Here is a 71,668-nt window from a genome sequence, read left to right as displayed (position 1 = left end):
ATTTAAGAAAATTGAGAAAAGTATCAAAAGGAGACAAGAACATATCATTGCTAGACACAATATCGAAAATTTTCACCATAGCCAAAGAACTAAGAGCAACAATTGCGATATGCGAAGAACAGCAAGGTTTTAAAAAGAACATATTTCCAGTTGGTGGAAAAGTCAATAGAATACAACAACCCTATCTTCATGTGTTTCGTGAACCTAACAAAAGCGTTTGATAACATACGACTTAATGACATAGCATACTTAAAAAATGCATGTCCTAAAATAATAAGAATCATAGAAGAACTGAATTACAACTGCTCCACTAAAATAAAAGCTGAGGGAACGGTATTTGAAGAAATAAACACAGGAATAAGACAAGGAGACAAGTTTCTTTCTATTTAAGCTGATTATGGACAAAATGATAGAAAAAGTAAAAAGACTAAGAGGATACAAAATAGGAAACACAAATATCACGAAGACAACCTACAAAAAATTTTACATATTTAATAGAACCGAAAAGAATACAATATGGCAATATCAACTGAAAAAACTGTAACAGTGTCTAAGTAACCAATAAGATGTGAGATGGAGATAGAAGGGAAACCCCAGGGGAACAAGAGGAAGGCCATAAAAAAGATGGCAAAAAGCTGGTCATCAGAATCACACATAAGATTAAATATTACCCTGTAAACACAAGTCATTGGGCTTAACGTAGGAATAAGAAGAAGAAGTATTTTAAGAAAATATTTTAAATTTGATTATTGCCTAAAGAAAAGCATTATTTTCGTAAAAAAAAACAGATGGAAAACACTTCAATAAGTTAATATGCAACCCAACAATGAGTTAAATGTAACCCGAATTCGGAAGATGATCGCTAATAAGTTCGAAACGGTGCATCACAGACCCAGTGAAAATGCAATAAAATATATATTTGTTTTATCACCCTATATATAAAAAAGTGACAATAGAATATGAAAAAGTAAAAGTCATTTTAATAGACACAACTTTTGTATATAATTTTTTTTTGTAACCCCCGTAGGTCTCGAGATAAGAGGTATGGGCCCTTCTTAAACCGCCCACCCTGTACACGCGCGCCATCGATCGAAGTTTGAAAGAATGGCGAACACGGAGGACGATTTTTTTTACGATTTAATCGTCAATTTTCCTTTCTTCGTAGCGCGTCGAAAGTTTTAAGAAACGAAACTCTGAAACTCGTCGAAGAACTTTGTTTCGACGACAGTTTTCAGAGATTGTTACGCAATTGTCAACAAACATGGGCCCTTCATCAATGTATTTGCGTCACCCCTTTTCTTTCGTATCTTCGCATTAGATTTTTGAGAAAGATTTTTTTTTCGTAGAATTTTTAACGTTTCACCGAACTTTGTAAAATTAACTTAACAGATCCCAGTGATATTAATCATTATTTTACTTTTGTTTTTAGCAATATTAACAATTACCCCGAAACCACTTCTTTATATAAAAATCGCACATTCAACTCGAATATATCATTTACATTTCAACTAGAAACTATTGACTCAATTAAAGCCATTATTTCAAACTTTAAGTCAACTGTGTACCTGCTAGAATGCTGTTTGGAACTAGGCTATTTTCCTAATATTTGGAAGTTTGCTTTGATCACACCATCGGCAAAAAATAACAAGCCCAGCAGTTCTTAGACCTCCGTCCAATCAGTATTCTTCCAACCTGATCCAAAGTTTTGGAGAAAGTGCCAAATGTACAAATTTATAATTATGTTATTTCCAATCATATTGTCACTAACATTCAATCTGGATTTCGTAAAGGTTTTAGTACTATTAGTCTATTTTTGTACACCAATGATCACATTATGAGTTACCCTTGACAATGTAAGTTCTGAATTTCTCCCTCGTTCATCAGGTGTACCGCAAAGTTCCGTCCTTGGACCTATATTATTCTTCATTTATATTTCTCATATTTACACATCCAACGAATATTTCAATTTGCATTCATGGTACTCAGTTATTTTACTCCTTCGATCCTGACGTTTTTAATATATACCTATCACTACGACTACTACCACAGTAGAAATCGGTGCGCCGGAGGCACCTACTAACGTGAACTTTGTGTCATTTTCTTTGTAAACAACGATTCCACACAAGTAACTCGTTTGGACTTCCCCAAAAAAAGTTTTATAGTTGTTCATAAATTCCTAGTTTATCGGCATAAACCGAGACTCTATGTCTCTAGCACTGACAAAATGATTTACTTTTTTCATTCATTCGTTTTTGAGATTTTTTTTTTATTTTTTTAAGGATTTTATTTAAGTTGAATTACTGAATTTACACAAACAAAAAAGTTTTGATAAAGTTATAAGCTTATATTTTTCAAAAAAAAAAGGTCTTAAAGTGGGGTTTGAATTCATCAATTGCCTCAGACCAGATTAGTGTATTATATACGCGAAGGCAAAGGGCAAAGACCCGAAAGCAGGGGACGCGAATAATTGAGAAAAGTAACCTGGACCAAAACAATTTATAGAGCAAGAAGTTCACTGTCCGAGTGGTAAATCCATTTAATGCCCGGATATATTCGCCTCTTAAACGAGAACCAATTTGGGGTTTGGGGATGAGAAAGTAAACGAGGACCCGGATAAAATTGTCCACGGGGAAATATACACGCTAGTTTAAAAATCCGCATCTTATGGAAAAATTTATATCGTTACATTTAAATAACAAAACTGAAGCTTAAAACGTGTAGATGGATACACTTCGACCAGAATTATAGTCCTGTTACAACCGACCCCGTGAATAACTTTGCCTACTGTTTATTTCTCCAAAACCGCAGCCCCTTATAGAACACCCTGCCGAGCATACCCTTACACGTAACCATTCCAGGACCGTCTTGGCAATTTATCTACCTACACTAACAAGTGGGATATAAGTATGTTTTCAAACTTTGTTTTGAAACATGTATTTAAAAAAATTAGTACAAAGTAACAATTTATTACATTCTTCTTGTAAAATTCTAAACATTCAAAACAATTAGTTTAGCATTCGAAGACAAATCGGCACATTTTTTTATTTGCTAAGGTAGTTCATTTTCTAAATTGTCATTAGGTTCGACCACCATCTCTAAAATAAATGCTTCTACTTATTCGAAAATACCCCGCAGCGTCAACGCTTAATCAAATTTAAAACGGTGTATTTACGTTTCAAATAAAAAATTCAAATTTCTACAAATATACTTAATGCAGAATAAACATCTGTTGGGATGGGTTTTGCCACGGTTAAGGTATTGTAAAATACTTAAAACGTGAAAGCAATAAATGCACTATATTTTTGGTCGTACTGTACATCAATATGTACTTACGGGAAGTATCACAGTCATATCACCCGATGTTAAAATAAACGATTCTAGTTATTCCAAAATATGCGGCAGCATCAATGCTTAATCAAATTGAAAACGGTACATCTACGTTTCAAATAAACATTGCAAGTTTCTACAAATATTCGTTACGGTCCATCTCAGTCAAGACCTACTTAATGAAGAGTAAACATCTGTTGGGATGGGTTTTAACACGGTTAAGGTACTGTAAAATACTTAAAACGTGAGAGCAATAAATGCACTATATTTTTGATAGTACTATACATAAATACGTACTTGCTGGAAGGATCACAGTTAAGTACCTTCATAATATATACGAACATATTGCAATAAAACGCCTGATGTTAAAATAAACGCTTCTACTTATTCCAATTATTCCAAATTATCCCGCAGCATCAATGCTTAATAAAATTTTAAACCGTCCATTTACGTTTCAAATAAAAATTTCAAGTTTCTAGAAATATTCGTTACGGTCCATCTCGGCAGAACAAACATCGGTTGGGGTAGATTTTACTACGGTGCTGCGAAGGTCTGCTGTTAATAAATAAAATAAATACTTAACACGGCAAAGCAATCAACGCACTATATTTTTGGATGTACAATACCAGAGTCCATTTCGTCAGTGTTGGGGCATTAACTTATAAATAAATGAAAAAATAGCTGGGGCGTATTTTGTTTTGTACAATCGATGACCGCCAAGAAACGGCGCGACCACAATTATTGAATAAGAGAAAGGGGAGAAACTTTGCTAATTTAATCGCGAAAGTTTCCCCGCAAGGGAAGACAGGGAAGTGACAAAGTTAAAGTTTCGGACTTCGTAGTCCAACCCGTTAAGAGTGCGGAGAAACGCTAGTAAATCATTTTTAATTTTCTTGCGTAAAGAGGCGGAAAATTAGTTTTGCGGAAATGTGATGGGTTGTCATAAAAAATCCTCAAATTTAACTGTTTTGTTACCCAATAAAATCCAAGGAGACTTTGAAGCAGGGACTAAGATCGGAACGAAAACCAGAACGACGAACGAATTTTTTATTCATGATTGAAAACGAAATCGGTTACCGGTTTTAACTCCTAATAGACACATTGGGGATGCAAGGGTCTTCTATTCACCCCACTTCTATTTTCCACTACTTTATTCCCCTATTATTTTTTCCAGGTGATCATCATCCAATGGGGGTTTAAGATGCCCGTATGAATTCTTGTTGAATTAGGTACGTGGCAGTTTAAAAAAAAATCGACTCTATATTACACACTTTAACAGATTTCATAAAACTTCAGAATTCACATTTAAAGAAACATTTAACAAATAATTATCTAAAAATGTTAATAAATAAATCTATGAAAAAAAGTTAACCAAAAAGGTCAATAAAGGTTAGTTAAACTATGACTATGACATCAAATTTTTTTTGACGCATTAAGCTATAAACAAACTTTGACATTTCTGCTTGTTTTTGTTGTTTTTCATATTTCTACTTAAAAGTTCATACTTGTCAAGTTTTTTTGTTGGTATTGGTTAAATAATTTATACTTTTCGGTTAACCTATAAAGTTCAATTTATTTTTGTAATTATGAATATTCAATCATGTTTGATAATTAGATAGCTATTAAATGTTTCTTTAAATCTGAATTCTAAAGTTTTATTAAATCTGTATATATAATGTATAATGTCTTTACTATTTACAAAATACCTAATATTGCCAACAAGTGACCTAATGTGAGCATCTTTGAATTCGACAAGAATTTTTAGTCTCAAACCTCGAATACTTACTTTATTTTTTACCTTATCTTTTGTCCTAGAATTGATATCTAGAAATCGCCACCTCATCTATTTGGGACACCCTGTATTAGTAGCTGAGGCGCATCTGTGAAACTGATTAGTACGTGGTTAAATTTTTGTTGCAATATCTGGATCATCGAAAAACACATAACCTCAATTTCTGCCTAAACTATGCAAATATCGAATGGGAATTTCTTAAGAAAACGACCTTTATTTTAAGCAAGGATTCAAAAAAATGTCGAAATATATACGGTGTTCCGTTTAAAATAACAAAATAACAAAATTTTAATATTTGAAATCTTCGGGAGAGTCCAAGAAACTTTTGTAGGAAACTTTTTTTCGTACCTCCTATGTGTTTCCAGATCGTATAGTGGATCGTTTTATTTGGCACACGGTATACGTTTGATTCAGTTCCAAAAAAACATACTCACAACAACTAATTAATTGTTTAAAGCGCAATACCGGGTATACTGAACCTACATTAATTTTATTCCAAAGGAATATTAACACGACGACAGTAGCTTAACAAACCAAAACGGAAAAAAACGGACAAATGCCCAAATTTTTTTAATTCACCCTGTAGATACATTGAAAAACAACCAATAATCAAATATACATTAACTTTTGTCTTCCCAATTAACAAATTATCATTTTTTCACTGGCCAGGGTGTTGAAAACGAAAATTGAATGAAATGAGCAATCGCACGACACAATTTTGAGTGGAACATTTTTTGCACCTCTTATTAATCTCGATTAAGGGCAATCGAGCGCGTCGCTTAAATCTGGGCGGGGTTCGCAATCAATCTGGAAATATTTGCGACGAACAAGCCGGGAGGGGGTATTAAAACGGAACGGGGGATAAGAACACGACGCGGTGACAAACGACCGCCCCCGCCACCTTCCGAAAAAGATCATATTTCATTGGTTTCATAAATTCTGCACAATCGAAATACCGATCTTTCGCATTTAAAAGGATTGTAGCGGGAATCCGCAGTATCGGTAAAGAGATTTTGACGTATCGACGACGTTGATTAAAAACCTTTTCGACTACCTGGCAGGCGAATTTTGCAAGGAACGCATATAAGCTCCTTTATACAGGGTGTTCAGTACAAGCTAATAATAATAATAATAATAATAATATTTGTTCATGACTGACACGTCGGAGATTGGAGTGCATATAAAAGATTACGAAACAACATGATTAAGGAAATAAGGTATGAAAAAGAAAAATACTTCAGAGAGGTGATAGATGAAAATAAGCAAAGTTCAAGGGAGCTATGGAAACATTTGAAGACATTAATCCCGAATAAAAGTTTATCCAGGCCAAGGGAAATTGTTTTGAACAGGGACTGGTGAAAACTGATAAGGATACGGCCAGTGAATTTAATAAATATATTGTGCAGAGCATTGAAGATATCATATCGACAATAACTAGCACAAGAGAAAATTTCTTGATAAAAACCCTTTCAAGAAGACACATAGCAAATATCTAATACACAGTCACAATACGCAATACAGTCTCAAAGTTACGTACAATTAAAAACCATCGATGAGGACGTTTTTGTAAATAGCAGTGTTTAATAAACGAGTGACTTAGAAAGTTTACCTTACTTTTTGTACGACCTTTAAATTTTGGGCACCTTTTTGCAAAACTCACATAAACGTCAGAATTGACAAACGTCAAAAAAAAGTGGCTCGGATCAGTATATAATTGGATATTTTGGTTTTCTACATATTGTGGTGAATAACAAAAAAAGTGAAAATACGATTATTCGATAGATATTAATACACGGTACGTGAAAAATAAGATTAAAAATGATATTAAAGAAACTGCCAAAAAACTTTTTTTTTAAATGCAAACTACCTATTTTTGTAATATTGTCATTTGAAATATTTCCTTTTTTTGTCAATCACAAATAATATGCTGTTGCCATATAAGTTCAGTTAGTGTAAGGTGGCTGTGACGGCGTTTGAACAAAACAAGTGATTTACCATTTCATAGTTGGCTATAAACCTATGATGGAAGATTATGTAAATTAATGTATGTATTATTTATACATAATAAGACCAAGGACGCGCGATAATGTTGGTGAATATTTAATTGACGAACGATCAAGGATAATAATTATTTTAACAGTTGTTTAATATGTCCTCTACTTTGAGCAATACAAGTAGAATAAAGGATTTCTAAATACATACTACATTTAAATATCCGATACCTTCTCTTATCCGATGTTTAAATTCCTCGGCAGTTGGCGGTTTGTGTTTATAAACAAAAGCTTACCCCATAGAAAAACGTCTAAGGGAGTTAAGTCGGGGCTCCTTGGAGGAGAGGCGTAACTGCCATTCTTCTCAATCCATTCTCTATGTGCGGTTAACTAGGTGCTTTTAAATAGGTGCTTGACTTCTGTGATAAGGGGCGCCCTCTTGCTGACAAATTAAATTTCGTCGTTCCCGTTCAGGCGCTTCATTTTTAACGAAGGGATGGATAAGATTTAAAAGCTCTAACTGGCGTTGGGAAGTTAAGTTCTCATCAAAAAATACTGAACCCCCAAATGGCGCACCTAAGTTTTTTATTATTCTTGTTGCTCCAGTAATGGGTTATTTCAGTTGAGGTTGTAAATATAGACTTATCTATCCGAATAATATTAGCAAACATATTTTCTGAAAAGTGTCTCTCCATAAGATTGTTGCAAAAATCTAACCTGATGTTGCTCTAATTTCTGCGCTGGACAGAATTTATAGGACTACGAGTTGTTTATTTGAAGGCACGATCGAAGCGTAGTTCTTTTGACATCCAGATCTAAAGACGCATTTCGGGTTGAATCTTTAGGAGCCTCTGCAAAATGCAACAAAATATTAAGTTGCTCTTCATCATTTATTCAAGGTTCCACATATTCTAAAGTGTTGGTAAATCCTGTCGAAGATCTTTTTTTCTGGACACCTCCTTTTATTGTTCGATAGGTAACGTTCTAACATATCAACCTTTTCCTCTGTTGTAAACATGATACGCAAGCAAGCGAATAAATTAAATGTATAAACTCAGATTTATATGGCAACAGCATATTATTCGTGATAGACAAATGTTTCAAAGGGAATATTTGAAAAAGTAAGAATATTAGTTATATACAACCTTATATAAAATTGTCTCAATTTTTAAAGCTAAATATGACAAGATTATACAAATAAAAAAAAAGATTTTTGACAGTTTTCTCAATTTCATTTTTAGTCTTATTTTTCGCGTACCCTGTATTAATATGTATCGAAATTTCTTATGAAATCCGTTATTCCTGGCTTTTGTCTACAACAAAACTCAACTGAAACAATAAATGTTTCCGAATTAAGAAGTTGGAAGATATTTTATGTCTTGCAAACGTCATTTTTCGAAATAAAAATTAAAAATGTCAAAACGGTTAGACTTAGGTATAAGATATAATACACAAAATATGTCTAGAATTTTGTATAGAATTCAAAAATAAAGTAATATACCACATGTCCTATTTAAAATAAGAAAGTTAATACTTGCCCACGAAAAATGAAACACCCTGTATGTACAACATTCAAATGAATTGAAGTTTTGTACCCCTTTAACTCTTGTATGTAACTTTGTTGCCTTTGTTGTTCTTTTTCGACAAATATTAGGCCATTAGTTGCGAAAGTGACGTTGAAAATATTTTTGTTAAAGAAAATAAAAATAAATAATACAAAAGCTTCTCGAGCAGCAGCAGCCCGGGTTAGTTATTGCATCTCAGACTGAGTTTGCTATAAGATTCGATAAGATTGCTATAAGTTGGAGACCGAAATAAGGTAAATTTGTCGTGACATTTTAAAAATTCGCGTTCCTGGCATAGGAAGTTTTGAAAGCGCGCACCTCGGCCGACTCGTTTTATTAGCTTTAAAACCCAGCTACCCTCCGTCCCGCTTTATGCATCCAACTTTTAAAATTAACTTCAAAAACATCTGTTACGGTTCTTGCGCGTATCGCCCGAGTGTACAAAGTTTTCGATACAGATTCGCCAAACGGTCCACGCAATTTTTTAATAATTGTAACTAGCAATTTAGTGGGACATTTAAAACAAGGAATTTTCGATTTTGGAACTTTTCACATACCTACAGCATAACTTCCAACTCCCAATAATAAATGAAATTTTCAAATGTAATTTGGAACTAATTTTAGAGAATAATTTAAATTTTAAATCACATATCAATATGCATCTAAAAAGCATACTTAAATCTTAAAATGTATCATCATAGGAACATTTTCCATGGAAAGACAAAAATATATTTTTTTTTATTTACACGTATTTCACAGAAAATGAAGGTGCTCGCACGCAATTTTATAATAATTTTAACTACAAATTCAGAGGCTTTTTTTACGTATAAGTAATAATGATGATAATATTATTAATAATAATAATAATAAACTGTCTTTATTGAAAATCAAAATATTACAATATACGTATTACAAGAACAACAGCACCAACACCATAATTGTCAGCAAAATACACACTCGTATATACATCGTAAACACAAGAAATACACGCGCACATCATAAACTCGTACGCTTTTACTAATTACGGGTCGGGCCTAATAAACAATATTAACGCTTTTTTGATGGACTTTATTGCGGGGAGGGGCGTTATAGCATAAGGTATTTTGTGTTATAGCTAAAAGATCTCTGGAAAGTTACCGAAGTGTGTCTATATCTTAAACAATGACGGATGTCTCGAATATGAATATCATTTCCTCTGCAAAGTTTATCAAACAAGTACGACCCGGTCTTATTGGAGTAAAAAACAAACCGAACCGACTGACTAACTGAACTTTATATCGGTCCTCCAGCTTGAGCCAACCCGAATCAGAGAGGCACTGTGAAATATGGTCATACTTACTGGGGCTTTAAAATTTAAATATCACATATCAAAGTGCATCTAAAAAGCCTACTTAAATCTTAAAATGTATCATCATAGGAACATGTTAGATGAAAAGCGGATTCACTCCTTTTGCGTCATTTCAATTTTAATTGTTAAATTATAGATAAAAAATTTTACTCCATTGTTGTTCCTTTTCTTTCTACCTAAGCATCTTCAAAAAAAACTGTCTGTCTATTTTAAATTGAGCTGATTATTCATATTTTAATTAGCACAACGGTCAGCACAATTTTCATTTATAATATTTTCTGATCCTTTTTGCACCCCAAAATGTATATTATCTTCATTGTAATACTATATATGATACTTAAACAAATCATTAATTTATTTTCATTTTTAGATATTTTTAATTTGTTTTTATTTTTATATTTTTATTTACACATATGTCTGTGTTGTTTCAAAATTGTTATGAAAACTTCTGTTTTATTTTACAACGAATTATTAAGAAATAAATCAAAACAAACCATAAATTTTTGATATTTTTATTTAAATGCAGTTATTAATTTCTTATTCCACCTCTTCGTTTCGTGACTTTTCAATGTGGCGCTAAATTGCGCGTCGCCGCTTCGTACACGTTGGTGGCAAAGGAGGGGGTCGTAAAATCGCCCAATACGTGTCGATAAACAGCCCGTAAACGCTTTTCCGCCGGAAAATATTCACCACGACGCGCTTTTCTCGGATCATCTCCCGGAATTTCGAGATCGGTTTACATAAATTTCAGTTTAAAACGGGAGACGTATTTACGACGCCACGAGGGGGCGTTACGGGGAAACTTTGAACCGCCAGTCCCCAGCTACCCCACGACCACCCACCTCACTCTTCAATTTATCGCGTCGGATCTGATGAGAGATTTAGTGCCCGTCGGATTTTTTTTCTCCGATACACTGACTAAATAGTATCCAGGCCGTTGAACCTCGGCAAACAGCTTTCGGTCGTGTGACAAGGCAAATGAGAAAGATGGTCCAAAATTATAAGATAAACGAATAAAAAAAAAACAATAAATATTAAATTGAAGCTGTCGAACTCAGTAAAATACCAATAAAAACAACTAGAAAACATATTTTTAATTTTTATTTGATTTCTTTAGGTGAAAGTTGTTGTACTACTTAATTAGGCTTTTGCTTATTGTGTTATCATTTCTCTATATTATACAGGGCGACCGAATTCAAACTCGTCAAACAGTTTTTTATTGATTACATATTCAAAAAATATTTTTCTGCAGTCATCCGATTGACATTTATAGGAAAATTTATTGTATACCACTGTTTGTTTGAATGTTTGATATATTTTTTATATTAAGTTATTTAAGTTTGCTTTGCATGTGGCAAGACCACCATCATCATCCCAGCAAAAGCGAAACTGGTTATAAAAAAACTTGAAGAGGCGAAAAAATGTATTTTTAATTGCCTAATTCTAAAAAAATATTAAACAATCAAAAAAAAGTTGTTTCTTCACGATATTTGGCAATACCTGAAGAGTTTCAAATTACAATTATTATTATTTGCTAATCAGATCTCCAAATCTGATTTTCCTCATTTTCCAAGAATACAATCTTCACGAAATTAATTTGAGAAAACTATCTTCAGAATTTGAAACGAGATTTCAGGATTTTAGAAAAATGGAACCAGAGTCTAGTATTTTCGAGTGCAGATAATTTCCCAAATCTAATTACTTATACAATGAAGATAATGACAATGTTCGGCTCATCTTATATATGCGAACAAATCTTTTCAGCAACGAAGCTTAGGAAAACTTCTTTATGAAACAGAATTACAAATGAGCACTTGTCATCAGTTTAAAGAGTTTCTGCTTCGCAAACTATGATGAAATTTTAATAAAACAGTCTCAATTTCATTTTTCTCATGCACTATCAACCAGTACTGACACCAGAAAATAGAGTGATAATACTTCACATCGAGAACTACACTAAATTCATTTTATATTTCGTGCTTATAACTTTCTTACCTTTTGCTTTTTTACTACGAAAATAATATATAAAAAAAAATCCCCGCCACTGTTCTAAAGGTAACTAGCAACTGGTTTTTGTGTGTCAGATCCAAAAAAAAATATATAATCTTAATACACAGTTCCATTTAAACCTAACGATTTTCTCGTCAGTCCTAATCAAACACACCTTTAATCAAAACGCGTTAATTTTGCCGTGAACCGGATATGCCCCTGACAACCCCTTGAACGTATAGACCCCTAATCAAAAGGCGCAAGGTTAAGCGGGAGCAAATTGTAACATCAAGATGGTAATCGTTTTAGACGTAGGTCAGAGCGTCGGGTTACTATATCAACCCTCGAGACGCTTCTCTCCATTAATTAACAGCGAAGTTTCCAAAAATGTCGCGCGCCTTTTTTCCCCCCTCGGTCGACGTCGCGACGTCAAAACGGCGACGTTCGGGTTAAAATGAGCGCCCTTTGTGCCCGTCGACGACACGGAAAGGGGTTGAAGGAACCCTTTTGAGCGACGAGAGCCCTTGAGGGCGCGCGGGGTGGCGGAAATTGCTTTGAAAAATTCTCTATGAATATTTTTCAGGTTCGCCGACTTTTTTAGGGGCCCGCCACTTTTCCCGATTAAGTTCTATCGTTTCTGGGATCGAGACGCGCGCTTATCCAAAGTTTACTTTCGAGAATTGGCTCGTAGAACGTCGCTGAAATTCACAAGAGAAATATTTCCGAAAAGCTTGAATAGAAACTACCTACTACTTCATGGAGCAACATAGGTCAATACGTCTAGTTATAATTAGACACCCCACCCCCCTGTAGGGTTTACGTTACTTCAACATGCAAATGTTTTGAATATTTGTTCCTTGAAATAATCATGTATAATATGTTATACTCATCTCTATAACATATTCCTCTGTATTCTCAGAAACCACGATAACTATTTAAAAAAATGTGGTCCAACAAACTGACCAAGCCAAGACCAAAATACTGTTATAAAAAAATAAAAATAAAATCATTTCCAAATTGCAAAAGTTTGCCTAAAAGCGTCTACTTAAAAAATTGAAAGAGTTTACTTAGTCTCGAGCTCTAATGAAATATTTGCCTGGCGTATTTTTTATTGTTAATAGTAACCTACACCTTTTTAACTCGTTCTGTTATTTAATGATTTTTGATATTGCCTTTCTGATCTAAAGTCAACGTAAAAGTTGCCTGGGTAAAGATAATAAAGATACTGTAGTGTATGATATTGTTATTTTTCTCTTTAAACTTTCAGAAATATTTGTCATTCTTGATAGTAAAACTTTATACACATAAAAATAGGGAACGGTAATACAATTTGCAGTAGAATTTAAAAATGGCAATAATATACTCAGCGACACAAAAAATTGGTAACATATATATATTTTTTGCATTTTTGGATTCAGGAGATTTTTCCAGAGAATTAAAAATGTTTCTTACTTGTCTAATGGCAAATACCATTTTAATATAATGCACCATTTTTTTTTGATAACCCAGTTTTTTTTTCAGATAGCAGTTAAGTTCTGAAGAAGCCAACAGGATAATTGGCAAAACGTCAGCAAGTTCGCAACAACTGAACCAAGACGAATTCAGAAGATTTGAAAATAGTATTTTTGCTACTCATTTAAATTACGAAAAACACTGATACTAACACTTTTATGTATTTTTGGCATGTGGTAAACAAAATGTTTTTCACTATATCAAGTTAGTATAGCAGCATCAAAATTTCATTTTGAACTATATTGAAATTATTTTATTTTTTTCAATTATAGCAGTTTTAATTTAATGTTTTGAAATTGAAATTAAAATTTGTTTTATCTAATTATTTGACCTTGAAGTAAATACGCCATGATAAAGTGAGACGCAGTTGCGAAATTTTATAATGTTTTTTAAATTAATAAATAACTAAAAGTATTACATAATAATTGTTGTGATATTTTATCGAAATTATTATATTATTAAAATTAATAAGGCAGCAGTAGCATAAAGAAAATTAATAAAAAATGGAAAAAAAGGCCAAAGAGAACATGTTCTACATTAGGTGACGACAGTAGCGATACTGACGCTTCTTTAAGTGACTAATACTTTATTATTATAATATTTAATATTTTGTATATTAATAATGACACTATTTAGAAATGTAATGAAATAGAACGTAATAAATAGTTACTATTTTTTTTATGTACACGTTTCAAGAATTGCTCAGCGAAAAAGGTTGAAAACATGATAAATTGCCAAGACGGTCCTGGAATGGTTAGGGGTAAGGGTATCACGAGGACGGTTGCAAAAACACAATATGTTCCTCGCTCCTCTTGGGAATTATTTTCTGCCACCTATGTGGTTACTATCGCAACTATTCATACTCAGGCAACACCCTTCACTATATCCGTCCCGTGCCACAATGGCTATATTTGAATCACAATAAGATCAATTTGAGGAATGACTTATGCGGCCTTTTTTAGTTGGACATTTGCGACAAAAAACGTGGCAAAAATGAAATCAAAACGGGTCGAAATCAAGGCACCACGAATTAGGTTCAGCGCGCGCCATCTCTCGGCGGTGGCGGTCACTGGCGCGTCTCGAAACCGCAGGAATCTTTGCGCGTGCGAACGAACGCCGCGTAGATGGTGCCACCCGCCACGCGCTTCGAAAACCCGCGTCTGTCAAGCCGTGGGGAAAAAAAGATGATAGGTTAACATACACACATTTCGGATGCATAATCGCGTCGCGTGCGAGTGTGTGAGTGGCGGCGATGACGGCGGCGGTCAATTTTTGCGTTATTCTTTCGCGGCGGCATATTTAATTCGTTCTGGTGAGCGCGTCCTCTGAGTGAATTTGTGCCGGACATTCCGTAGAAAGCATCGACATTTTCCGTACGCTTTATCGCTCGCGATCGATCACGAAAAAACCGTCGCTTTATCGTCCGACGATAAAACGTTTTCGAAAGTCGTAGGTGAAAAAATGGCGAGAGCGATGGCTCGTTGACGGTCTACGCGAGGAAGGGCGACGCCGACAAAATGGACAAAAACGATAATGTGCCGCAGTGGAAAAAAGATTTGATCGCGAGGCTTCAGAGTCGAAAAAACGAGGCGAGTATAGTGTCCGTTCGTTTCACGTTCCGCTACGTCCGAGTTTACGCTCCGTTGTTCCTCCGATACGGCCCTACGACGACGGTACCCAAACCTGTTTTTTTTTTAGTAAATTAACGCGAAGGCGAAACCGAAGGGTCCGCTTCGACGACGCGCCTCGGGGCCCGCGTTGGACGTTTTTATAGAATCGATACGCTTATTGTTTAATTATAGATTACAGGGATTCGATAGTTATCGATAAGCCTAATTTAGGACGTCGTTATCTGACAGGTTCCCCGATAACAACATTACCGATATTCGGTTCCCTTCTCCCTTGCAACGCTCCACATTCTGTCGGTTTAATCTCGATCGAAATCCCGCGATTGCGTCATCGAAAAGAGAAAACTGCCCCGCGTGGGTGCCAAACTAGTATTTCGAATAAGATCATACGGTGGCGTTTCGAATGACTCTCGTCGTCGCGTCCCGAGGCCCGGTAAGTAGTCGAAACAATTTCCTACCGACGACGGTTCGGTTTGCCGCGTCTATTCGGACTTTGGTCGCGTGCAATTGTTTTTTTACGCGATAAACGCGGCGCCACCTGGCGGATTTAAACGATATTTTTACGATATAGTAAATCAACGCGGCTGATAATTTGTGACACGTTTGTCATTCGCGTCGAGCGAACATATCATAAATTACCTGCATATTTTATTTTTAAAGCTCGTTTTAAACGTAAAAGTTTCATTAAAGTATGTTATCTAGGTACTCGCATAAAAAAAATACGTCGTTTTTTGTTATACGGCAATAAATAGCGATAAAATATTTCTTTATTAGTCGATTTGATTGATCACAACGTAAAAATTAAAACAAAAAGACAAATAACAAAATAATATACAGTGAATCACAGCTGAAACGCTATAACAAAAACTAACTGGCCTGGACGTCTCTTTATTTATTTGAGAAAAAAAACAACTTACTGACATTAAGTTAGTAAAAGATCTTCTAAAAAAGTGTGAATCACTTTTTCTTTTAAACATGACTTAGTTAACAATAAAGAATTAATTAAATTATATAAAAATTATATATATAAAAATTAAAACAATAAGACAAATAACAAAATAATATACAGTGAATCACAGCTGAAACGCTATAACAAAAACTAACTGGCCTAGACGTCTCTTTATTTATTTGAGAAAAAAAACAACTTACTGACATTAAGTTAGTAAAGGATCTTCTAAAAAAGTGTGAATCACTTTTTCTTTTAAACATGACTTAGTTAACAATAAAGAATTAATTATATTATATGCAATATTAACGTCACTGCTTAAATGCAATTTCAATTTTTTCGGAACTGTAACTAATAATTAAAGATCTGGCAAACGCGAACAAATAAGACTTAGAATGGAACTCTGACTTGGAAGCCCACTAAACATAAAGACCCTAAGTTCTAAGTAAATGCTTGATTTTAGCCCTGCAGGCGGCTCAAGTTCTAGAAAACTTTTAAATTTAATTTAAAAAATATATATTCTTAAAGGGTTTAATGTGCAACGTGCACATTTCTAAAAATTTAAACTTATTTTTCAATGGCTAAATACAAATGATAATATATAAATAAACAATAACGAATTAGTTAAAATTCGATGCTTGAAAAAAATGATCCTCAGGGTGATTCAAGCTGAATCATTAATAATTGGGAATATTTTCAATGTTAAATCCAAACTTAAAATATATTTGATTTCGCAATCTGTGTGACGTCTTTAATTTTTCAATTTTATTTTTATAACTTAAAAAATTATTTTAAGTAACATAATGTCAATCAATTTTATTAATTTTCAACGTAATTGTGCAACATCAGATTTTGTAATTATTAATTAATAATTATGGAAATGAATAATGACGCATTTGTCGGAATTCGATACTTGAATAAAAATTCGCAGTGAGATTGCCGATCAAATTATACACTGATTCAATAATAATCGAAAACGTTTTTATTAACTGTTGAAATCGCTTAGATAAAAAGTGTTTTTTCATACTTTCCTGTTATTTCTCCATTGGTTCAATTGTAACAAAATGGTTCTTTTGACGACAAATAAATAAAATTGTTCGACGCAAAACCATCTGCATAATTAATAAGTACCTACAATGAGGAGTTTGTTATTTGCCTATCAAGTATTACAGAAACAAAAAATTGTTCTAATATGGTAATAGCGTCAGTGGCGTAGAATTTGGGGTCGACCAGCCACTTGCCGCTTGCGCCTCTGATGGTATTTTTTTTTCGCAAGCGTGTCTCGTAATAATTTATGACACCGGAGTAATATTTAATAAGGGGTACTGACCCTCGATACACGAGATAGCTCACTCTCCGCGTAAAATCAATAAATTATTCATTATATTCCGCGCAATTCGTTTATTTTATCTAACGTCCGCGCCGCCACTTTCTATAATTAAGACCGGATCATTTACATAAATCGTTCGAATTGCAATTACGATCGCATTCAGAAAGCGGCAACGTCGGATTTTTCGAATTCCTCGGTAGTTCGTTTTTCATCACGTCGCCCCGTAGAGGAGACGCGTTTTGGAATGAGTCTTTTTTTTGCTCGCGCTTAACCAAATAGCAATTAAGGACCGTTTTTTCGTTCTGTAATAGCAGTTTAAAGTAAACAAAAATCTTTTGAAAAAAAAAATTAGCTCCACACCTGAGATGAGTGTCACTTTATTTCAAATAAGCGGTTCCACGGCCCGTATATTGAAAATTTCGCAACGTCCGGTACATCATTTAGAGCTTTCTGCGCATCCTTGGTTCTCAGGAATTTACAGAATAACATCCGTCTATCTGGAATTCGCAGAACGAAGCAACTCTGTTTCAGGTTACGAGTAATTTTCCTCGATTTGATTATTTAAAATCTTGCGCCGCTCAGTATATTAATAAACCCCTCCCGCCCCTCCTTGGACGCCAAAAATTGAAAAAAAAAACATCGAAAAAATTCTTATCGAGCGACTCCGCCGATAGAAAAGAGAAATCTAGGTATATTAATTTAATATAAATTATTGCTCCGAGTGAAACGTAATAATTTATTTGTTGCGCGAGAGAAATCGCGATTGTTTCGATTTCCTCCGGGGTGGGGCGAGGGATGATGATCGCCAATCGAAAAAAAAAACATGGCGATCGCCGATCTGGTGGAATTCGCGACCACCTCGGCACCCCGTCTCCCGCGTTCAACAACCTAGCGAGCTCCGTTTGTTTGAGCAGCTGTCGTCGTTCCGCGCGACGTTGCCGCCTCGTTTCCGCCGAATAGCTGGCTATACGCATAAAGTTTTATCTGTTTATTAATAAAAATAAATAAATAAAACCGCCTTTATTTTAAGCTCCGCGAAGATTAGCTGAGCTGTTAACTTAACCGAGTATATAACAAGATTGCTTTTTTTTAATTTCAAAAAGAAGCCGATTCGGGGATTTTGTCCTTGAGGGACGCATTGCTTTTCTATTGTGCTCCCTGCAGACCACTATGGAACTTCGCAAAATCGATGTAATTTAATTGTGCCTGCACCCTGTATAAAGTGTCTTTCACGTCCCGTCGAACTTTAAAATTACGGCAAACTTTGTTAAATATTTAAATTTGTACAAATAATAGCGTTGTCGAATGATATTTTACGATACTATCTAAATCAAATCAAATTATCGCATCTTCAGCAATTTTTCTTTTATCGCCAATAATTTACCCACAAAAACGGAAATTTTAGGGAACTTTTAGATTTCCTGCCAATAATCGACACACCCTGCATATATTTCAAACAATGTCCAAATAGCCCTGTGGATCTCCCACGTTTCATGCTGTATGATGTTTTCCAATAGAGTAAGTGGTTTTCAAGAAAATACTTGTGAAACCATGCAGTACGATAGGAAGATGGTGATTTTCATTTGAATTTTTTTAAATATCTTGAACAGCGTATGTGATAGACGAAAACCGTAAATACAAAAATTGTAACTTTCGATGTGGCCTATAACACTACGTAAACGAATTGGCCATATTTGTCACGAATTTTGATTTAGGGCTAATAATTTAATGGAGAAAAAATGCCTGAAATAAAAGTTATGGTCCCGGATCTCCCGCATTTCCTTGTTCACAAATTTTGCCGATCGGGTTAATAGTTTTCGAGAAAATATTTTTTTTTCTGGAAGTCAAAATATATCAAAATTTTTCAAAAATACTTCGCGAGATTTGTAAGTAAATCCTTTTTCAACAGATGAAATACGGGTGTGGACTTCTACCCTTCTGTCAAATCTGAAGTCGATAGCTGCAAATTAAAGACGTCTGCTAATTTTTGAATATAGCACATAGTATCTTGAACACCCTGTACAACAGGTGAAAACCTTGAATACAAAAGTTTTGGCTGTTTATGCGGGCTATATCGTCATTTAAAAGAAACTGACATCCGAAGTACAGCCTTTCAGTTTCAACCCATTTTTCAGTTTTTTTTTTAATTGCGGCGCACCCGGTACATTTTTGAAAAATGTTTAAGAATAAAATTTTATGGAGTCGAATCTTCTGCGTTTTCACATTCGTTCGCCTTTTTGGAGAAATGATTTTTTTCTTGGACCCTTGCAAACGCGGTTTTTAATTTTGTAAAAATACTTCCCGAGCCCCCAACACCCCCAATTTCAATAGATTCCGTTAGAGGGCCAAGCGCTATCCGCCTGCCAGATTTGGAGTCGATAGCTTCAATTTTCGAACCCATATCGTGTTTCATAGCAACGTCCAAAAAAAAGTCGAAAATAAAAAAAAAGGTGGGCGCCGAAGCTTGAACGCAGCCATTTTTACATATGTAGCTAAAACCGTTCGGAAGTTATCGCCGAAAAACCCTGGAACAGAGAACGGAGAACGAGGAAACAGAAGAAAAAAAACTATTTTCGAAGCTGATTCGATTTATACCAATGGCGGTCTATAGCAGCTATGGGGATTGTTTATCACGAAAGGAAACATTTTATGTTAGGAATACTATGGAATAAAAAAACAGAGATATTCCAGTAACAAAAAGTGAGGCATTATGTTTTGCAATTTTTTTATTTCTGCCCAATACTCGTGACACCCTGTATAGTAGTTAAATCGTAGTTATATATCTCAGTTCGATACGGCAGCTTTAACTTTGCGTGAACTAAAGCGACAACTTCGAACTCCATGTTCCCGGATTTTTTAGTCGCTTGGCAACGCCGCTCGGCCGCGTTCCAGCGGAACGGTGAGCGGTACCCCCCCGCCGGTGGACCGTACCGAATCCGTCGGTGCTGCAGTTCTTTTCTTCGGCAGCGGCTCGTAATCAGTACGGTCTTCGGTGCGCGTCGAACTATACCTGCGGCGTGCGATGTAGTACTGTTAAAGCGGAACGACCGGGTACGAGTCAGCATTCCGCGAAACTAACGCCGATCAGAGACAGTACCGACGGCGACGACATGGTTCAGGTAGACCAACACCATTATTAAATTTACCCGTGTGTTATGGGGTGGCGGTACGGTTCGAATCGGTCGTTAGTTACTCGGTAGCGGTACCACCTCGCGGGATGCGCCGCAATTATGGTAATTTTAAGTACCACCTCTGGCCGTCGCCGTCCTTGGACGAGTCGAAACGGGTCCGCAGCCCTGCGGACGGGGTTGCCAAGTTTGCACTCCATCCGTGTCGTTGTCTGTCGTCCCTTTTATCGGGCTCTTCGGTAAGATAAAAAGTACAGCTAGTCGGATGAGAGATAAATTTTGAATACCCGCAAAAACCGGTCCAAATAGCCGTTAAATGTGTCGCGGACCGAAGGTGAAAGAACTTTCGGTGACCCACGGCGAGTTTGAGAAACAGAGAAATTGTTTTCCTTTGGGAAACGGCGAAACAATGGCACCGAAGAAAGTGAAACAACCGTCATCTTCGGCGGGAGACTTTTGGTATCGTCGATTTTCCGTTGTTTTTGTTTTAAACGACGACAATTCCATCATTTTATCGCGGCAATTACTCTCGGACGATTTCTATTTCGTATTTAATAACAATAATGATGACTATTGCTGTGCGCTCTACTAAAATTCTTCCGGCGTTTCTGCAACACCATTCTCTTTCGATATAGATGCACATACTTAAACGCGTGGAATTTCTTTTGCAAGAACTGCGGGATTTGCGAACGCGGTCAGCCGTTAATTTGATGATATTGCAGGATGTTTATCCCAATTTGAGCTCACCCTGTATCTTTTTGCAACTTTTGTATCTAATTGCAACCGAAGAAGCCGGTTTCTTGGTTTCTTTTTCTTCTTTATATTCCATTTATGAACCACCCTTTTTATCAAAACCAGGGCCACTTGGTTTTAAGTCAATTTAGATAGTAAATACAAGGAACACAAGGACACAACGTACAATAATATCTATAATGTATTACAGACTTCTTCTGCCTCTTCTCTGAGGAACTCTTTTCTATTCCAGCCTTCTATGACAGCTTGACGAGCACTAGAAATATTTTGATGTTGCAATGCGATACCGCTTTGTACTTTCATCAATTGAGTTATGAATGATAGGTTGCGTTCTCCGAAGAATACTGCAGAATCAGCCGGACGATATTTCACCATTTCACGAAGATGAATATTCAACTAACCCTGACTGGAAAGGAAGCAAACCTTCCTTTAAAATTCCCTGTTCGCTTCCGATGGGCCATGGGCTTTTTCATTTTCTAAGAGGCACCTTAATACCCGCTTACAGGCCCTCAATGAAAGCTTGGCTGTCACCGGTTATATTTTTGTCTAGCCACATTTTTGGTATTATATAACTTCATTAATCCACATCTTATCAAGATAAAAGTTTTTCTTCTGCTCCCTCATATTTTTCAAAATATAGTTTTCTACTTACTATGGTCCTCTCGTTCGAACGCCAGCAAAATCCTGTGTCATGATCAGGGAATTCTTTTTGGAGGTTCCAGTTGACCTGGTGTCTTGATTTCCTATAATCATTTAAATACAATCTTTTCAATTGTAATCATTCTGCAACATCTTTCAATTTTTTCTTATATTGTAAAGTTACGATGGTTATGTCCAAAGAATTATTGATTTACTGATAGGAGAGAATTATACTAGCTTCTCATAGAAATAAATGTAGATGATGTACTCGCCATTTGACTAATACCGTTATCAGATTAGATTAACAGTGCATGTGTCATCGAGGTAAATGATTAAACGATTCTCAGAACGGCATTTAGCTACTTACGACCCATCTCAATATTACCGGTACTCTCAAAAGTTCTAGAGAAAACAATGGAATCTCAAATTCTTCCATGTCTAATAACCAATCAATTCCCTATAGACCGTCTGGATTTAGAAAAGGCTACAGCTGGGTGATAGTCCTTTACGATGGCTGCTCTTCAGATATAATTAAGATTAGAATAGAAGTCCCTCAAGGAAGTATTCGCGACACCCTCCTTTATAGTATATATACGTTTAATTTCGTAAATTCTCTTCAGTAGTGTAAGTATAATTTATACTAGGACGATACCCAGATTTACACGTACTTTACATTAATACTGTTAACGACCTTCTAAACTCTGACTTGCGAGAAGATAGACACCGTCTTCAAATGAATCCATTCAAACCTATAGCCCTATAACGTATAAAACTCAGATTGGGGAATAGTAAAATCTCATTTAAAAATTCATGCAAAAGCTTGGGTCTTGTTATCGATTTAAATTTAACTTATATATAAGGAAACCAAAACTAAGTCACTTCTGTGTAAAACTTTAACACTATCACATTTTAATTTTGCTGATACAAAATAAGCTTTCTGACGATAGATCAGTAATTAACGACGCATTTTGCTTAAATCAAGAACCATCTTTTTCTCTGTTCCTATAGCCCTGTCTCCTTTCTTTCTTCTTCCTTTGTGTCCTGTTATTCTTCTATACTGTTCTCTGCATAAAGTAAACTTCAATAATTGTATTTAAGGAGAATATGAAATGTTGTAATATATAGTTAATAATTATATTGTAATATATAGTATTTCTTCATTATAAGTTTCGTTGGCTTCAACAGCAAGGAAGGTGCGTCAAGGCCCATTATTATTATTATATTTTCTTATCGCTCTTATATGGCGCAATTCTTGTAATTGCTGGGATTCCAGCCTTTAATTTATGATATTTGAAGCCCAACTTTCCAAGGGCCAGTAATTCCACAGCTTATCCGTTCCTTCAGAGTTCATAACTTTTTCGCCCTCTTTATACGTACATTTGCTGGAACTTAAATTTTTAGGCTTGGTACTATTCTTTTCACAGAAGCCTAAAGGGTACCTTAGCCAAATCACATAATTCCTTTCCAGCGTCACTAGCGTTACGTTCTCAATTAAGTAAAAAGTGATATACCGTAGTTGCAATTGGCTTGACATTCTTGTTCCGTGCCTAGCTACAGTAATGCCTTCCAACTATACTAAAATTTCGAATTTCCCTTTAGAAGTTTTTACCTAACTTCGTCTCTATTCGGTCGATATTGCAAATAATGACTTGAGTGGCTGTTGCCCTCGCAAAATATATACCTGCTGAGGGTGCCGGTAACAACAACACCTTTTACCTAGAACGGCATGTTGTTAATCGATTTTTTCTACCCCCATCCTGACAAGCTAAAATCGGTGGTTGCAGTGTGACTTTACCACTCGATCTTGCGGCCGCCACGATGTTGCCCTCCAGGACTATCGTGGGCGGTGTGGTTTTGCTCCTTGTATTGAGTTGGTTCGTTATTAAACCGTCCGAGTTGATGGCGTTGGCGTACTGCTGGGTGCTGATGGACCTTTTCGACGAACATCACGTGCCGTCCAACCTGCTCCTGCTCCTCCTGGTCGACACCCGCGTCGCGTAATTTTAATTTCCCCATGTCCGAGGTATAATACAACCAAAAATATAGTGTATCTATTGCTTTGACGTTTGAAGTATTTTACAGTACCTTAACCGTGGTAAAACCCATCCCAACAGATGTTTATTCTACATTAACTAGGGGTATGCGGGGTATTTTCAAATAACTAGAAGCGTTTATTTTAACATCAGGTGATATGTGAGTTTAATCTAAATTTCAATGTGTTCTTATATATGCGAGCCTGTTTGCTGTGGATAGTTGAAAGGGTGGACCGTGGAACGAAGCAGATGTTCATGTGTTAGAGGAAGACATGGAAAATAACGTAGAATTTGAAGACGAAGTGGAGATGGTAGTCGACCCTGAACCTAGTGACAATTTAGAAGACGAACTACCTCAGCAAATAAAAAAGAAATTCAGAAAGGGAAATAGAAGCAGCAATAAAAACACGTGACATGACCAAAGTTATGAATTCTACTGTAAGAAAAAAGAGGAAAGCGAGAGAAGATGCAATAGGAACGTGAGAGGAGATGCTGGTACTTCGCCAGTTTTTAATAAGGCGTATAATCTGTAAAGTGGATAGTGTTTTAACCCTAGGAGAAATGCATAAAAAAGTACTGACAGACTAGAAATGTAATGATATAGAACGTAATAAATTGTTTTTTTTTTTATTTGACAACATTTTTATATTCCGCTTGTTAGTATAGGTAGGTAAATTCCTAGGACTGTCCTGGAATGGCTACGGGTAAGGGACTGCGATTTTAGAGTAATTATCAGTAAGCTAAGTTAATCAAGGGGTCGGTCGTAAGAGCACTATATTTCTGGTCGAAGTATACAACGCAACAAGTTTCCGCCATTTTAAATTGCACTTATTGTTCCAGGAGCGCTTATGGCTGGACCATCAGCCGGCCCACAAGCCGATCGCGGACCTTATCGTGCCTCCGCGGGCAGGCAACGGTTACCGCAAGGACCCGGAGCAGTCCGATTCCTCCGAAGAAGACCTCCACTATGGCCCCGGCATTGTCAATAAACTGAGAAACAAGTATTTGAGTCTGGCGCTTCGCGAGAGCGCCGCGCGTCCCACCATCCTGCGCAAAGCGACATCGCTGGAACACCTCTTGGATGACGACGACGACGGCGACGTCGCCGACAAAGGCGCCGGAAGGTTGTTCAGGTCCCGGCCGGGGACGAAAGCGACAGGTTAGTGAAATCACCATACCGGTCTGTCTATTCAATTCATAATAATTGTTTTGAAGGCCGCAAATTTTATAATTTTTCTTTTATCTTTTTGAAAATGTGTTTAGAATTTATGTCAGTTAATTTTTTTTATTTTTTATTGCGACATTATCGGATTCTTATTGTTGGTAAATTGTTTTTAAAGCATTAAATGACAAAACATCCCAATTATTTTTGTTAATATTTACATTACTACTAATTAGCTTATTTTCCTGGCACGTTTAGAAAAATAAAAAATATAAAAGAAAACCGCATTAATTTATGTTGCACTTAATATAAAATAGTAACAACTACACTTCACACAGAATGCACAGATGCGCCTATTTCAATATTAGGACAAGTAAAAATAAACAACACCGCCCCAAAACAATAGAAAAGCTAGAAAAATTAACAGAATTGGTCCTAAATCTAAAACAGTAAAAAATCTGACTGGTGTTTATATAAAATTTTTTGTTAAAAATCGCATTTTCTATCTCCTGTCTCATGCAAGCATTCGCAGTGCAAGTTTTTACTGGTGTTTCAGTTTTGTTCCGTTTTTTAATTATTGGAAACAATTTAACGGACTTAATTGTTCTTAATCAATATGCTACTGTACCAGTAATACTTAATAAGCAATAAATGAAAAGATTAGGAACTCTGTTAAATCTTCTCAAATGATTTAATGGCACACAAAAACTGAGACAACCGTATAAACTTTTGGGGCAAATTGTCACAATCCAAGGAGCAGAAAAATTTTTAGTTGTCTGTATAATAGTATGAACAGCATTCAGACGCTTTTCAAAGTTACTAAACAAATTAATTTATAACATGTTCCTTGTTTGATCTAATGCGTTTTAAAAATTGAAAAATAATGGTGTTTGTGTCTTTTATGCTGGCGTCGGGATATATTTTCGTATTATAAAATCCATTATTTATTTTATTGGCCAAAGTAAACGGTCGACGAAGAGAACTTTCTAATTTTAAGGGGTCCGTGACTATAGTCCGGAACGTGACTCGAGCAAAAATTTTGAGATTACGCTCTTTGCTCGAGTCGAATCTCCCATTGTTCGCGTTGGATCTGTTTTTTGGTTTAAAAAAAAATGAGCTTGAATTAAAAATATTTCAAAAGACAAAGAATCCCGGTTTTTATTGAAACTGAATTTTAAACAGGCTATATCAATCTTTTTTAGTAAAAAAAAACTGTCTCTGGGGTTGTATAAAGTCAGTTCAAATCAACTTACCTTAATCTGAAATCGCTCGGTTTCTGAAATAAAAAAGTAAATAATTAAAAGGAGTCAATAACTAAGGGTTTGTTAAGTTTTATGTACATTTTCAAATGTTCTTCATTGAAAGTGTGACCGTTAGAGGGCGCATCACATTACACGGATATAATAAATAAATTGTAAAATATTTTATTAAAATGTAATAAATGAATATAATTAAAACAAGACTTTTAGTCTGACGAAGAAATGATTTGTATTGTTTTATTTTGTTTTTATTTATATGAGTTATTGTAATTTTATTTATATTTATTGTATTGTCGAAGATATGGCATATTTTTAAAATCTCCAGAAACTACAGGCGCGAGAGTTGAAACTGAAACTGAATCAAATAATTTCATTTTAGTTACACAAAACAAATACGGAAACAGTTTTTCGGAAAATGATTGGACATATCACAGCAAAAAATCTACTGTTGCTACATGCAATCTTTTGCCGAGATATTTCGGTTTTTAAAGTTTGTTAGACGTGGCGAAGCAATTAATAAAATATTTAAAAAAATAAGAAGAAAAAAATGTCAGGTTAAGACCCCGTTCATTTTCTCTTTCAGAAGAAACTAAATATATGATAATAATAATAATACCAAAACGTCTAGTGTTGTGTCACACAAACAAATTTCATTTTACATTTCATGGCTAGCATAAGTCGACGAACTCCGTAAATAAGTCCCAAACCAGAATTTTGTAATTTCATAGACAGTTGCATAGACACTACAACAATGATTGCTACATAATAACTGATTCGCAAAGTAATTATTTTGTATCAATTGGAAGACAATATCTATGGCTGTAAATTAACTTCAAATTTCCGTATGCTACTCTTAATTTCTTTGTAATACGATCTTTAAACTGCAGCTTAGAATCCAGCCTAAACTTTTAGTTATATCTGAGTATGCTATTGGGGAGTCATTAATTTTTATTATTTATTATTTTTATTTTCGACATTGTGTATCTGGAAGTAACTTAAACACTATGCCGTGTTTCTTAATGGGAGAGATTTATAAAATGTAAATATGCAATGACAGGGATCATTAATAAAGAGGTTATATTTATTTATTTATTTATTACAAAGGTGCCCTAACATGAAGAAGTAACTTCACAATTTACAAGGACACACTAACAATTATACCATTATTTAATTAACAAAGTAAAACTTATAAGTAAGTACCTACCTATATCTACGATAAGCAGAAGATAAAAAAAATAATAATAACAATCAAACTTACCAAACTAAACCAAAACTAACACTGTATAATATCGTAAAGTTCAGATGAATTGTAATGATCTTCTTCTTCTTCCTGTGCCTTATCCTCAGTGGACGTTGGCGATTACTATGGCCCATCTGATTTTATTTGCTGCAGCCCGAAATAGATCCATAGATGTCATTCCCGTCCATTGTCTTAGATTCCGCAGCCACGATATTCTTCGTCTTCCAGGACCTCTTTTGCCGTTAAGCTTGCCCTGCATAATAAGCTGGAGTAGGCTATATTTCTGGTTTCGCATAACATGGCCGAAGTATGATAGTTTGCGTTCCTTGATTACGTTTAAGACCTCTTTTTGTTTTCTCATACGCTGTAGGACGGCTTCGTTGGTTACGCCGTAGGTCCATGATATTCTAAGCATGCGTCTGTAGCACCACATCTCAAATGCTTCCAGACGTTTACATGCAGCGTCGGTTAGAGTCCAAGCTTCCACCCCATGTGTTAGTATTGAGAAAACGTAGCATTTAAGAACTCTGACTCTGAGGTGTAAGCCTATATTTAGATTGCACAGCACGCTTCTCATTCGGTTGAAAGCTGTTCTACCCTTCTCAATTCGGATCTTAATTTCATTTATTTGTTCCCATTTATTGTTAAGAAATGTGCCCAAGTAGTTTATCGATGTAACCGTTTCTAATTGGGAGCCATTTGCATTGTAATGATAGTTTTTTAAAATCCGGTATTTCAGTTTTATATCAATTTATTTACATACAATAGACGACTTTGGTGAGCGAACGTAATGTGGCAGCGGCGTTAGATTACAGATAGTTTATTACATTAATAAACATAATAATAATTATAGATGATTATAATCATAGAGATAATTTACATATGAATTATTCTAAGATCAAGTAAAAAAAATTAGAAGGAAGAATAATATGAAAATACATAGATTCTAACAAAATTATTATTTAAAAAAATCTAGTATTTGCAATACAACTTGAATTATAAGTTTTAGTAATTATGTTCCGAGTAGTCAGATTAACTACAGTCCTTGGAGTCCAGAGAAAAAATAACAGTGTTTTTTTATTCCCGTATGTAAAATACCTGTTTATTAAACACTCGCTCCGCTCGTGTCAAATAAACTCGTGGGTCAAATGCCGTTTACCATACTTGTTGCATAATATACTATTTCTATTTAGCATGTTATCGTCTTCCCGCATTATTTTTTCTATTTGAATCACATGTTCGACTTGCACCATTTTCCCCACTCTCTTTATTCCATCTTGCGAGAGGGTCTCAACGTTCCCCATTTTAAAAGTAGTGTTGTGCCTTTCGGCAAGCCCGTTTTCTTGAGGTTAATTCAAATTTACAATTTCCTCGTTTTTCAGCATATCTAAAATTGCTCACTAGTAAAGTAAACCAGAACGATGTCATTCTTTTTCCAGGAAGACGTGTGTATTTTTTGGGTTTTTCTTGAGTGCTAACAGGCATTATCCACGACTACAACGCACCTCGGAGGAATAATAAGCAGGCTTCAAAAACAACAGTCCGTTTTATTTGACATCCTGGTATGTTTTACCAACGGTCCTTCTTTTACCCAAGCTTCTTCCAGATAATAGATATTCCTATTTTCCAACTGCTCAAAATTTCTATTACGTGTGATTTTCTGTTTTGAGGTTTTTCGTAACTTGAGACTTTTTCACAATTTCTTCTTACCCATGCGTGAAATGAAATCATTCGTTTTTATCTCAAACATTATTTTGTCCAATTTTAAGTGAAACGATTAATATTGTTCTTCTGACGTCAGTGTTTTCATCTTTATTTATTACAGTTATTAAAGTGACCACATGCAATATTAATCTAACAGGTTTTTCTTTAAATAAAGTAAAACAACGGATTTTTTGTTCAATTATACCTAATCGTCTCTTTTGTTTTTAAAATGGTAAAGAAATCTTTTAGAAGTAACATAAAAATATAAACGCTCAAGTTTGGTTAATCTTATTATTATAAGGGAACGCAAAAACGTCCTTTTGCGGTAGGCACGTAATAATTTGTTTTGAACATAATTCCGTTTAAAACAAATAAGCAATACATTAAATATGGGAAAAAAGAAAATCGTTGATAAAATGGTCGAACGAATAACTTATAAACAATTCAATATCAAAATATTTTCAAAAGCACCTAAAATGTTTAGTTAGTTAAATTGGAAAAAAAAGTTGATTACTTGTACATTTTAAACCGCACTTATTTTCGGAGTGTAGGCAAATCGGACATCACAAACGTATAATAATTTATTATAAAACACACTACTATTACATAATGATGTATTACAGTCCATATATGCAACATGTTATTTAAATCATTTTGACTGAATTCGACTAGTCAATTAAGAAGTCCCACCATTTAGTGTTGGGACCGGTCAGTTGACTACTTCTTAATTGACTAGTCAAAAAATGTTTTAAATAATATCTTGCAAATGTAGAGTGTTTTCTATAATTATTTAATAATCACATGTATTTAATAATAACATTATGCTTTTGTGATATCCGATTTACCTATAACCCTCTTCGAGGATTACGACGCGATGGCGACGTAAGGCACAATATAAATAAATATAAATTTCTTTGCATTTTTGAAATTAGTTCAGTCAATTGACACAAAAAAAATTTGACCCGTCAATTCCACATCTCTACCAACACTACTGATCAGCAACAAATTCAGAAACACTAGTGTTTCATTTTCAAGAATGAACTTTGCCAACAACTGCCGAAAAGTAACTATAATTGTTAACGTAAATGGACCGTTTTCAATTTGATTGATTAGTGATGCTGCGGGGTATTTTTGAATAAGTAGAAGCGTTTAGTTATTTTAATATCAGGTGATATTAAAATAACGTTCTTAAGAGTTTAATCTAAATTGCAATATGCTCGTATATATTACGGAGGTATTTGACTGGTATATGACCCTGGGAGGCTGTTTTCACTGGATAGTTCTAAGGGTAAGGGTAACTACCTCTATCTTACAGATAAATTTAAAAATAATCATTTTTATCTTGTGTGTGTGTATTAATAAACAACAACAGTTTTTTTTTAAGAATTTAGAATTTGAAGACGAAGTGTAGATGGTAGCCGAACCTAATGACAATTTAGAAGACGAACTACCGCAGCAAATAAAAAAACGAATCCATTTCACTTCGGATGCTAAACAAATTGTTTTGAACGTTTACAATTTTATAAGAAATTCAGAAGGGGAAATCTAAGCACCAATAAAAACAAGTCACATGATCAAAGTTATGAACTCTACTGTAAGAAAAATTATTGCAAGTTTTTAATTAGGCGTATAGTCCATAAAGTAAATAGTGTTTTAACCCTAGGAGGACTGCATAAAAAAATACTGACAGACTAGAAATGTAATGAAATAGAACGTAATAAATTGTTACTTTGTTTTATTTTTTATGTACATGCTCGGCGAAAAAGATTGAAAACATACTTATATCCCTCTTGTTAGTGTAGGTAGATAAATTCCTAGGACGGTCCCCGAATGGTTACGGATGCTCGACAGGGTGTCCTATAAGGGGCTACGAGTTTGGAATAATAAACAGTAGGCAAAGTTAATGACGGAGTCGGTTGTAAAAGCACTATAATTCTGGTCTAAGTATACTACGGTACTACGGGTACGACCACCAAGTTTTACAAATCAATAATAACGTATAACACCGACGATTTAGTTGGGTTCTGCTGCAGATGCAAATTGTAAAAATTATTTAAATCTGTGTTAATTTTAATCTCAGACTCGGCGACAAGAAAAATAAGTACGTTTTTCCATTGCAGAATCTCACCTGACGGTGCGCTACAGGCACGGCAGCGGCGTCCGTCGCCAGGAGATGAAACGCGCGCGCTCCGTGGAAGCAATTTCCAGAAGGAGCGACGACGACGAATGCGGCGACGGCGGCGGCCGTCGCGACGCCGTCGCCGCTTCGTACCACGTCGCCAACAGGCAATCGCTCCACGAGGAGATGCTCGTGGCGGCGGCCGCAGCCAAAGACGACGACGAAGGCGGGAGGTTAGTGCGGAAAACATGCGGAAAAGCGCGCCTACGGGTCGTACCCCGCTCCCCCCCCCCCCTCAGGCGGTACCGCTGGCTAATTTGAATATACCGCGCTAATCGAATTCCAAACGGGTGACCTTTCTCTTTGTCGTTTTATCCGATTTCCATTTTCCGTTACGCGTTCCTTTATCAGTTTCTCTCGCGCGGCATTGTCGGCCGATAAGGAATAACGCGCGGTTACCAGATTCCCCGACCGGATGGGCGTCCGACATAAGCTCCATTGTTCGTTACGCTGACATCGAGAGTCGGCGTTTTTTTTTTTTCGACGTTTTCCGCGATTTTGTTCGAACGGAAAAACAGGTGCGCGTAAACGAGCGTCAAAGGTCGGGTGGAATTAGTGGTGGGTGGAAATAATTAGCTTCCTATGGGGAAACACGAGGGAAATATGGGAAAAGCTGTATTACAGTAGCTTTTACAAAACTTCTGGATTTCTCCTCTTAATCGAACTTGCTGACGTTTCGCCAATCATCCTGTAGACTTCTTCAGACCTTAACTGAAACTTTCTCGCGGTCTACTCTATACTTGCTTATATGTTATTTTCAGTATCTCTCGTTGCTTATAGATTTTCGAATTTTTCGTTAGTAGAAAAACTGATTACATGCAAGAATGTCCGGTTTTGTGATTGTGTTCCGCAACTGCTGAGGAGGTTATTTGTCTTAGTCTTAAGGCTCTTTCATGTTCTTTGAGCTTAGTCATATTTTTTAGGAACGTTTGATATGTGATCAGTGATTTTTTGAATATAGGGACCACAGTGGCAAGTGTGGGATTGCTTTCGACCTCATTGGAAGGTTGTGGTGAAGTGTATTTTGTGATAGAACGCTTATATTTCACCACAACCGGCACGTGATGAATCCAGAAGTTTCGTAAATAGTAAAATATGAGGGTTAGTAAAAAATATCTGAGCCGTCACAACCTAAACGATAAAGTTCAATACCTGGAGGTTCTTGAATCTGTAGAATTCAAAAATGCTAACAGCAATTTTGTCACCACTTCTGCGTGACACGCATATTGTTTATTTTAAATGGAATGCCCATTCATTTTTCCAATGAATTGTGCATGTCGAATTGAGTGAAGTATCACGATTTCAAAATTTTGTTTCTATTAATTGCTGGGCTACGGCCATTGTTTTTTCCGTAAAAAATAACCGAACGCTTAAATATCTCAAAAACTATGAAACCTGCTAGGGATTTTTTGTTAACATGCAGAATTCATAAGTGCTTATAGCAGTGTTGTCATAAATACCGGGTATTCACTGGGAACCATTGGGTATCTTTCATAATAATCATAATAAACAAGATGTTTTTATTTTGATACCTCATACAAGTCCGAAATAAATTGAAAAGAGCAAGGAGAATCCTCAAACTTTTGTTTTTTTTTTTGTTGACTTGCAAATAGAACATATGGAAACTTCAAGCATTTCAAGCGCAAGCGCACCATTGCCAGTGTTACTCAAACTCGAGATACCACAAAAAAAGAAAACGTAAGTCCTCACTAGTTTTAATAATAATAATTTTCATGCTTACATTTTTTTTATTCAAGCTACAATGGACTTTAGATAAAGCGATTTTTGTCAGTACATCACCATTATCTTTATTAGAGCATCCATAGTGAGACCTTCAAACCTGGCCGCAAATATTTGTCTACAACTCTTTTAGATTCGCAATACAATGAGATATTACATCTCATATAGTAGGTGCAGAAAATTTACACTTATAATGTGACGGTTGATAGAAAAATACTAAAAACTACTTTAAAACACGCTGGAATAGTTACGTAGATACTTTCACTACACTACTATAGACTACAGATATCGCCTGTAAATAAACAAGCCGCAGATTCGTCTTCGCAGAACGGAAAGGCCGTATTTTAGATGAAAACATTTTTTGGGTATCTTACAACCGATCGTAATGGCTGCTTAATACTACGCTATTACTGAACTCCAGATAACACTTGTTAAATTATTAACGAAATCACCCTAAAAAAGAGGAAAAAAACAATATTAGAAAAAATGAAAGAACGAAAATTAATGGGATCCTGTTTCTCTAAGTCTCGATGAAAATGTAGATGCAATAGAGTGTATCCGTAAAGTCTCAGCCGACATGAATATTGAAAAGTTAGTGTCCAAATATCTAAGTAAACCGTTCGTTTCGCGTATCCTTTGGTTAGGTGGGGGAAGGGCATCCGATGTCGCTGTGCGTTTATTATTTAGTAGTCTACAAACTTTTTTTTTTCTTTTTTTTACATGTTTAAGCTTAAACTAATATGACCGAGAATCTGCCTTTTTTGTTAGTTTTCTACTGATGAGTTTTTTTTACTATTTTCTAATAAGGCGGGAATTTAAAAAATTGTATTGTACATAACTCCATACCACATACCTACCCCAATTCTAATCTATTTATTTCCAACAAAGGGGTAAATACCAGGTATTTGCCCATCACTAAAGGTATGTTATCGTTCAAACTTTGGCAGTTTTGAAGATATTTAAGCATTTACTAACCCATATAGAAAATAAAGCGGGAATTTCTAAGCATAGTATTTTCATTCGAAATTTTGCTATACCAAGCCTAAATTTAGGTTATACAAGATAAGTGCATTTAAACACTCATGCTCTAAACGAATTACGTATTATTGGAAAAATTGTGTTAAATTCCAATTCGTCGATGACTAAGCAATTTATCGACATTGTGCATTGTATCGATCACGTCGAGCAAAAATTAAGGGGGCAGGAATTTGCGTGATTTTCGCACCTTGTAGAATTGTAAAAAAGTAAGAAAATAACCAACATTTTAAAGCTCAAACGCCTTAAATTTCTGTAGAACAGAGTCGGACTCGACGGATTACTCTCTTACGATTCTAGGGTCGGGTATACCTTCCCGGAGATGATGTTGCTCGGTTCCAGGTTATGCAAAAAGATGGCGTCCGAGAACGGGACGGAGGAGAAACCGAGCAAGTATGGCGGCCGGATCAACAGGCCGAAGAAGCTGCAACCGTTGCTGAACGAAAAGGAGAAACCGCCCTCTGACGTGGTGAAACAGGCGCGGATGATCTTCGAAAAACGGCCTGAAACGAGGACAAAGAAACCACCCCAAACCGGTGAGAGCAGTGGGACGGCAGAGGGCGGGGCGGGGGAGTAAACAATTAGATAAGGTTTTCGGGCCAGTCTACTTTACAATGAGTCAGTCGGTAATTTGTCTAAAATTTCGTTATCTTGTAAGTAAACCAAATGTTAAAAGCTTTCAACCGCAAACTCGCCCGTCGGTTATCTATAGTATTTATTGTGTGCAAATTAATTTAAATTACGAGAAAACTTTACCTTGTTTGTTACTTCCGAAAAATCGGCGAAATCGAATTTTTCGAAAGTATACGCGCATGGCAACGAAACTCATATCTCGGAAAGGGTGCGTCGTACAGCCGTACCAATGACGATGGAATTCGCGTCGAAAAAAAAAAATGTTTTCTCTTTTTTGTCTGTTCTCCGTTCTCTATTCTCTGTTCTCTGTCGACGCTCCATAAAAATGCGAATAACTTCCGAACGGTTTGAGTGAGGGAGCTGAAGTTGTGCTCCATTTAAACTGGCCACGAGACACATAAGCCCATAGGAAATGGCTGCGATTGGAAATTGGCATCTGTCTTTTTTTTGCGATTTTCGCCGGTTTTTCGTACATCCTTATGAAACACGATAAGTGTCAAGATACGCAGCTATCGATTTCAAAGTTGGCACAAATATTTAAAAATCGAATTTGCAGGGTATTGAGAAAAAAGTCATTTCTGAAAAACCAGTATACACGATCGAAAACATTCTTGAACTAGAAGACGCGCGAGATCTTGCCCAAAATCGTTCTTGATGATTTTGTAAAAATGTACAGGGTGCGCCGGCGAATTGCAAAAATCTGAAAATTGGGTCTCCCTTATAAGGATAATTGACCATAACTAGAAGGCTATATTTCGGCTGCTATTTTCTTTCACGCGACCATATAGTCCGTACGGACTACTAAAACTTTTGTATTTTAGGTGTTCATATATTGCACAGGGTGCTCGATATATTCTGTACCGTAATCAAAAATGTAATAGATGTCTCAATTTTTAACTATCGACTTCAAATTTAGCAGAGAAGCGAAAGTCCACACTCACACGTAGAAACTGGGAACAATCAAGACTTGCCTAGTATTTTTTTTTAATTTTTGACATTTTTGAATGTTTTTGTTATTTTTCTTCCAGAAAAAAATAAAAGACCCTGAAAATTGTTCTTTTTCAGAGTCGTAAATCAATATTCCCAAAAAATATGGCCAATTGGTTTAAATGGTATTGTACAATGCATCAAGAGCTACAATTGTTGTATTTACGGTCTTCGTCTATCCCATACACTGTTCGAGATATTTGAAAAAATCCATATGAAAATCAACATTTGCATGGTTTCAGAAAATAAGTATTTTTTCCAAAACCATTTGCTTTATTGGAAAAATTCATATACCATAAGAAATGGGAGATCCAGGGCTATTAACTCTATTTCGAACATTCTTTGGATTATATGCAGGGTGTGTCGTTTATGTGCAAAAAATCTAAAATATCCGAAAATTTTCCGTTTTTGTGGGTAAATTATTGGCGATAAATAAAAAACCGTTGAGAATAATTTTATCGCGGTATCGCAAACCGTGTCGACTGAGAGTTTCAGGTTTCATCATCTATCATACAGAGTTCGCGAGATATTTGAAAAAATATAATTGGAAATCGCTATTATTTGTAAAAATTTTATTATTTACGGAATGACGAAATGACGTCGATTTTGCAGTGGTCCGCAGGAGCACGATAGAAAAACAATGCTTTCCTCTAGGACACAAAGCCTTAAAAATACAAAGCTGCGTAGTGACTTTGTTGTAGAGTGCATGATATGGAACAGAGGATTCGCAATGCCACGATTTTTCGAAATTAATCTTGTTTATTTACGATCTTGTCCAAACTAATTTCCAATAAGCACCCATCTAAGTGATTTCCATATTATGTTAATTATGATCTATGCCCATTAGTGGTCCCTCTCCCCTCCTCAGCAAATGCTGAAAGACTAGAGACGAGAAGACTGCAGATTTCTAGGCATTACCTGAAGTTTTGGTTTGGTTCATTATTATTATTTTTGATCGGACAGGCGACGTAGCTGCCAAAGTCGACAGCTTCAACAATATCATCGTCAAAGCCAAAGTGGCGTCTTCGGCGGCGGCCAAGAAACCGCCGATCAAACATACCAAACCAGTTCTCCCTGATCGACACAAAAGTAATACTCACGCCAGGCCGGTGGCCAAACCGGTCATACTGAGCGAGGAGGCGGCCAAACCGCCCAGAAGTCTCGACCTGAAGGCTCCGAGGAAAACAAAACGCGACACCAACATACCGAGCCCGATACCGGACGTCTCTCGGTAAGCGCCGATGCTGCCCGAGCTTCTCCCCATCGCTCACAGGGTCGTTTACAGGGTGGATCATAAAAATTTCGACGGCTCGAGCAGTAGGACCACGTCGGTGAGCAGCCTGTGCGAGACGCCCGACCTGATCATGACCTCGAGCCCGTTGGCGATGATGTCATCGCCTACGTTCAAGCGCAACGTCACCGACAAGTTCCTGCAGGTCGAGCAGGGCAGGGCGGAAGGGACCAATAGAGTTTACGCGAGCCCCAGCCCGAACGGAAGCCTCAACTTCGGCGACGAGACGGAGACGGAGGAGGGTTTCAAGATGATCTCGCCCATCACCCAGAACAATATCACCAAATCCGTGGCAAATTCGTCCGTGTTCAATTTTACCAGCAAGCGCGAGGTGAACCAGAGCCATCTTCCGTCGGTGGTGGTGAACAAGAACGTTTCGGAGGTTAAAACGCCGGTGTCGGAACCGCTGAAGATCGAGGTTAACGGGGGACTCGGGGGCAGGACGACCGCGTTATCGGCGACGGAAATCGAGAAGAACCAGAAGAACGCCATGAAGACGGCCATAGAAACGAAGAAGAACGGCGACGTGGTGGTGAACGGTAACCGCGTTGGTGACGGTGGTGTCGCGAACAGTGAAGTGGTGAACCGGATTATCGTACCGAAACGGGGCAAGCCCAGGGTGGAGGAATCGTCTAGCACGACTGCGGTGTTTAATTTCACGTCGCGCAAAGACGTGCCGGATTATATATCGAAGGATATGAGCAGGTCGCCCAGCAAACCGACGTTGCCGAAGGTACGTGTTTTTTTTTTTTTTGGGTCAGCCGGTGAAGGTGTCGAAATTGATTTCGCCTTTGCGGGGATTTAATCCGCGACATTCGAGACGGATGCCCTAGAGAAACCCCCCCGATTTGTACGGTAAAAATCTGATTCCGGCGTCGCTATTTAGGTCGGTAAGAGGATTTTCAGTTTCGTTTGGGAATGGGAGTGCCAAACTATTGTAATATAAAATAAAAGATCTCAAAATTAATGCATCTCTCAATGTGGAGTAGTAACTTCAAGAGAAAAATAAAAGCTTTCAAAAGTAATCCGTCTGTCAATGTGGAGTAGTAGATTCAAGAGAAGAGAAATAACCTTATCCCCCACACCAGTTTAATGTAAAAAAAATATATAAAAACAACAGCCCACTCTGAGCAGAAACTAATTTGAATGGAGTAAAAAAAGCATACCAGGTTACAAAATCTTGAGCCACAATTAGTGGGTTGGAAGCAAATGATTGTAATGTTGCACTCTTCTGGGTTAAAACTTTAAATGTTTGAACATTTGACACTCCCTTGACACTTCAAATAAATCATTTTTGGCGTTAGCTGAAGATGAGCACCTGAGTGACGTCTTGGCACTCTTGGCGCTTTTTATATGAAGGAGGAGAACAAGGTTGTTTCTTTTCTCTTGAGTGAATGAGACTGAGTGGTTATAAACTCAAGTTCACTTTGTAGATACATACGCTAAATAAGACAGAGCAAACCAAAAAAAAATGTCTCATAATAACTCATAATTAACGAGTTATAATGAATTTTTGCACCTAATTTTCGACGTATAACAAAATTTAAAAGAACTTTACAAAAGAAAAAAAGCAATTCTGTATACGCTGAATCTAAAACTAGTTTGTTTAGTTTTTTGATTATACAAAGTCAGTAACCAATTAGGCGCAATTGGAGATGTCGGGTTTATTGATGACCAAAAACTGAAATATTAATTTAGTTTTCTGTTCAATATTAGAGACCGCCACATACGGCATTGTTCCTAGGAGGCCAGGCTTATGGCTATTCGACTGTTTCCAAATCAACTTCTAAATTCTAGGAAGCTCCTAGTAAAAATTTATATACAGTGCGACATAAAAATATTATGGTTAACTAAATTCAGGGACCACACTGTATGTGGCGTCCTCAAACATTAAACAAAATAGTTAACATTCCAGTTTCTCGGCATCAATACACCCAGTATTTCGAATTTCGTCTTATGGCCATCTTACTAAAGAAAAATATTATCAAAAAACAAAATAAAATAAGTTTTTGTCTCTGATTTTGTTCAAAAGTAAATTAAACATTGAAATATTTCGAAAAATGGCTACCTTAAAATTGAAATTTTGATCTTTAGAAAACATACCAGCAGATTAGTAAAAATTTTGGTTCCGTTACAAATTTTATAAACGTCTGACATGAATGTGGCAGAAAAGTCTTTGGGGGGTGTAGTTCGCTTGTTTAAATATGTAGGTATATATGGCGTTTTCGTTCCAAGTAATAATTAAAAATGAAAAGCAAATTATCTTCGGCAATACAAAAAAATATATAATGTTGCGTTTCCGTCGAAAGTGTGTGAAAGTGTTTCTTTGTCGTATCGGTTTTGTTGTACTTCGATTCCTTTCCTTTCCTATCTATCTTTCTCTCTCCGTCTAAATAACTAGGTTATCATCGGATGTGCGTTGTTGAATTCATAACACGAATTGGGAGCGTTAAACGTGTCGTTGTTTTTTGTTTACAGGCCACTCGATTGATTAGAAAGTGTCCGTGTCAAAAATGCGCGCGAACGAACAGATCTGGATGCCCGGATTTAACCCGCTTTTTCGTGTTTATTTCTTTTTAAGGTGCATTAACTAATTACCAATTATTTAAGTTCCAATAAATAATTCAAGGTGTGACACCAGGCTATTCCTTTTAAACTATGCTAAACGCACGGGAATGATCGTGACGTCATACCGCTGCTTTACGATCGATACGGCCAGATGTTATGGTGTTATTCTTAAGGTTTAGGCCGAGAATTATATTATTTATTTTTGACTCGTGTAAAGTACGTTGGTATTTAATGTACGCCAGTTCGTATTTGTGCTTAGTGTGCTTCATTGCATCACGTAAAACGCCAGACAAACTTTTTATTCGTCTACCAGAAAATAAAAGCCGTCGTTTTTTGTCAACATTATCTTTAGATGTCACTTTGGCCCCCATCCTATTGCAGTCTCCATAGGAATAGCGTTCTGATCTATATTAAATAAAGGACACTTTAAGTTATCAATACTTTAAAATCAGCATTTACGTTTCCACTAGTTCAACAAAAAAAAAACCTTTTTAATTTTTTTTGTTGAATAATTTACATTTTATTTGAATACTCTTTGATTTTGAACAAGTAGAAAACTTTAAGCTGATTACAATATATTATATTGGTTTAAAAGCAGCGGCTAAATTTTCTGTGATTATACTTTTTAACTTTAACACCTCAGCAAAAGAAAAACTTTCGGTGTTTTGTATGTAAAGTAAAAGATATCCAATAAAGGGAAATTATCAGATTCACCTTTTATAAAATCGGCTTCGGTCATTTTCGAAACCTTCTTTTTGAGACTAAACACAAGATAACAAAAGCAAGCTACAGGATCAAGCCTAAAATTAAAAATAAAACCAGCAAGACGAACGCATTGTTTCTCTAATGGCTTCTCTATGGTATCGTCCGGCTGGCGCGTAGTCTAACGAGCGAATTGACGTCACAACCGGTCACAGAGAGGATTTAAATTTTACAATTTTTAATTGCTTATATTTGTTACACAGAACTACGAAAATATGTTTTTTTTGTGAACTGTGGTTCTTTTAATAGTATAAACTTACTTTTAAAAACAAATTGAAAATTTGTTTAAATTCCCTATTAGACCTCCCCCCCACCCCTATACCGATAGATTTAATAATGTTCCTCTTGGTTAAAAAAGAAATAAAATATATTTATCTTAAATATGTATTTCTGTTGTTAGGCATAATTGTCATTCGCAGCACTATTCTCTTTTCCAAAGATATAGTTTGTATTTAAGTTTATTGGTTGTTTCAAAACACGTTCCCCTTATTAAACAGATAATTGAGATTAAATAGAATATTAAAAAATAACCTTCGTTTGGATATTAAACATGTGTCGTAAAATGCCTCCTTGAGCTCCGAATGTAGCTTCTTTTTTTAAATTTTAATATTTTATACAGGATAGTTAAAAAAAAAGATATTCCTGTGTCAAAAACAAAATGGTTTTGGAGTTATTTGAGGTTTTAGCAATTAATGCTTATCGAATTAATAAACGAACAGTCTCGAATAATGATTCTTCAGAAAGTATCATGTAAAAAAAAAATGTTCCTATTTCTGTTTCTATTCTGCTTTTACTATTCTTTTTCGGGCAAATGTTTATTAACAGAACTAACGTAATTTTTTAATATTTTATTTTGGCCCGATATTAGAGGATCTTTTTTTGATATATAAGACTACAGTGTGACCACTAGAGTCCGCATTATATAGAAACAGTTCATATTCACTTTTTAATTATATTTTGAGCCAGAATTGTATTATAATCAACCAAAACTATGTTTGGTTTTGAACCATATTAACCATATGACCATTATTAATTAATTTAAGATAAATTTAAAGAAAAACATTTTATTAAAGCATTAAGTCTACTTCATCTAAGTAGCTTGATTACTATTTCTTTAAATTAGGGTGTATCAAAGAAAGGTTAGATTGAGAAAACGTGAAAATAGAAAAAACTTGCAAATGTTTGCATACTTTCTTAAACTATCCCCATTACCAAAATTTGTATAAACTCAGATGGGATGTAATTTTTTTTTTAGTTCTGATATCACTGATATTAGACCAAAAAACATTAAAAAAAGCATATTGGAAAAATCTAACAGCTATTATCACGCTCCTCTCTCAGTATGTTTGAAGGAAACGTTATCTCTCTATTCGATAGTCGTTTTGATTTCAACAGAATTGCTCCCATTGTCCCATTCGGGACCGTTTCCCTTCCGTTACGTCCACGAGCGGCTCGTTAACTCGACCAAGCACCAAGTCCTCATTACGCGACATTTTTGTTGCATTGCGCTCCAAAATAAACATTAACAATTGCCGTTGTTTATACGGCTAGTCGAAATAATAACCGCAACGGGACAAAAGCTAGCGAAACACGCTTGTCAATTGAACGGGAAAACTCTCTACCGCGAACATTTAAAGAGTAAATGTTTGGAAAGTGACGTTTCCGCGATGTTTAACTTGAATTTATACTTGGACCAGAAATATAGTACTTTTACAACCGACCCCCTGATTAACTTTGCCTATTGCTTACTACTCCAAAACCGCAGCCCCTTATAAAACACCCTGCCCAGCAGACCCTTACCCCTAGCCATTCCAGGACCGTCCAAGGAATTTATTAGTACAAAGTAACAATTTTATTATGTTCTATTTCATTACATTTCTACATAGTTTCATTATTAATATACAAAATATTAAATATAATATTAATAAACTATCAGTCACTTAAAAAATCGTCACTATTGCATCTCAGGCAAGACCCACTTAATGCAGAATAAATATCTGTTGGGATGGGTTTTACCACGGTCCTGCGAAAATCTGCGGTTAAGGTAAAATACTTAAAACGTCAAAGCAATAAATACACTATATTTTTGGGCATGTTATACTCCCAAAGCTCAACTGACAACGTTGCCAGTTTTGGTTCGGTTAGTAATAGGAATCAGTAATTTCTCCCGATCTGGCAACGCTGTGGAAATTTGCACTGCACTTAAGTTTGTTATGAGATTTGTTCCAACCTAATCTTTCTAGAACCGTTCCAGTATAGTTTTACAATCCGTAGAACTAGTTTTATGGCACAAGTGCATGGCACAAGATATTTTTTGCTGTTTTTGTCATTTGAAATTCTAAACCTAAAAAATAGAGAGGAGAAGCAATATATTTTGTGGTAATTTTTAAACGGTTTATCTAATTCAAGATGTGTCCCTTTTACAATATATTGTTTTTTTTTTTTTAAATAAAAAAAAAACAGTACGAACTATTACAAAATTGGTTGGAACGTAAGTGGAATCCTTTGGGGATGATAACGATCAACAGAACGGTTATTGGATCGGTTAGAACAAATTTCTGGAATAGCGCGTTACCATAGCTTTCTGTTGCAGCCGGGAGAGGGCGGTATAATCATAATATCGGGTGCCACCCTGATCGAGTCGTTCGTCGACGAGGAGGAGGAGATCATGAGGTCGCTGGAGGCCCCGCCCAGTCCGTGCGACGTCGCCTTCGTCAACGACAACGTCCTGATCGACGGCAAGTCTAGTCTGAGTCAAAGTTCGAAACGGGTCAAGGTGAGTCGCTGACGTAGTTTTCGAACGGTATTAACGAGTGGAAGTGAGTGGACACATTTTGGGTAATACGAATTGCTCCTCCGTTAAAGATACGAGACAGCAAAAAAAATGAGTGCCAAATGCTTTGGAGTATGTTTTTTTTTTGTTTCGTTATACACAGGGGGTGTTCCAAAAAGCTTGTGCCAACCCTCGATTCATCAAAAAAAAAAGTTTATATAAACGAAGGTTTATTAAAAACTTGACCTTTGTAAGATGAATATCCATCATGCATTCTAAGCATTGTAAGTTTGGCTCATTAATATTTTTTTTACAACATTATATTTTTTTAATGAATATACTGGATGAAGCAAAAATAATCATACCCCAATCACACAAAACCAAATGTATCCAAATTGCGCTCAGACAAAATCACAGAAATTCATTTTAATTCTATTTTTCAAAGATTTTCTTTATTAAATCTTTTAAAAAAATTATTGTAATAAATATAATAACATAGTAAGGATAGAAAGTGCGGAATGGATTTGCCAGTAGCAAAACAGATGCTGTGTACTTTTGCTTTGATAATGAGTAACATTTATGTGCTATAAAGATAAAAAAGCAACTCAAACACCATGGCCTAGTTATTAATACAAAAAAAAGTAATGAAGATATCTCAAGGAAGAAAAAATCATAAGGCTTGCTGTTTTGGAATAAAAAAAACTACGAAAAGGACTAAACAAAGACAAAAGGCTTTGAGTTAAGATGGAGTTAACAAAACTGAACGAGGAACGATTGTTGTCTCTAGAACTGCATTACTAGAGAAGAAGCAATAGAACTTCAAGGATGGAGCACGCCAGAAACGAGCAGCAATCATCTAAATTAAAATACACACAGAAAATGAAACGGAATAGATGGCCAAAATCATTTGGAACTGGGTTCCTGCAAAAAGAAAGAAAAGATGAAGACGACCAAGAAGATGGAAAGACGATGTACAAGAAAGATAAGCGATTAGTTATTAGAACGAACGCTCCTTGAGACTGATAAAAACCAATTGGTAAAACAGTAAAAACAACATAAGAATATACCGTTGCGTCTCTATAGGAATTTCTCGATTCCTCACGAGTCTAGGATTAATCGGACGACGATCCAAATGTAGTCGAAACGAAGAGGCTTCTTCTTCTTACGTCGCCAATAGCGGTAATAATGAAATTTATCGCTAGGTTTTGCGAAACAGTGCGTTTTAAGTGACTCCGATTGGTCATAAAAATTAATTGGGTTCCGTACGCTCTAGAAGCAAACTAGCCGGTTTTGCCACAGACCTTGGCGTGCTCTTCGAGAGCGGCTTTGCCTTTAACAATTATTTGCCTTCCGGTGTCAATGATGGGCTTTCTTAGGAGGTCGTCGTAACAGTCGTCGACAGGACAAATTATGGACGTTATTCGTTCATGACAAGGGCGGCCCCGGCTAGCTAATACTACTAGCTTATCTTATCAAAGCAATAAATACACAATATCTCATCCTTATTTTTTATCTTTACATCTATCTATCTATCTATTACATCTTTATTTTACTCCTTACTTTGTATACATAAACTTCAATTTATATTTTATTTTCCATTAGTACAAAAATTGTTACCTAACCGCTGTTGAATATCAGTGAAAAATAAAAAAATATTGCCTAATTCCGACATATGTACAAAAATCTTTCGTTTAACAGCGATTCCGCGTACGGCCTTGGGCGTACGGACGAATGTGTGATACTTTCGTTACACTTTCTTATCGACGAATTCATAAACAATTATACATAAGGACCGAGTTCAACGAAATGTCTATCCCATACGTGATCCGCGTCATAAATAAAGATGGCGCACGTGCCTTCAATGCATTTTAGATGTATTGGGAAACTAACCAATGACAGAAATAGTTACAAATTGCAAAAAAAGATGGAACCGACATATAGAACGCATGTCGCTGTGCCGCCCGAAAGAAAGAAAGTTCTAAATAAAAAACAATTGACAAATATGCCTAATCCCGGAAAGACAGACGACGACCATTATCCGCACCACTGCGACAAGCACTTGGGCACTGTATTATAATTTAAATCATAAAAATAAAAATTATAGATAAATGTCCAGAACTTTGGAAACATCTTTCGTACCCATGTAATTACTAGAGATATAGAGGCCCGATAATACAGAAACAGGCACCTATGAAAAACATTAAAAAGGTAACGTCAGCAAAAGCCAGTTAAGTGTGTGGAAATCGCTGTTTAGAAAGAAAATGGCGCAAAAGACAGGTTCGTCTCGTGGGTCTCGGTTTAGGTATTTCGACCAATTAAAACACGCCGCAATCCTGGTTAAAATTCAACGGTATGCCGTATTATGTAAAACCTTGTCGTCCGCACACGCAAATTCCTCGTAAATTTGCTACGCGGAATGTTAATTACTACGAACACATTAGGCGGACAGTAATCTAGATAAGGCCTATATACGCTAACGCCCGGGCTGAAAATGCCTTTTGCCAAACATACCGAACAATTTTTACCTATTTGTTTCCTTCCACAGGATACAGTAATACTTTTTACAAAACTTCTGGATTGCTCATGTGTCGATTTTTGTTGAGTCGAAGTTGCTAACGTTTCGCCAATCATCCTGTTGCCTTCTTCGGTCAAGTTCTGGAGAAGCCAACAGGATGATTGGCGAACCGTTATGTAACCATATCCTCAATTGTCTTAAAATATCCCATCATGTCAAAATCTCATCCGTAAATTTAGTTTCGCTTTACTTCGAGAAAGAATTCATCATACCCGTATTGAAATAGACCAAATGAATAAGACTCTTCTGTCTTTACATCTCTTCAAATGTCGAGTCTATCCTAAAGAAACTGCCATCTAGGGATATTCCGATACTAGTAAATACGAGTAGGTACTGTACTCGATACTTTTGATTCGATACCAAGTATTTATAGCATCGAATCAATCTTGCGATACTTACTCGGTTTCGAAACAAAAGTACTTGGTATCAAATCGAATCAGCCTCACCATTAAAAAAAAACCGAACGCATCAGACAAACATAATCTCTATCTGATCTATGGTGACACGTTGTCTGACGCCAGCCAAGCCGAACTCGTCCGACTTCACTCGACCGAGCCCGAGCCAAAAGCGAGAAAGACGTCCGCCCTTCATTTTTTTTCATTGTCAACCAACATAAATTGTCTCAAACATACAAGAGATTGCTTACGAATAATTGTATTTATTGTAATCATCGGCTTATTATTCCAATGTTATCATGGAGTTTTTTGTCTAAAGTACGTGCTTAACGTGACGCAAACCTTTATTCTTTTCCTTCTTAATTTTGTTTTAATTATTGTCCTTCAACGTTCATTGTTAGTTTCCTTAAAATAAATAAAAACATAATAAAGTACTAAAAGTATCGATATGAGTAAGTATCGATACTTTAGGACCATTTATTTGAGTAGTATCGAAAAAAGATTTGAGTACAATCGAAATGAGTAGGTATCGACACTTTAATGGTATCGGAACATCCCTACTGCCATCTCGAACACAATCACGAAACCGGACATAAAATTTTATTCCACAAAACTAAAATTCTTGCATGCAATCAATTCTTCTACCAACGAAAAATCTGAGAGTCTATAGAAATCTATAAGCAACCTTACAATCGTAACCGCGACTCAGGTCTTACCGATCAAGTTGCCAGAAATAAAAGTGACATCGATTCCCGTGTGCGTCGCACCAAAACAATAGTCTAAAAAAGGACACCCGACCTAGAAGTACGTACGCGGCGTGACGTCACCCGGCGCATTATCAACGAACTCCAATGGAAACATATCGAAATTAATGTGCCATTGTGCCATCATCCTTTTTCGCAACAGGAAGCGAGCGTTCGTGTACGACCTTCCGATCCGTGCGAGCGGCCACACGAATTCAACGAATGCCGAAACACTTTCCACTTCCGTTTATGTAGAGAAAAAGATTGTTGTTTGTTTTGTCCGGCAGTTTTGCGATCGAAGAGAATACCGATAGACACGATAGACAATAATTTTAGTCACCTCAAATTCCTTCCGTGCATGTCGACAAGTCCCCATTAGACCGCTTCGTTATGCAACCCTCAATACTCGCGGAACAAAAACGTCGTTAAACAAAATAGCCATCCTTTCGCAAAACTAGAGATGATTATACAACGATTGATTGCACGAATGGAAAGCCGAACTTTTCGAAACAAAGCGAAAATCTCGAACTGTAACGTGCAATTTTAGCTTGTGTTGATAAAACCCGACATGGAAATCGCAATTACAATTAATCCTCGGTTTCGTCGGAAATGTATAGGCCTTACCGCAACGAGAGCAAATTATTCTTTCACCGTCGCGCATAGTTGGGTTTTGTTTCGTTTCATCGAGCGCTTTATTGGTACAATTGGATTAAAACATAACGAAACTTTTGGAACAATAAAAGCAATGGAAGCTTACCGGTGATTCTTTCGGTGTTGTCGGTGCAGCCGAAATCGCAGATTTTTCTGTTTGCACATGATGCACTCACTTATTTTACCTGTTACACAAGTCACCACTTTTGCGTTTTCAATCGGATTTTTAAAAATATCGGACCGTTAATTTTTTTTACTCTTTGGAGTCGACGCGGGACGCGTAGAACTGTCATCGCAGGTGGCGCTGTCGCTGCATAAAATTTTAAGCGCCAAATTTGATTAATTAATTAATTTAAATTAGTGTTCGTTTCAGATGAAAATATCCTTTTTGGAAACGGCAGACGTCTTCGAATACCCATCGGAAGATTCCCTGTTGCTAGATTCGCCAATTTCGCCCCAAGTTGCTCAAGTCGGTCATTCAGTTCCTATTCTAGGGGGTTAGTACTTATCTTAGGTGTGAATTAAATGCACCAGATACCCAACGTTGCTTTTTCAGGGTCGTCCCTTGCGAATTACACGCCGAGGACGATGGAAGAGTTCCATTTGGGAATAACGAGGTCTGTGCCACATCATCAACCGGTAATCAGCAAACCCGACGTTTTGGGGCAATCCTCGGACCTGCTTCTCGAAGAGGTGGACAACCCGATTCTGTTCAGTGCCGGGACGAATTCGGATATGTTGTTTTGATCGCCGATTTCCATATTAAGTCTGAATAACTTATATAACGCCTTATATTATAAAGGACCATTGAATTTTGTGAATTAAACGTGTAACGCATGGCTGCCTTTACGTCAAAGCATACAATTTTACAGGGAGTTTTGTAATTCCATGGGAAACATTCCATACTGTATTAGAAAATTCTTTTTTTTTCTTGTAAATATATAAGTTCCATTTCTTTTAATTTGCCCTTTAGGCAATTTTAATGTAAAAAAAACTGTGATTGAAGTAAATCGTATTGCTAAGCTATTGTTTAATGTGTAATTATGATTTTTTTGTGCATAATTTGCGTGGGAACTTAACGCAACGCATTCCATGTAAGACTTGTACATCAAATTTGATACTGTGGTAATTTGCTATAGCTTTCAGTTGTCTTGATAAAATATGTATACAATTTGTATAATTGATTTTTAAATATACTTATTATTATATTCACCGGGTTTTATGTTTTAAGATTAAGTTAACAAAGCCCAAGGAAAATATCCACTCGTTTACTCCTGAATTTCCTATTAGAATTGAGGATTTTTGCGCAACTGGCCACAAAAAACGCAATAAACACTGCCTGTATAAGAGACTATATTATTTACAGCAATATCACAGCACATTGATGAAGACTGGATATTTCTCTCCCCTAGTTATCTCGATCTCAAAAATGCCGTCCAGGTCCACTAATCTCTCTTTTATATTTTTTAAAACCTAAAAAGGATATTTCATTAAAGGAATACATTAAATTAAAAGAGAGGTCACCATCAAAAGTTTGGCCTTTGCCTCATCATCGTTCTCCATTATTTTCTCTTTCAGTCCGGCGGCGCTTTCCGGATCTAACTGCGCAAAACTAGCCACTAAATTTGAATGCACCAGCACGGAGACATCACCGGAAGTGTCCGCCAAACTTATTACCATATGGTAACTGTTGTCAGTCAAAGTCATTTTCTCTACAACCCTGCTAAACTTTGCTTTCACTTTAAACTTGCCCTTCCCTATATTTGGCTGCAAATGTTTCAGTTTCTTAATGGTTATTACATTTGGCTTTGACTGTGCAGGTGATTCTTTGGGGTTTGTGCTTAAAATCTGGGTGGAACTAGGCCGTTTATTCATCTCGGCATCTAGTTGTGAGAAATTAGTCTCATTAAAATTATCTCGCACAGTGGGCGACGATACGTTTGCATCTCTGTGAGCCTCAATGGGCCTTAAATTGTTAGATATATTGTCTAGATCAATATTATGGAAGACTTCCTCATCTACTTCCATTTCATCAAACAAATCTGGCGATTTTGCAGGAGAAGAAATATCATTTTCTTCAAAATTAGCTTCAAATTCTTTCAACAACTCTTCATCTATTTCATACTCTTCAGGCCCATTCACAGGAAGTGTTTTTCTATTACAATGAGTCGATTGAGTTTCTTCTAATCCAGTTTCGAACTCTCTCAACAAATCCTCATCGATTTCAAACTGCTCTTGCATTTGCGCCGTTGGTTGTTTAATAGCAGATACAGATTTAACATTGGGTTTAAAAACATCAACATTTGCATTTAAGAGTGATTCATCTATTACAAAAGGATTGGGATTTTCTTTTAACCCTAGAGCTCTGGCCAGCACATTCTCTACAGCGTTGGGTACCTTAATTTCCTCTACTTCACCCCCAATAACTTTAATATGGCTACTTTCCAACATGAGTCTACCTTGACGCACCATAATCGGCCCCATAAGCAGCACTTTAATGCCGGGTGTCAGGTTGATGTTTAAACAACTGATGGGTTTAAATTCCATTGCTTCTATTTCTTGAACCCCGTCTGTTAAAGTCAACTGCAATACTCTTTTCCCGAATTCTCCGTCGGGATCGACATTTTTAGCGGCGTTATCTTTTCGAATCCGTTGTAACTGCCACAGTTTGGGCTTTGAAATATCTATCACCTGCATTACCTGTAAAGAATAGGTACCGTGCAGGGTGTATTTCACCTTTGTGGATAAAGCTACAGGTAAAGAAGGTACCTCGACGTCTCTGAGGTCTAACAGCAACCACTGTTCATATACCTTGAGCTGCAAATCCTTTTCCCCATAATCTTGAGGCAAACTGTTTTCTTTACACCACTCTATACAACTTTCTAGCCATTCCAATGATAACGGGATCTGGTGACCTGCGAAATAATCTTTCACGCGCTGCGACTCGGTCATCACATTGAATGAGACAAGACATAAGCCCGAGGCAATATAAAAATGTCTTCTTAAATAAATTGAGGTTAGGGTGCATCTCTTCTTACTCTAACTATTTTCAACAAAGTCCCACAAAACTATACACGCAATGTAATCAGCATTGTGCTGTATAATATATAGAAAATTCACCTATTCTATTAATGACTTTGCTAGCTAGTAAAATCATTTGACTCCACTAATTATTTGGCCCTATTTGACAAAGCGAAACGGAAAATGGAAATCATGTTTATATCACCCGGTATTTTAAAACTTGTTTGCGTAAATTTTGAGTTTGTTTTACGTCAACGCAAAGACATAAACACGCTCCTGTTCGACTCTGAACTTAATCGAACAATAAGCCATTATAATCGTATGCAGTACATCGGAGATTTTCCTACGCACAAGACACATCCTTTGCATCCTCTAATCGATCGCTATCATTGAAAACGTAATAATGATTAAATTAATTTAATACGTATGACGAGTGCAGCCAACCTAAAAACTATTGGCTAGGTGCACACAACGTTAAAGTTGTCACGCAACAAGCAATAATCGAAGAAACTTACGTTTTTTCCCGTACTTTGTTATGGTTAGTTTGACCTAACTCGCCAAAACCGCTAGATTACCATATAAATGTCATTAGAAAAATACTGCGTTTTGTTCCGTTCACGACCAAGGAAAAAAAAGCACAAATTAATTCAAAAGTAGGCAGACTCTTCCATTAACGACATTTGGGAAATTACCCATACAATACGCACGTTAAAATAACCTACCGGCGTAAAAAAATTATTGCTTGCGTTGGGTAATGGACTTCTAATGACTTCCGACATTTTTGAGAATAAAAACAACCATATTTGCTTAGAGGAAAAAAATATTAATGAAAATTAAGGGCAGTCGCCTTGCCAAAATATCGTGTGGGTGAACCATCGCGAATTATGACGGCAGAGAGCAGGTAGTTGTTTTAATTTGGGTATACCTGGGACGGAAATTTTCCACGGTATTCGGATTTTCGTCAACGGCAAGCCAAAAAGGGGCCGAAGACCTTCTCAAAAAATAAACAAAAATAGAAGTACCTTTTTCGTAGTCCGCCTCAGACGGAATTACCTTTTTTTGACATAAGGATGACAGATATCACGTTTGACGTTTTGAATGGGGAAGTGGCGTTGCCAATGTAAAATTTAAAAATAACCAAAACTAAGACCAACCGAATTATTTGTCGGCATTTAGAAATTCGTAATCGATACATCAACTCGTTCGCTATTTAACTCTCTAAATACTCGTTTGCGGACAATACCTGACTCTCCATTAAAATTCGATAAACCGGCCGCTTTCCCGAATTCAATGAAAACGAGCACCCTGTAGCTGACGCGGCAGTCGCCACCGGTAGGCGGACGAGTCAAAGGTGCAAGTCGCCCCCACCACTTTTCCCGAAAATATCATATAAAAGTACCCGGTGCCGTCTGAAACGGGTTTAGAACTTTTCGCGGGTGATACTATTTCCTCCATGGTCAAGTGTGTGATATTTCTCACTCTGTTTGCGGGGGTGAGGTGCGTCGACGAAATTTTGAGGGCCCAGCAACCTTTGTATGGCATGGCGACCATGGTCGACGCGTTAGTCAACGCAACCCGGTGCTTCAAGGATTTGAAGCAGTTTGCCGCAGCTGTGGAAGATAGGGAAGTTTGGGCACTGAAAAGTAAGTTGAACTTGTGTTGTACCTGTATATAATTGTTATTTACGCTATAGATGGAATAAAAGACCTTGCGAAAACGTTTTAATGATGGTCGTCAAGAAGATGGTATTGTATCGCGTTTGCTTCGTGACTATAACGACCATTTGATTATAGGCTCTCGCTTTGCAGTAAAACAAACAACGTCAGGAAGTGGTAGTAACTTTTGCGAATTTTAAATGGTACCCTGTATATTTTTAGATACCACCAAAACCAACCAAAAGTTCGGATTGGTTGTTAAATTAACGGTGTTGAGTTATCAATCTCAAAATCAATTTGGCCGTCATACACAGATATTATTGAACCCCATTTTTTTTCGAAATATTCCATTCCAGAAATTCCCATCTTCAAACAGCATTTTTTTTCTTATTTGGCGAACTTATTTTTGAAATTAATTTTAATTTGTTTACGTATGTCTATAAAATTAATTGCAATATAAATAACTAATTAATAAATTTTTTCCGAAAAATCTTAATAAATAATAAATAAATAACACGTCACTTGCGCAAAAAAAAATTGCTATAGACGAACTCCACCGCACAAACAAATAGCCATGGCTAATTGAGATTTAAAATAACATTATGATTTCTACTAATGTGCATCGATTATGAAAACCCTTTATGACTTTTACAAATTTTCCGCTTTACCTGAAATATTGCTTATAGGCTATAAGAATAATGTAGTCCTCCTATATTTTGTTAAGTTAGGTACATTTATATTGAAACTGATTAAAAAATTGTTCATCAAAATTTCAAATTCTATTGGAAGCTATTTCATCTTAGTTCTCGACGCGAGCGGCCGACCACCATCAGGTTTCCTATACGGTAACAACTTCTGGCTTGGTTCACATTCCCAGTGCGTCGACATAGCCAACACAAAGCCTCTAGAGGTCCGAAATGACAAAATACCCCGCCCCCGAACCCCTCACGACTATCCTCCCTTCCCCCTAGCGTTCGGCAGCGTCTCGATGGTCCACAACAGCACTTTGCAACTTCACACCAGGATGCCGATGGAGGTAAGCTTGGCGCCACTGCCCGATCTAAATCCATTTGACCATATTTTCAGTGGACTGTACACTTGGGACTTTGCGTGCCGGCTTCTTGCTCGGAGGAGGATATATTTGACACGTCCCAGGCATATTTTGAGGGCCGTTACCTCGAATTTCAGCGAGTCTATGAGGTCAATATGAACGTCACGAAAGTTAGGCGCTTGAAGGAAGACGTGTTTTGGCTGTTGAGGTTGCCCAAGACAATAGTGTTCATGTAAGGCACCTTTTGGGAGGAAGTGCGTCGCTCTAGAATCTTCTTATACACGTTTTAGGGCTTTGATGGGTACGATTATGGTACTAACGGTGGCTGGGACGGTGTATGACGTTAGAGAGCACAACAGGGAGAAAAACATCGTTAGAGGTCACAACTGCGGGGTCTCCGAAAACGGAAAGGTCTTGTCCCAGGCGTGTAAGTACCTTACGCAACCTCGGTACTTCCTCCATATCTTTTTCTTAGTTTCCTCAGCAGAACTAGTGACTTCGTCGACGTCTACTTTAAACCTCAACAACCAGAACGTTTGGGGCGAGATCCTGAAGTGTTTCTCTTACTACACCAATGTCAAACGATTCACCAAGACCAAGGTAGGATCCGATTCCGTACCCGTTATTCACGGTCTTCGGTTCTTGGGCATGGGTAAGTGCAATCTGGTCCGTTGGGCGGGCACCACGTGAGGAGCGGTTACAGGGTGGGTGATTCTGGTCCACACGACTTTTTACCAAGCGGATTTCGTGGCGAACGTCCCGTACGCGTTCAGGCTGACTGAGAACTTCATGGCGCAGATATTCTCCAACTCCACGTACGCGGTGGACACGTATCTGTTTTTGAGCGGTTTCCTGTTGGCCTATTTGTTTTTCAAGAAGACCAACCCCCACGCGACGCACCACCATACGGACTACGCGAAAAAGGGAAGGCAGTTTGTAATGATGTTGTCGAATAGATTTTTCAGGTAACGTTCTTAATGATTGCAGTGTTAGCGCGATCTACATGCTTTTGTGCTTCTCTAAACTCAGACTAACACCCACCTACGTGCTGGTGATGATGCTCTGTGACGTTGTACACACGTACTACAGCGAAACGTCCACTTTAACAACCAGCGAAAAGCCCGAGGTGTTGTGCGACAGGTTTTGGTGGCGGAATTTGCTTTACATTAACAACCTATATCCGAGATCGGAAATGTGTCTAAGCTGGTCGTGGTACCTATCCCTGGACACCCAATTTTTCGCGATCGGAGCCTTCCTCCTCCTGCTCTCGACGGTCTGCTTCAAAGCGTCGGCCATAATCGTCGTCGGGCTAGTTCTCACCAATATCGTCGCTACCGCTTACAAGTCGTACTCTATTGGATATATTCCAACGTAAGTCTAAGGGCGGGAGCCTAACGACGTCAATTTGACGATCTTCCGATCGCCGAGACACAGCTACAGCTGAAAGGGGGTTATTTTTCAAGCATGGACGATCAGCTGCAGCAACTAGACGCTATCTACGACTTGCCTTGGAACCGAATAGGGGCGTACCTCGTGGGCATCGTCGGCGCTTACCTGTTGGTGATCAGACTCGACGGAAAGTTCGTTTTGAGGGAGGTTAGTAAGACTAAATTCGAAAGTGTTTTTTGAACAAAACTGTCCCCACCAGAGGACTCGGCTGCTGCTTTGGACGGGGTTCCCGTTGATCAATTTGTGGATCCTCTTCACCCTCTACACCAGGCAAGTGTCGGTGGAGTTTTCCGCGTTTTACATGGGCGTGTCCCGCACTCTGTGGGCGGTCGGGATAGCTTGGCTGGTGGTGGCTTGTTCCACCAGGAACGCCAGTGAGTTTTTGACGCTTTTTAGTTTACTCCAACTAATAGTGCCCCCTCCCACCCCCCAGGGCTGCTGGAGAAGGTGTTATCGTTCAAGGGGTTCGTGCCTCTCAGCAGGCTCACGTACTGCTCGTACCTTCTTAATCCGCTGGTGGTTAACATGATATCGTTAGGCTCGGAGGACCGCATCTACGCGTCGATACCCCAATTCGTAAGTGATTCCCAAATATCTGACGGGACATAGCGTATATACTAGGGCAGTGGTGGGGAAATTTTTTTTTTGGCGGGCTATTTGTACCAACTAGACGATCGTAGCGGGCCAATTGTTAAAAAATATATGTGTTTTATAAACATATACATATATAATTACATACAGTTATTATTTTAATAGTAAAAAAGCAAATGGTAAGAAAACTATAAGCACAAAATGTAAAATGAATTTAGTGTAGTTCTCGATGTGCAGTATTATCACTTTATTTTCTGGTGTCATTACTGGTTGATGGTGCATGAGAAAAATGAAACTGAGACTGTTTTATCGAAATTGCATCATAGTCCGGTTCCATTTGCGAAGCAGAAATTCTTAAAACTGATGAAAGGTGCTCATCTGCAATTCCGTTTCTTAAAGAAGTTTGTTGAAGATTTGTTCGCATATATAAGATGAGTCGAACATTGAAATTATCTTCATTGCATGAGTAATTAGATTTGGGAGGTTTTCTGGACTTAAATTTTTATAAAATTCTAGTAATGGTACTGTATGAAAAGTTTGTTTCAGGAGAGTATTACAGTTAACTGAAGTTGAAATGTTGCGTCAACTTCTTCGTAATTAACATTGGATGGGGTCGCAAAAATACTAAACTCCGGTTCCATTTTTCTAAAGTCCTGAAATCTCCTTTCAAATTCTGAAGATAGTTTTCTCAAATTAATTTCGAACTTTAAAGACTGTATTCTTGGAAAATGAGAAAAATCAGATTTAGAGAGCTGTTTAGCAAACACTAATAACTGTAATTTGAAACTCTTCAGGTGTTGCCAAATATCGTGAAGAAACTGATTTTTCCCTTGCAATTTGAGATAAAGTTTATTCATGTGTACGAGGAGGTCTGTGAAAAAAGCGAAATCAGAGAGCCACGTTTCGTTTTCTAAGACGTCAAATTGATTATAAATGTCTTTATCAAGAAGAAAATTCACAATATCGTCTTTTAAATCCCAAACTCCACAAACTGTTGAAACTGGCGATGTAATAATCCTCTGGAACGAATCATATTTACTAGTTTTAACAACAGTATCAAGTATATAGTCAATATCTAAAGCCGATTTACAGAAAGCATCCTGATGTATAAGGCAATGCAAAAAACTACATCATTTTCCGGATACTTAGAATTAAAGTTCCCAACAAATGCTTGGTTGATCCAACCATATTAGGAGCACCATCTGTAGTTACATTACATAACTTATCAATAGGTAAACGAAGTTTATCGATGAAATTTTCAAATTCAGAAAATATATCGGCACTAGTTGTTGTTCCTTTCATTGAGTACAGCCCTGTAAGTTCTTCTGTAATTTCAAAGTGGGCGTTGATTCCTCTTACAAATATGAGTAACATGCGCAGTATCGCTGATATCTGCACTTTCATCCATGGTAACTAAATAAAAAAGGTTTTTTTGGGCTTTTGTAGTCGTGAAATTAGATTTTTATCAATATTTTCAATTCTCTCGGCGATTGTTCTTCTTGAGAGAGACAGTGACTGAAAATCATGCATCCATTAATGAAACACATTTTGTACACATCTGATTATTTTCTATTGCAGATATGAAAAAATTGTAGGTATATAATATAGAAAAAATATGGAACAACCTAACCTACAGTATCTTAAAAAAAGAGTAAGATACTCTAAAGAATAACTAATATTTGACAGGTTTTTTGTCATTCCTTGATGAAAGTAGCTTTTTTCAGCCAAGCAGCTATTGAATTCTCACATTCGTTTGATGTTTGTGATGTGTTTTCCTTCTTATCTTATCTTATATTTTAGTTTTGAGAAAGACAGGTTTTACATATCTGTACTTTATTAAAAAAAATAAAAAGAACGAAACTGGTATCTTATATGTTTAAAAAACAGATTTAAAAAAACCCTACATCCCCCTTTTAAGTAAAGGCTTGATTTGATGCTGATAGTAAGTAATCTTAGACGCTAATCTCCACGATGATGTAGGTATACATTTATGTATTACATTTCATTAAATACAAACCTCATTAAACTTTCATCGGTAAGATCTCTTTCACGAGAGTAGACAACAAATATGACTTTTTAGTTTGACAGTAAACAACCTAACAATTTTCTTAGTTTTTTTTGCTCACCATGAAAATAAGCCTTAAAAAATAGGAAAAACGTTTTAGTGAATTAACCCAACAACCATTTTAATCTGAAAATTGTACTTCATGAAGGGTGATTCCTAAAATTAATACTTTGTTTTTGTGGAGTGATTCTTGCATCCGTTTTAAGAAAAAAATATACTACCTATACTATATAACTAAAAATATAATTTTGTTCTGGGGGATTTTCTCTAACATTGCTTACTTAAATAAAGGATTAGTTAAGTTTTGTATGCCTAAATTTAACTGCTCAAAAAACATGAAGAGAAAGTGGATTTTATTTTTGTTTTCAACTAAGATAAGTAATATAAAACGTATATAGGTTACAAAAAAGTAAGTTTTATCTTAACTCGAAATCACTAAAGCAATCACTTCTTAAAAACACTATCAACTAAGCAATCACTATAATCTATATTGTATTAAATTATATTTCTTATACTTTAATTATATTACGTTTACGTCCTATTTATTTGTAAAAAACATAATTATTTATTATTAAAAGGATACTAAATGGTTAAAAAATAAATTTGAGTCATTAAGAAATTTGAATTTTGGAACTTCAGATTGGTTGCAGCCGAACGATGTTGATGGTATCTTATAAACAAATACATTATTTTTGCGGTTTTGTAATTTTCATTAAAATAGCGTTTCTCGTCTCGTTCGTGCCCAAAAATAATAAAAGCAAGTTGATTGTAATGGTTTCATTCCGGTTTTTTTAGGACTTGCCGCGATGTAGACGTGTACAAAAACGTTGCCAATAAAATGTCTCCCAAAACAGCACAAATCTTAAAAAACTAAGTATTTTCCTTCTCAATTGTTCAAAATTTAACTTTTTAGGTTTCTATTTTAATGTTCTCATTATGGCGCAAGGGGATATCCTCAGGCCATCTATTTGGAGGATATCTGTGGTATATCGTGTACAGTAAATCCGCAAGCTATCCGTGGGATGTATTTTATAGTATATCCTTAGTATATATACGCATATCCTAAGAATATCCTCCACACGTCCCGGGGACATGCGACTTAAATAGGACATTGACCGGATATACTGGGGATATTGTGCGCTATCTGGGTTTGGGGTTCAGCGGGTGCGCTCGAGGTGAAATTGTTAATTTTCAGGCGATCGGATCCCTCGGGATCACAATGATCACATTTATGATGGCGTTCCTGTTCTCGATGCTGTTCGAGTCGCCGTTCATCCTCTTGACGAAACTGGCACTGAACAGATTCACTCCGAAGGTGGAGGGACCTAAGGAGGAAACGCAACGTTGTTAGCGAAGTATCGTCGTATTGAGTATCTCGGGGAGACCAGTCGTTTAAAAAATGAGGAGAAACCTCTGGGCAACGCAAACGAAGGGGAATGCAAACTGTTCCGGTCAGCCTATTCGTTTCTCAATAATAAGTTTAGGTGGTAAAACTCACAAGCCACAATCAAATTATCGACATTTTGTTCCAAGCTATATTAAAAAAGTGACCAAGGGTCAAGGGGTTTCAAAGTTTTATTTTTGATTTTTTCCGTATAATTCTAAACTTACCTGTTCGATTTTGAAACACGTTTATTTTTAAAAAAGCGAAACGCCTTTGTTTATCGACCCTAATTATTTTTAAACAGCGTGAACCGACTAGCACTAAATTAAAACGGAACGAAAGAAAAAAAAAACGATAAAAATTACAATAAAAGACAGAGATCTCCACTGGAGAAATAATAATAAAATTTTGATATCGTGCATGTCAAAAACGATTCTTTGAGAAATCACCCAGCCTTATATTAAATAACACCCTGTATGGGAGATTATAATTCTCTTGATGTACACCGTGTGCCAAATAAAACGATCCACTATGCGATCTGGAAACCTATAGGAGATGCGAAAAAAAGTTTCGTACAAAAGTTTCTTGATACAGGGTGTCCCAAAAGTGTCCCCAAACCCCCCGACATAATCTTTGTTATTTTAAACAGAACACCTTGTATCTTTCGTCATTTTTTGAATCCTTAGTTAAAATAAAGGTCACTTTGTTAAGAAATTGCTATTCGAATTTTGCATAGTTGTGACGCTACTGATCCAGGTATACTAATGCTAATCAGTTTGACAGATGCGCCTCAGCTTGTACAGGGTGTTCCAAATAGGTGGTGCCGTTTTGGCGAATTCAATTAACAAAATCTCAAGATTTTCAACTGGAACACACTATATTTTTATTCAGATATCAATTCTAGGATAAAAAATAATAATACACTTGCTTACTTTTTGAGATATTCGAGGTTTAAGATAACACCCGTATGAATTGTTGATTTTAAAGCTGCCCCCATTAGGTCACTTGTTGACAATATTAGGTATTAGCAAGGACATGATATAAGATATAATTCTCCAGATATACGAATAAAACCTATTGCTAATAATACAGATTTAATAAAACTTCAAATTCATATTTGAAGAAACACTATCTAGATCGATTGAAAATGCCTAACAACAAAAATAAATAATTGAAGTTTATAGGCTAATTAACCAAGCTAACAAATTTGAATAAATAAATCTATAAAAAACAGTTAACTAACAAGGGTTCGTTAATTCGGTCCATAAAGTTTAGTAAAAAATCTTCCTCTTAAAATGCTCGTTTCATCTGGCATCAAAACAACAAAGAAATATCAAAATGTAGTTGCCTATGACATGACACATTAAGGTATAAACAAACTATGACATTTCGGTTTGTTTTTGTTGTTTTTTATATTTCTATTTTAAAAGTTCATAGTTGTCAAGTTTTTTGTTAGTATATATTTTATTTGTATTTTAAAATGTTATAGTTTTTTGGTTAACCTATAAAATTTAATTATTTATTTTTGTTATTTGGTATTTTCAATCAAGCTAGATTAAACATTTCTTTAAATATGAATTCTGAAGTTTTATTAAATCTGTTAAAGCGTTAAAGTATAGGGTCGATTTTTTTCAAGATTTTCACGTATTAATGGACACCCTGTATTGTTAGCGATAGGTTTTTTCGATCTTTAAAAAAAGTGGTATCATATCTTTGCTATTTAAAAAATACCTAATATGCCAACAATGTGGGCAGCTTTAAATTTAACAAGAATTTATACGGGTGTTATCTTAAACCCCGAACCTCAAAACCTCAAAAAAGTAAGTAAAATTTAAATATCAGATAAATTACAAACTCATCTTATTTTTTGTCCTAGAACTGATATCTGAATAAAAATATCTTAAGATTTTGTTAATTGAATTCCCTGTATAAGCTGTCCCCTGTGGTTAAATTTTCGTTGCAATACCTGGACCAGTAGCGCCACAACACAATTTTATATGGGCCAATTAAAATATAAAAAAAACACGGGATTCAAAAAATGACGAAAGATACAAGGTGTTCCGCTTAAAATAACAAAGATGACGCCGGTGGGGCCACTTTTGTGACACCAAATCAACAAAATTATAATAGTTTCAATCTTTATTAGAGTCCAAGAAACTTTTGAACGAAACTTGGATCGTTTTCTTTGGCCCACGGTGTACTTGAGTTTTTCAACCATGAAGTGCTCCCCCCCCCCCCTTGCTTCACTCCCTTGTATTTTTCCTTGTATTGTTAGTTGTAGCATGCGGTACCTTTTTCCGCGCAAGCAAGTTTTCTTGTCTTTATAGTCTCTGCTATCTCCGTTGTTTTATCCATTCTTCTTGATATCTCTGCATTTGTCGAAGAAACTCTAAGCACGCATCTGTTTACCTACATTTCAAAAGCCTGGAGTCTTTTTAAGTCGTCTTTGTTCATTGTCCACGACTCCATTCCATAAACAAGGATTGAAGAAATATATCTCGATAATCCGATCTTAAGTTTGGTGGTTAAATCTCTTGCGCAGAAGACTTTCCGCATTCTGGATCTTATTTCTCGGGAGTAGAGTTTAACATGGTACTCAGATATTTCTATTCACTTACTCTCTCGACTAAGACCAACTTCTTTACTTCTATTGACAATATTGTCCATCATTCTTTGTGGGTGGCTCTTACCAAGGTGTGATCGGCAAAATAAGTTCACCGTTTATCGTTATTCCTGCTGATTCTTCGGATATAGCCTCTTGCATGATTTTCTCCGAGTAGAGGTTAAAAAGTATAGGTGAGAGCACGTATCCCTGCCCTACTCCTCTTTCTATTAATACCTCGTTCAGTGCTAATGAGTACTCTATCCGCAAAAGTACGCTATTAAACAAAACACAAAAATAGTTATGTAGGTACTTACATATTTTTCTTTTATATAAAAATAGAAAACTTATAAACACTAATATAGGTATTAAAAAGCGAAAGAAACTAAACTACCTAAACTAAAAACCCACCTATCTATATAAACTTTACAACATACAAGTAAAAATACATACTTTATTCTTTTGTTTATTGATTTTTTCTCAATACAAATTTCATATTCCCGATGTGGTTCTCAACTATCCAGCACGCTTGTATAATATTACCAGTTACATAATCAGTAGTATTGGTACTGCGTCAAGTTGAACAACATCTGCTTTCGTTACCAGAGCTTTGAGGATTATTTGGCTGTAAAATTTTAGTAATAATATCATTATCCATTAATAACTCTGTTGTCATTAAATTATCAACAACAGTTGGGAAGCTATCCAGCTCAGGAGGACGCATTTTAATCCATTGGTTGGACGACTGGGGTGTTATTTGGAAACTCTAATATGATATTTGAGAGGATTAGATTTTTTGGATGATCCGCACAAATGTCAACCAGAAGCAATATTTTTCTATTCTGACTTTGTAGTTTTTCATCCCAATCCCAATCCATCCACTCTCGCTGGTTTGACTTATACATGACAGGTAGATTTGTCACATTTGCATCTCAGTGGCACTTTTCTCCACACCACGCTTCCTTAGCGAATCTGACCTTATTTCTAATTAGTTTGTGTTCCTTTATATTTGTTTTATTGTTTTCCCTTGAATTTCCGCCGTTCCTCCATAAAATCCAATATTTCTTTGGTTATCCATCGTTTTTGCCTGTGCTGTCTTGTTTTGGTGGCTTGTTTCTCTTATTGTGGTTTTTAGCCTTATACTTTTCAATAATTTAAGACAAAAGATTACGTAACAAACATTATTATTTAAAAAAAATCCTATCAAATGATTTGTCAAATATCTAAAAAGGGAAGTTTAAAAAAGATTGCCTTTAAATAAATTATTACTTGATTTTGTTTTTTCGGGTCTCCTTTAGATATATCAGTGGCCGGAAGGTGATCGCTGTAGATCGAAAAAAATTTCGGAAATATTTTTTTAACCGAAAAAAAAGTACGAATTATACTATACGTTCGTCTAATATTTCCATTTTTTTAAAACGTAAAAAAAATGTAAATGATTATTTTGCCAAAAACAACAATCAACCCATTTCGTTAAAAATTTTATTATGCAAAATTTGTTTTTACCGTCGAATATTTCGTAACGAAACTCAAGGTGGCAGCAGAGAAATGAGCCGCTCCATCGAGATAGTATTAATTGATCGCACGGCTGTGATAAGTTTATCTGTTTGTATTTAATTCGATTTTAAATAAAATAACATTAAGGGAAAATCATTTTTTCAATTCCGTTTCCTGCGGGCAAACTAACCAAGATAAATCTATAACTCCAGCATTTTCAATTATCATTGAATGCTGGATACCATAAAATTTTAGAACCCAACAGATGGCGCCAAAAATTTGGTAAGTTAATTTCATTAATTATTATTAACATTATTTTCATAAATTCGTATTAGATTACAATATATTTTTCGACACTCTATTTAAAATGGTTAGTTCTTATAATCGATATTTGAAATCTGTTTTTTTCAAATTTCAAAAATTAGGTGACATTTCGTAAATTTATTTAAAAAAACCTTATTGAAATGTATACTGATTTTCACCGGACAATCCAAGTATGCCATAATATACAGATTGTTCCATTTTAAAAATACAATTTTGATAATGTTAGCACTTTTGGGACAACCTGCATAATGTGAAAGTAATTTTAAGAAGTAACCTTGTCTCGTTGCACTTAACCATTGGCGGAAAACCCGTTAATCTGATTGGATAGTAAAATTCGAAATGGATGATGGATGCCACCCAAGAAAAATTGTATTTGAACCGACTTGGGCACATTTTAGGAGTACTGGCCATTTGCAAGATTTAACTGACCCTAAATTTCATAGCGAATGATTATGCTGCTTTCGAAGCACGATTAAAAAATTTCCTATGTTGTTTATTTAATAATGCTTCTTCAAAACACCGGCTTTCCACATTACAATTTAAATACGATAAAATTGCGCCATTTTCCACAAACGGTAAGCCGCAAAAACTGTTAGCGGAGCCACGAATGGATACTGTGCCTTAATGGGTAACCATTAAGAAATACTTCCGTACCGCCACGGTTGCCGACAGCGCCACCAACGGAGAATATATTCACCAATAAGGAACGAATTAAAAGTTAAGCATGAAGGCAGACGCTTTTATTCTGCACGTAAACACTTAAAACGACAAGCAACGCACGGATACAATTAGGACAATAAATAGTGGTAACTTATACATATACGCAAACATTCAATAAATAAACACTAAGCTAGCTTCGAAACGGTAGAGCCTTGTTGGTTTTACTTAGTAGTGGTGGTAGAAGGGCACAGGATGATGCTTGAAGAACCTACGAGCATGACAAAACAAGTGTTAACCTTCATTCGTCGAAGAGAGGGAAAACGTTTTCCACATTCAATTTCTATGAAGTTGTTTAATTAAAAATGCCCAGTTTAATTATCAACAATCCAACATTAAATCTCATCAAACTCGTCACTCGATGACATCTAGTAAAACATTCGCATTCTGTTAAATGTTCCAACAATTTTTAAATTAATTTTTAAGTTTGAACCCAATGTCGATTTTCCCTTCTAATAAAAAATTTTAAATTGTTACACCGCAAAAAGTTTACACCAAGACACTGTCGGAGGGTCCAAAATGCTCACCTACGTTAATTAAAATCCGTTAATAATAATATTGATAAACTCACCGACTCTCCTCTTGGTGTCCGAGCAAACTCTGCTGATCTATTCCGTTGTTAGCCCCATAAACCGACCCCGTCCCGTGGTACTTATTCTCCCCGTACTTGCCAGCATCGGCGTTGGCCTTCTTCGCCTCGTACTCGTTACCATAGTGACCCGATTTCTTCTTTTCTTCGCTGTTAAACTTGCCGTCCTCGTGGCCACCCTGCAAATCGAAACATTAAGCCCCGTCCACACTACGCGGCACGCGTCTAAACGCACCTTAAACGATGACGCGCCCTTCTCTCCGAAAGCGCCGGATTGCCCGTTGAAAGCGTAGTTGTCTCCTTCGTCGTTGGCTTCGTCGTAGTACTCTTCCGTTTTGCCAGACTCGTCCTTGTGGTGCGACGTTTTGAAACCCTTGATCTTGTGTCCCTTCCTATGGCCCTGTTTTACGTTTTTCTCTTCCCCGTTTTTACCCTCCTTGTTGAAATGCTGACCTCCCTCGTACTGCTTTCCGTCGTTGACGATTTTTTTGCCGCCGGCCACGTCTTGGTAGTACCCGTCCTCTCCTTTGATGTCTTTCACCGCTACGTTACCTTCGGAATAGCCCTCTTGGCCGCGTTTCGCTTCTTCCTCCTTCTTGCCGTGCTCCTTGGAGTACTGTCCTCCGTTCAGGTTCTTCTTTTCGCCGCTGTACTCTTTCTTGTCGATCTCTTCACCACCTACGTCACGAAAGTTAGAACCTACTCCACACGGTCGGTCAAGTACCCTAACCGTATCCGTGATGGTGACCTATACCGCCTCCCAACCCGATGGCGCCTATTCCAGGACCTATTCCGCCTCCGATGAATTGAGGTCCGTATCCTCCTCCACCGAGGCCGATAGCTCCACCTCCCAGCCCGATGCCGCCTCCCACGCCTCCCAATCCTACTCCGGAGTAACCTATAGGTCCTACGCCAGCACCTACGGGCCCCACGTAGCCACCACCGAACCCGGCGCCTCCACCGATCCCCAAACCCGTCGACGTGAATTTGCCGGTGAGCTCCGAAGGGTAGTACCCGCCCTCGACTACATGGTACCCTCTAAGGGGGACGGAGGAGGCGGCACTATTCATGACGTCTTCGGTTTCGTAGCGGTACTTGTACATGGGATGGCGGTACTCGTCGCAGAGTACCTGAGAGACGCGTAATTAAGAGTAGTCGGGTATAATCCTTGCGCACTAACCTGCAGAGTACTGAAGAGGGCACAGAGAACTACCGCGGACACCCTAAACATTTTCGCACCGGTGGTGGTTACCGAACTGTCTTTCGAGCAGCGATCGGTAAGTATATATAGGGATAAAATTTTTGTGTTGTAACGATACACTCGATTGGTTTTCTAATGGCACTCAAACCGACCTTTGGTTGACAATCGAGCGACCTTGGTTACGCGGTACGCCGATCATCAGGAAGTACCGTACCATTCCTTGAGGCAATAGGGTTACCGAGACTTTTGCTGGTGTTGAGAAAGAGGCGGGGTTCGGCGATTGGTCTCGCCGCTAATCGACAATGGGCTTTTAATCGGATTACGGAGAATGGTGCCAACGAACTTCTAATTAACTGGGTAATTAGGCGAAATTGATGCGGCCTGTTGGATTCGTGAAAAATGACATGGTCACTTTAACAGTATGATAATTGCACGATATTAGAAAAGAAGTAGATGAAAGAAGCAAGGAATAAATAGTTTCCACCGCCTTTTCGAGGAGAGGTCGTGAAAAGCAAAGAATTTAATGGATGGAAAAGTACTTGTTAGGGCATAATTTCAATTATTTAAATTTTTGCAATGTTTTAATTTACAATTTGTGGTTAACTTTTCGGTAGTTAATAGAATTTTTAACTCGTCCTTTCAAATTCCGATGTTGTCATAGCAGCGCAGCATTTTGCGAAATGTTTCCAAAATACAGATCACCTTTCTTGCCTTCTATACGCTCCCCGAACATCATAAAAAATAAAGCGTAAACAAGTTGTTTTGTTTATTATCGGGAGACCAGAAGGGGGTAGAAGGGCTACCAAGAAAATAAACGGACTTTCGATCTGTCGCCGTCTCTTTTCGTTTGTAAGCCAAAACAAGACAGTTATCTGTGGTATATCTTTTGTTGGCGAAACAATTCGACGCGCGTGTGGAACACGCCCTATTTGCCGCGATCCTTTTGTCCTGTTGCTATCCGACGGGACAGCCGCTACGGAATTTATTAGCAGGAAAGCAGAAAAACGGGATAAAGTTAGCCACTTTCGATGCCAGCAAGGGTAGAAGCCTTCGCACTTGACGCGCCGGTGACGCATTTATAAACTGTTGATCATGTCTAATACCACCTACCAATACACTATCTGTGCGCTGAGATGGCGGCCCGCCGTCATTATTTAAGGCAAAACTCCTAACTAAAAGTTATACTTTCAAAAAGTTCCGATGGCGATTAAGATGGGATACAGAAATTACCTTGATATAATGTCATGTACCGTGTGTTCAATTTATTTTGATAACGTTTTAATTGGATGTAACTTTTTTGTTTTTAGAGATATCAAGGTAAACAAAAAACAAAATGTAGGGTAAGAAGCTACGTTTTTTCCAAGTGACGTATAAAACAAAACGCAATCAATTTTTTGATATATAAGCCTCCATAACATATTTTTAAATGGAACACCCTGTATATTATATATAATATATGATTACATTCATGTAACACACTTTATATTTTGGTCCACTCGTTTTTGGCAAATCGGCAAAAGTAGGAAATTTTTATATAATTGCAAAAAGTGACGTGACTAACTGCAACAACAATATATTTACAAATTAAAATAGAACAAAACACACTAAAGTAAAAAAATGTTTAAGTATTCTAAATTCTGCTGTATGTGACCACCATTTCCTAAACACATTTCTCATACAATCTAATTGTATGATGTCTTGCATTTAGTAACGTTTCCGGATTGTCGCTTAATCTCCTTAATCCTTTGCCGAAGTTCCACAACATGATTGCACGGGGCTTTTGACTGGCCAATACATAATAATTGATTGGTACCCCGGGCTTTTTATTTCGTGTATTTGTCTAGGATTATTTAAAGACCAATGTCGCGTATTTTGTCTTTTATAACCCATTCTTGTAATGAAAAAACTTTCATCAGTCCACGACATTAATACAAGGAGTTGTGATTTTTTATGTGTCTCCAAAAAAAAAAATCAATTAAAGTAAATGTTGACTGGCCAATACATAGTTCCGCCGTTCCCTATCCAACCCCTGGGATATCCCATGTTAAGAACATTTTTAAGGTCTGGCTGCCATATAATAAGCGCTGTGTTGTTGCTATATATTGTTCTATTTGGTTAGTTGCAGATAATATTTTTTTATTCTTTAAAGACCAATATCGCCTATTTTGTCTAATACAACCCATTCTTGTAATGAAGGAACTTTCATCAGTCCATAAAATGTTTTTCAAAAAATTGTTATTATCATTATGTCTATTTCAAAAATCCAAACAAAACTGCATCCTCCTTTGATATTGTTCTACACTTAGCGTTTGAGTTTTACGAAATTTAAATGCATTATATTTATTTTCTCTTAAAACTGAGTCAATTGATTCATATACTCTAGTAATAGAGGAAACTGGATGTCCTTCATAGAATCCTAATATGTTTGGCTTATTTTCTTCATTTAAAACATTATGATTCCGGCACACCATTTAATACGTTACCGTTTTCTGTAAGTTTCTTTGCCAACATTGGAAATATCTGTTTTGAAGGAGCTCGGTGCATAAAGTCTAGTATACTGACCAAGAGCTGCGGTTTCGCTCTTATTATTCGCGAAAAAGCATTTTAACAATAATGACTTGGACAATAGTTCAACCATCAACATTGTTTATGAATATGTCAAAAATAAACATATTTTTATTTGTCAGTCACGGCACTCTTTGAAATAATATAAAAATTTCTTACTTTTGCCTATTTGTCAAAAACGGCAGGACTAAAATATAAAATGTGTTACATCATTGTAATCGAAATAAGATATTCTATTAAACACATATATAATATACATTTTAAAAAATATGATGTAGGCTTATATGTCAGAAAATTGATAGTGTTTTGTTTTATACGTCACTTGGAAAAATACTTGGCTACTAACCCTACATTTTGTATTTTTTGTTTACCTTGATATATCTAAAAACCAAAAGTTAAAACCAATTTATATGTTATAAAGATAAATTTATCGCAAGGTACATATGTGTATATGTTTTGATTTAAGTTTTGGTCGAGTTGCATATATTAATAGATTTTGCCAAAGGAATTTTTTAATACTATAATAATAATTGAGACAGCACCATTATACCCTATTTTCATCGCTGAAAATCACTATGTTTTCGCCTCAGTCGGGTAAGATGAGAATTAGAGATTTTGGGATATATCCATCTTTTGAGTATGAAATAATGAAAACAAACTAGTGATATCAATAATTGTGTATATTTTAGTGCAAATCCAAAATTAATAGTAACATTTAATGCGAAAGGGGGATAGAAGCCACATAAACCTTATGGCTTCTAGTGACCATCAGAATATTCGAAATAATCTCTTTAATAAAAATGAACAATATAAAGATTATGAGCGCAAAAATACATGTTTCATGCAGGAATGTTTTAAAGTTATAAATATTACAGAAAAGAACGACACTAGCGAATAGGAAATATTTTCCTCATGGCAGCGTAGAACAAACTACCGAATATGCGAAGTAATAAAAACGAAGACCTAGTAATGACACTTTGATGCCTTCTTTAGGTCGTTATCGACTAATCCAGACGACTTTATTTTGATCAATTAATAGTTAACAGTTTGGACATTCAAACATAATGTAAATTGATCGGTTGATCGGTTAAAGTCAACAACCAAATGAAAATGCTTTGCAACAGCATACTCTGAGAAGGCGATATATAAAAAATGACAATTTTTTAAATGCCGCTGCTGACATCATAAGTATTGCGGCTTTGTCTAGTTGTTTCCAGTCAGCTGAAGCCGTTTAAACAGAAGTTTCACGTGAATCACTTATGAAACAACAAATTTTCCACAACAGTTGCGAGCTTATCTCGCCACGAGTGTGGCGAATATCTTTTGTGACGTCACGTCCGCGACTCGCTGAGCAGGCCCGCGAGCCAAACCAACCCTCTTTCGAGAGGGTCGATTCCGTGTCAGTGCGCGTTCGTTTCCCTTCGAGCATCGTTCGATAGAAGTCTTGCTTTGTGCGCTGCCCTCATAGCAGGGTGTGTTTTTGGTGTGCGTGCTATCGAAAGGCTTCAAAATAGTCCTCACGGACGTCTTCAATTTTTCCTCCTCGACCAGAATGTCGGTCTCGGACGAGGAGAGAGACGAGTGAGTACGAAAATCAATCCCCCTTTCCTCTGTAACCACCCTCGCGCCCTGGGAGGCTTGTTTTATTAAAAGGGAAGGGTAATAACAACAATGACGTCTTTATTGCCAATCAAATCAATACACGATAAAAGTGCGGAGTCGCGATGTACGTAAATTTTGTATAAATAAAATAAGTAGAAGTAGAAAACTACCTTTTTACCAAACCCTTAAACCCAAATATTTCAAAATCCCCTAGTAGCTCATACGCTACACTATGCATGCATGATGTAGTTGTACAGTTTGAAATAATTGTGGAGGTCAAATCAGAAAGTTGGGAGTGGGGCTTTTTATACTCCTAGATTTCGTAGCGGATCTCACGGAAACACCGGTAGAAGATGCTAGTTACACGCAAGAACTTCGGATATAAGTTTTTTCCCATTCCTGAAAAGTCGAACAACAGAATGGTGTATTTATCATTTAGATAATATATGCACTGAATAAAAATTCATGATATAAACAAAATATTACTAGCAAAAACCTTGTCGAGGCGCTACTTCGTCCCTTCCAAGTTGCTTTTTGAAATTATGAGTTAAAGTTCTATCATTTGTAGCTCTATAAATAAAATGTGGAGAAACGTGGAGTTATGTGTAGAGATATTTGGGTTAAACCTACCCGTTTGAGCACAAAGAACGACTCCTGCAGCAGTAAATGTAGCCTTTACGTACGTGAGTGGCTTGTACGTCGTGGAACTGCGACGTGTGAACGCAGCTTAAGTGGTGTGCCCGCCTCCTGCGTGTAATAGAATTGATTGCACGGGTGATTGCTGAAGAAACCGCAAAGGACAAAAAATAACGCGATATATATGAAGTGTAGTGGAAGAAACGACTTCAAAGTCTGCCGTTTATGGGTTTTTGCAGAGGCCGTTCCACGGTTACGGACGGTCGGGTTTAGAAGGGGCAAGGTCAGGGGAAAATTTTAATCGAATATTACAAAACGTTAGCGAAGAAGGATATCGATTAAATAACTGCGACCCGTTCAAACGGTTACGAAACATTTTGGAGTGCGTTTCTTAAACGCAACGTTCAAAATGGCCGCCGACGAGTGTTGTGTAGTGTTGGTCCTTGTTTAAATCAAACGAACAATTATAATTTGCATTAGCTCTTGTCTGGCAGCACTCGTTGTAATCCGATTTGGACATCACTAAGTTCGCATTTGTTTATACAAATTAATATTTAACTGCGCGATAATATTGTTATTGGCCATTTGCGAAATAAAGGATTATTTTTCGGTACATCCGCCATTGCGTCAAGAAAATAACTTCTTCGTGGATGCGAGAATCGGAAGTTTGTTTATTTGGAACTGACAATTGTAAACTAAATTTTCTACATTTGAACTGAGATGAATTTTACTTGATGAAAATCCATTTAACAAAATAAATAAGAACTAAAAGTTAAGATTTTCACGAAATTATATATACATTTGATAAAGACACGGTACTGTCGAAACAATTATCATGTGAATAAATATAATTTCGTGAAAATCAAAACTTCTAGTTCTAGTTTATTATAGTTCTTATTTATTTTGTCACTGAATGGGCCAAAATATGTAATAAATATTTTCAACCCCAGCAGTTGAGTTTATTGCATTTATTGCATTCATTACATTGCAATTTGCAGCAATTTATTTAACAATGATGTTACATCGGGATTCTGTTTGATG

The 71,668-nt window shown here is 36.5% G+C and overlaps 5 protein-coding genes across 10 annotated transcripts in view; 3 read left to right on the top strand and 2 right to left on the bottom strand.

The window, feature by feature from the left end:
- Positions 1–14,708: 14,708 nt before the first annotated feature.
- LOC132701771 (uncharacterized) lies at positions 14,709–48,824 on the top strand. 2 transcript variants are annotated; one of them, XM_060669945.1, is made up of 9 exons: positions 14,709–15,113; positions 24,822–25,140; positions 31,467–31,698; positions 34,643–34,836; positions 36,884–37,151; positions 37,206–37,944; positions 43,135–43,317; positions 48,052–48,175; positions 48,235–48,823. In XM_060669945.1, exons 1-9 carry the CDS (start codon positions 15,042–15,044, stop codon positions 48,423–48,425), a joined length of 2,322 nt encoding a protein of 773 aa, XP_060525928.1. In that variant the 5' UTR covers positions 14,709–15,041; the 3' UTR covers positions 48,426–48,823. The 2 variants fall into 2 exon arrangements, with proteins under 2 accessions (XP_060525928.1, XP_060525930.1); XM_060669947.1 differs by lacking the exon at positions 14,709–15,113 and adding an exon at positions 15,465–15,585 and having other exon boundaries at positions 48,235–48,824.
- Positions 48,825–48,921: 97 nt separating this feature from the next.
- Positions 48,922–50,689, bottom strand: LOC132701772 (recQ-mediated genome instability protein 1-like). Of its 3 annotated transcripts, none has more exons than XM_060669949.1 (3): positions 50,448–50,689; positions 49,203–50,378; positions 48,922–49,151 (listed from the first exon to the last, which is right to left on the bottom strand). In XM_060669949.1, exons 1-3 carry the CDS (start codon positions 50,628–50,630, stop codon positions 49,050–49,052), a joined length of 1,461 nt encoding a protein of 486 aa, XP_060525932.1. In that variant the 5' UTR covers positions 50,631–50,689; the 3' UTR covers positions 48,922–49,049. The 3 variants fall into 3 exon arrangements, with proteins under 3 accessions (XP_060525932.1, XP_060525933.1, XP_060525931.1); XM_060669950.1 differs by having other exon boundaries at positions 50,490–50,689; XM_060669948.1 differs by having other exon boundaries at positions 49,203–50,689.
- Positions 50,690–52,064: 1,375 nt separating this feature from the next.
- Positions 52,065–59,946, top strand: LOC132702328 (nose resistant to fluoxetine protein 6-like). Of its 3 annotated transcripts, XR_009618876.1 has the most exons (12): positions 52,065–52,342; positions 53,158–53,390; positions 53,441–53,637; positions 53,696–53,832; positions 53,881–54,057; positions 54,109–54,370; positions 54,435–54,531; positions 54,591–54,776; positions 54,869–55,001; positions 55,054–55,228; positions 55,288–55,430; positions 58,706–58,847. XR_009618876.1 is itself a non-coding variant. In XM_060670895.1 (11 exons), the coding sequence occupies exons 1-11, from the start codon at positions 52,153–52,155 to the stop codon at positions 58,859–58,861; spliced, it is 2,145 nt and encodes a 714-aa protein (XP_060526878.1). In that variant the 5' UTR covers positions 52,067–52,152; the 3' UTR covers positions 58,862–59,946. The 3 variants fall into 3 exon arrangements, 2 of the variants coding, with proteins under 2 accessions (XP_060526879.1, XP_060526878.1); XM_060670895.1 differs by having other exon boundaries at positions 52,067–52,342; positions 54,435–54,776; positions 58,706–59,946; XM_060670896.1 differs by lacking the exons at positions 54,435–54,531; positions 54,591–54,776 and having other exon boundaries at positions 58,706–59,946.
- A 4,106-nt stretch (positions 59,947–64,052) lies between these two features.
- Positions 64,053–66,035, bottom strand: LOC132702225 (uncharacterized). Its single transcript, XM_060670728.1, has 5 exons — positions 65,804–66,035; positions 65,354–65,753; positions 64,859–65,301; positions 64,606–64,802; positions 64,053–64,245 (listed from the first exon to the last, which is right to left on the bottom strand). Exons 1-5 carry the CDS (start codon positions 65,852–65,854, stop codon positions 64,203–64,205), a joined length of 1,134 nt encoding a protein of 377 aa, XP_060526711.1. The 5' UTR covers positions 65,855–66,035; the 3' UTR covers positions 64,053–64,202.
- Positions 66,036–69,803: 3,768 nt separating this feature from the next.
- Positions 69,804–71,668, top strand: part of LOC132701748 (uridine phosphorylase 1) — a 12,219-nt gene continuing 10,354 nt past the window's right edge. Inside the window, exon 1 of the mRNA XM_060669915.1 lies at positions 69,804–69,970. Within this exon, the coding sequence (XP_060525898.1) occupies positions 69,942–69,970 (29 nt within the window). The 5' untranslated portion in view covers positions 69,804–69,941. The remainder of the gene's footprint in view (positions 69,971–71,668) is intronic.

This window comes from Cylas formicarius, unplaced genomic scaffold (assembly GCF_029955315.1).
Source record: "Cylas formicarius isolate icCylForm1 unplaced genomic scaffold, icCylForm1.1 PGA_scaffold_5__7_contigs__length_24384050, whole genome shotgun sequence".
NCBI classification, from domain to species: Eukaryota; Metazoa; Arthropoda; class Insecta; order Coleoptera; family Brentidae; genus Cylas; species Cylas formicarius.
The sequence above is the reverse complement of the archived record's forward strand: the minus strand, read 5'-3'. Positions and strand labels throughout refer to the sequence as shown.

Excerpts from the sequence above, each read along its gene's own strand:
- LOC132701771 (XM_060669945.1), top strand. The coding sequence starts at position 15,042 with ATGGACAAAAACGATAATGTGCCGCAGTGGAAAAAAGATTTGATCGCG. Across the intron at positions 31,699-34,642 it reads GACGACGACGAAGGCGGGAG|GTTATGCAAAAAGATGGCGT; the intron begins GTTAGTGCGGAA and ends GCTCGGTTCCAG. Across the intron at positions 43,318-48,051 it reads AAAGTTCGAAACGGGTCAAG|ATGAAAATATCCTTTTTGGA; the intron begins GTGAGTCGCTGA and ends TGTTCGTTTCAG.
- LOC132702328 (XM_060670895.1), top strand. The coding sequence starts at position 52,153 with ATGGTCAAGTGTGTGATATTTCTCACTCTGTTTGCGGGGGTGAGGTGC. Across the intron at positions 53,391-53,440 it reads ACACCAGGATGCCGATGGAG|TGGACTGTACACTTGGGACT; the intron begins GTAAGCTTGGCG and ends CCATATTTTCAG. Across the intron at positions 55,229-55,287 it reads TTGTTCCACCAGGAACGCCA|GGCTGCTGGAGAAGGTGTTA; the intron begins GTGAGTTTTTGA and ends CCCACCCCCCAG.
- LOC132701772 (XM_060669948.1), bottom strand. The coding sequence starts at position 50,630 with ATGACCGAGTCGCAGCGCGTGAAAGATTATTTCGCAGGTCACCAGATC. Across the intron at positions 49,152-49,202 it reads CAAAGGCCAAACTTTTGATG|GTTTTAAAAAATATAAAAGA; the intron begins GTGACCTCTCTT and ends TATCCTTTTTAG.
- LOC132702225 (XM_060670728.1), bottom strand. The coding sequence starts at position 65,854 with ATGTTTAGGGTGTCCGCGGTAGTTCTCTGTGCCCTCTTCAGTACTCTG. Across the intron at positions 65,302-65,353 it reads AGGTCACCATCACGGATACG|GTGGTGAAGAGATCGACAAG; the intron begins GTTAGGGTACTT and ends TTCGTGACGTAG. Across the intron at positions 64,246-64,605 it reads GGACACCAAGAGGAGAGTCG|GTTCTTCAAGCATCATCCTG; the intron begins GTGAGTTTATCA and ends TCATGCTCGTAG.